Raw genomic sequence first — 71,040 nt, 5'->3', positions numbered from 1 at the left:
CCTTCCTATTCGTGAACGTTAATAATATCCTACCGTTCTCTCTATATCCAAAAGCGTATCGGCCCTGGAGCTCTCGATCGTCCTCCTCCGTAACTCCTTACCTTCACGATAAATAGGACTATCCGTGAACCTTTCGCCTTTCGCGTGCTATCGCACGTCCGAAGAAGGCCACCATCCGCTACATGAACGCTTCGATACGATGGAAAATATCTACTTCGACGTGCCGTAAATCTTTGATACTAGAAACGACTCTCTTATCAAAGTCGTCGGAATATCAAGGACGATGCGGTACGCTAAAGAGTTCGACATTATTATATTATCTATCAATTACTATGCGATATATATTTTTCAATCAATGATTTTAATAATTAATACAAATTATATATTTTTTCTAATGATTTAAAATAATTAATATTATATTGTTATTAAAATTTATATGTAATTTATAACATATATTGTTATACGATAATAATAATTATTATTATTTTTGCGTATCGTGTAATCTCAAGATTTATATCGACAACAATTAACGATCGAAAGAAAATAATTGAGAATTTCACGATGAATGATACTTAATTTTATACATTTCAAATGTTTCTATGATATCTTTGATGTAATTTATAAAATCAAAAGTACATATAATTCATTATAAAAATAGAATTTAATGTAAAAAATATGACAATGAATTCTTTTGTATCCTACAGAAGTTAATCGTAACATTAAAAAGATAAGTTAATCGTAATATTAAACACATTATAATATTCATATTGAATTTTGATTTGTTTTTCATATTCTTTAGCACATTTAAAAATTGGTAGATAAGTATTCGAATAATGGAAGATACTTTCAATATTTTATACAAAGTAAGTTGGGTAAATCGAAGTAGTAGACCTTTATACGATCTGCGAGTATCGAATGTATGATGTTCTGTACACGAGAGACCTTGTGTCGAAGCAAGGAACCATAGAATAGGGAACCACGATCGCAAAGAGATTGCCTCGAGCAAGGGCCACGTTGACTCGCAGCTCGCATAAACCGCTGATAAGCGACTTCGTGCTAACTCCTCTTCCTATATCGCTTCTATACCAACGTAAAGAAGTATCTGTTGGCGCTAGCCGCGTCTCCAGTGTACCAAAATGCTATACTAAGTACTGTAACAAGAGAACTTGTGTGTCGAGCGAACGCTTATCGTACTAAGTTCACGTTACTTGAGACGAACTCATGCGTATTATCGAACTCGATATGATTTCCTTCCTTTCTCATAGCTTATATTTTTATTCCTTTTTCTTAGAATTGATTTATAAATCTGTCACTTATCGAAATATTTCTCTTATAGATTTGACTACGATTTTACTTATCGTTATTATCGTTGATTTCGATTATTCAAGATTGAATTGTCGACAATATAATAAATTCTTTCGATTATTTACTATTAACTACAAGCACGACGATTTTGCATTGAAAATTATCGTTGATTGTTTCGCGAAAGTACAGGAAACGGGAGGTAAACGAGCAATGTTATTACAGAAATGTTTCACGATCGAAACATTGCTTCGGGAAAATAGAACGTCGATCATTGACCGCGCGCATGACTTTCTCGTAATTCGAGTCGAACGAATTCTTTAATGAGTAGTCCGTTACAGCTGTTTTAACGAACGAACTCTATAATTTGATCTTCCAAGTAAGAACGATCGAAACTCCAAAAGAGAAAAGTTTTCTTCCTTTTCTCTCTCTCTCTCTCTCTCTCTCTCTGATTCTATTTCTCTTTCTATTTCTATCTCTTTCTCTCTCTTGTTCTCGGCCGTCGAACTTTTGATGAATATCATTAAAATTTCTAACGAGACTGTTTTAACGAGCGTTCACGACGAAGCTCCGCCTCGTTCGCGAGAAAAGTCTATGAAAGATCGCGGAACGTAGGTGCCTCTGATGTCGTGACAATTTAAAGAGTTCCAAGGAAATCGATTGTCACCGGCAAATGCTCCTCGCGGAAAACGTTTCCTTTGACTTTTCTCCTGACGGACGACGTTCCAAAGTTTTTCATTTCAACTTACAAATCGTTACATTCCTTCTCTACAATCCTTCCTACCGATTTAGTTCGCACTTTGCGAAATACCATTCGAATGTATTTAAACGGTGAATGTCTACATTGGAATCTTTTATCTTTCTTAGCGTTGTTAGGAATTTTACCATTAAATCTATGCGATTTTAAAATTGCAAAGACAAATATATTAATCTTTAAAACAATTCAATAATCTCTATATAGAAAATATATTCAGTTATTAAGTTGTCTTGATATTTAATATAAATAAAAAATTATAATAATTCTTTGATATTTAATTATATAATTAGCGCTGATAATAATATATGGTATTTTTACGAATTAATCTAGAAAAAAAAAACAAAGAAAAAGAAAAAAACAAAAAAACAAATTATTTATTAATGAATTCGATGGAAGAAAAGTAATCAATGAAGATTATAATGATGATAATTATCCCTTATCGTTTGTTTCCAAAATATAAAAAAGAAAATTTTAATAGAAATAAAAGTAGCGAAAAGGAAAGTGAATAAGTATACGGAATCGAGAATTTTAGTGTCGTGCACAATCAGAGCTTTTAGACGTCACTTACTTCTTTCACGGGCCAATGATTCCTTTCATATCGGATGACCCTTACGGTGGCAAGCAGAAAGATAGGTTAGGTCGAGCGAATCGACGAGCGAAACGTCTCGAACGAGCGTGTCCGCAATTTATATGCAGAATATACCCTCTGTCGGGACTCGTGTTATTTTCCAGCGGAGCGCGTTCGAATAGAAAGGATTTATTCGAGCATAAACGCGAGATTCCTCGTATGAGTCACGTTAATCGCGAGCACTCGTATTAATCATGAGGTCTCTAAAGAGGCATAGATATTGACTTTTATCTCTCTCTTTCTCTCTCTCTCTCTCTCTCTCTCTCTCTCTCTCTTTCTCTCTCTCTGTCTCCGTTTCCCTGTCTTTATGCATCTCTTTATCTCTATACAGGTTTATTAATGTTTATTGTTTTAGCATTTGCTTGAAAGAGTACCGTGTGACGCGTGTAGGAGTAATGCAGGATTGGTTAACCCCTAATGACTCCAACTTAGCTGCCGGCGTTAGGAGCTGTCCAGAAGTTTGTACGTGCTTGGCATAAGCGATTAACGAGATCGTTTATTACTGCGGGAACGGAATTTAAGCGCGTTGTTATTAATTGTCTTAATGGCTAAACGTTGGTAATAATCTACGAGTGGAACGATTAAAAGGAATCGCTGTGACGTTCGGGACAAGAAGAAATAAGTGAGTAAAAAGAGGAAGAATAGAAATAGGAATAAGAAGAAAAGAAGGAAGACATAGAGGAGTATGGTTGATGAGAAAAATCGATCGGTGCCAGAAAGAAGAGACCTTTTATTCGTTTTGAAGGTACCATGACAAACGAACAAATAGCTTAAGAAAAGACACTCCTCTCTCTGGAAAGATGATAAAAACTTTGAAAAGCGCGACAATTCCATTTAGCGGATTCCTAAAAAGAAAAAAGAAAAAAAGTGAAAAAATGGAGAATACTCGGAGGTTGAATTTGGGAGAAAAGTTTTCCATTCGAATCGCTAACCGTTAACACGAAAACCGAAGGAAGGGATGAAAAAGACGAAGGGCGAGAGAGGAATAGGGTCGACTGGTCTCGCCGTTCGTTCGCTCGAAAGCCCAAGAATGTACTCTCATAAACTCAGCAATGACACGAGAAACTCCGCGACGATATCGCGAGTTTCGAGTGTTTTGATCACGACAATGCCAACGGAAGTTTCTTCGCTAGTGCTTTTCCGAAATGCCGAGGCGAAATGCACAGACTTTTCTCCCAGTAAATTCCTCCAAGCCGACCGTTTCATCACGGTCCACTAACAGTGGTCCATAGAGTATCCCTACTCTGCTATTTTAATAAACTTTACAAATGACAAACGACGAGAATCTCCAACTTTCTCGCAACGCACGACCGCTGTTCTCTTCCTCCATCTACTACTCTTACGATGGGAACGCGCAAACGTTGTTTTCTCCTTTCGTATATCGAAAACCATGCCTTTGAAAAAGGATAGGGAGAAATAGAAAGAGGGAGAGAGGAAGAGAGATAGAGAGAGAGAAAGAAAGAAAGAAGGAAAAGGAATACAGAGTCTGGTCCAGTTTCGCTCGTAATAAAAGAAGCTTTATCGGGAAAATACGAGTGGACATTTTTACGATCATTCCTTCCTAGTCCGTTATCATCGACATAAATTAGAAAATTCGTTTCTCAAAATTCTTTTCAAATAGAAAATAAAAAAAATGAGATAGTCTTTGAGAGAAAAAAATTAAAAAAGTAGAAAAAAAGAAACGCACACATACACACACATAAATATACTTACATATATATATATATATATACACACACACACTTACACACACGCGTATATATACATACTTGTATACAAGTTTAACTCGACGAACACACATCAACGCAGAGTCGAGTCATCCAATATTCATCGCCTTGACATCTTGTCCGGGAATGGTTGTACGCGTTGCCCTGAGGACAATCGACTCGTTCCGTCTCTGACGCAAGCGACAGAACCTCTCGGGGAATCATTTCCGAGCTCCGTTTCTCGCTTTCAGTGTGCGAACACTCGCGAAACACGACGCCGAGAAGAAGATATCTTCCTGCGGCGGCACGTAAAACGGAATAAACTATGCTCCTACGCTCTTTTCTATCTTTCCCTCGCGGTATTCCCCAAGAAACTTATTATCGCACCGTGCGTCTCGTCGTCAGACCCGGCACGCGGACACGATTCCAAACGATTTTCTTTTATGATAGAGGAGAGCTTGACGAGCGCGTACGACGTACTCCTTACGCCGTTTTTACGTTTCCATTTCAAAAAAAAAAAAAAAAAGAACTCTGAGATCATACATTAGATTGGTACAAATCAATCCTCAAAATATTGAATATGATAATTAATTGTATATATTATTTTATTATTTTTTATTTAAAAGAATTCTTAAGGATCTTCTCGTCATTCCTAATTTTATGATCAAAGAATTACGTTTGTACTTGCTATAATAAAAAGTGTAAATTATACTTTTCGATATTTTTTTCCCATGAGGAAAAACAAATAATTTTCTACAATGACGACACTTGAAATTTACGACAAAATAGAAGTACATGACATGTTGTCCACATGCATAATTTTCATGCGAATGCTTCAACTGTGCTTGTTTCGTTTATGTGAAGTAGTAATTGCTTGCTTGCATGTTTGCGTAGGTAAACTGGTATTCAAATTTTCTAAACCATTCTAAACGCATAGAAAAATGTTTCTCTATGTTGACACGGAAAAGCTATGATAACTTACTCGGAAATTTAAATGAATAAATTTATTTGGAAATTTTAAAATTTAGGGAAATCAAATGATTTTACGGAGAACATTATATAATTTATACTTTCGATAATTTTATAATTATTTAAATCAATATATAGCGTAAATTGGACAATAAATTAATATCTAAACAATAGTATATTCGATTAAATATTACAAAGAACTCGTAACTCGTGAAATACTTAAAATAATTTTAATCAAAATTTCTAATATTAAAAAATTTTAATCTCATAGTAGTTGACCTTTTCTTTTCTATAAAATCAAATTATATTAGATTTATTAAATTTAATATCACGAAACGAATAGGAAATGGTAATTGCAGAAAATTGTCCGGAACTGCACTAAGTGAAGATACATATGAGGATGAAATAAGTATATTTAAATATATACCATGTTCTTCGCTTATTCCATTTATAGGAAGATTAAAGATTAAGAACTTTTCATATTCGATATAATTAATTCAATATGAATTTAGAAATTAAATTTACTAGGATATAGATTTATACGTGATAAACGTAGATAAAGAAAATTATACACGATTTATAGATTCAAATAGATCTTGTAATATTATTAGAAATGAAATCGAATATGCGAAATATACACAGGTTTAAATTCATAAATAAATAATTAATAAATATAATTATTTTATTAACATTTAAGCAATAGAATATTCTAGTAACATTACAAAGATAGAAAGACATGATCAATATCAAAATCTTTTCCATCTAATTTTAATTAAATGTTAAAGTACTTATATTTTATATTGCTATTAATATTTCAATAGATAAAATATTTAAATATAGTAGAATTCTAAAATAATTTCTTAAAGAAATTCACAGAAAACTTTTCTATCCCATTTATATTTATTGTTATTACTATTCATTTTTATTTAATCTTATTAATTATTATTTATAATACTCGATTGAGAGCCTTGGGAAGGTCTTTTATTTAGCTGAATTTTATTCAATTTTTATTCTGATTTTGTTTGGTGAAACGACGTACGAAATGTTCACATTTCGTTCTGAGTTTCATCCTTCTCGCACACATACGAGTTTCGAAGTTCTCTTATTATCTTTCTCTTCTTCTCTTTCCTACTAAATTTCTTCTCTCACTATTCCTTCTTATCTTTTCTTTCTCTTTTCTTTTCTTTTTTTTTTCAGGTTAAATCATCCAAGAAAGGATCATCCAACATTCTGACTTTCTTTTCTACCCTTTCTCTTCTCCTCTACCAATTTCCTTCCTTTTTCTACACTTCTTTTGTCACTTTCTAACTAAACCTTCTTCTCTTTTCTATTAAATTTCTTCTCTCGCTATTCTTTTCAATTTCCTCTTTCGCCTCTTTTTTTTTTTTCAGAGTACATGCCGGAAGGAAGATCCATCGAAAGAAGGATCACCGAGGAAAGGATCATCGAATGGGACCCTTGGGACAGGCCCTTGGGTATGGGCCTTAGGGAGGGGCCTTGGGCGGGTCCCATTCTTTCAATAGAGAAAAATCGAACTCGATTTTGGTACTTTGATCGGATGGAACGATATTCAATATGTTCAACTCTCGTTTTACATTTCTTCATTGTCACGTGAAAGCACGTTCCGGTTATTTTTTATCTCATCATTCTTCTCTTCTTCTTCTTCATTTTCTCTTCTTTCTTTCCAGGTATCATCGAGGATTCATCAAGGGATCATTGAGGAGTTATCGAAAGATAAATTCATCTGCGATCGGATGAGTTTGATATATCGTCGAATGATTCGATTTATCATTTATTTTTATTGAAAAATACGGGAAGAATAGGAAGAACAATCGTACGCGTGTCGCCAAAGTATAAGAGTGAGTTTTAGCGTGCACGATTAAAAGTCCTATCGGGAACTTCGTTTTATTTACTCGAAAAGTCGATTAGATTATCTCGTGAATGCGGAATTTAAAGTAGAATTATCGTTAATCCGTGGATCTACCAAAGTTAACTCGCAGCAACCTCCACGTGGTGAGACCACGGTCGATAATACTTGCGACATATCGAAATCTGTATCTAGAATTATATAGTGCAACTATTATCGAACAAATTACTGAATATTTTAATGCGTTTTCAAAATATTCTCTTTCTTATTTTAATGAAATATTATAATACATACATTTTGTATTGATAATCATATTTCAATAGATAAAAAGATTAGATATGATAGAATTTTTAAGTAATTTCTTAGAAAAAACCCATTGAGAAATTCTAATTTCATTATTATTCTCATTTATAATGATAATGTATACATAATTATTAATAATTGTTTAAATAGATATAAGGCTTTAATAAGAAGGTAAAAAAAAAAAACAACAAATTTCTTTACTGTATTATCTAATAATAATAGTAATAGTCTAAAAGGGTGGAGTTACCGTTAACCCGTGAATTTCCATGTGGAGCGATCTCCACGTGGTCCCTAGATACACGATATTACTTTCGCTGTAATGTATATCATATTTTACATGCTATATGTTCTATCGCAAGTAATATCGAGCTTATGACTGCTTAAATAAGCATTAGGTATTTATATTTATATTTAACTAGAAAGAATAGATAATAATAAATTTCGTACAATTAATATATACTTTGGAATGAATTTATTTTTTAATAAGAAAAGTATAATATGGCATATAGCATTTTCTTATTTTTATCAGATGCACTATTATTTTTATCCCATACAAAAATTTCTATTACAGACTAACTCGATTGTAATGTTACGCTTGAGAGGTTTATATATGAATGTAATAGAAATGTACTGGGAACAGGGGGACAGTGTTTCTTATTGCGTTTATAATTTATATTTTAATTCATATCGCTAAAATCATTATGAACGAACGATGTTGAATGGAGTTTTAACACACAAACAGCCAACAAATCTTTCCGAATTAAGACTCGATTTATAAATACGATGAATCGTTTTTGAATTTTAGAAAATATGATTGAATAAAAAATTAATTAATTGAAATGATACAATATGTTTTGTCAATTAAAAGCCATCGAAATTTCAAAAAATGCTCTTAATACAAATTGAAAACAAACCTAAAGATATCTCGTGTTTTATATTATTTATTAGCTATTAATAATTTTTCCTTTACGATGATACTTGATATTTTTAATTATTTATTTAAGTCATTTAAATCTACATGCATAAATCTATATATAGATTTCAATGACTAATAGAATTGATTACATATAGATTTAAATGATTAATTAAATCTATATGGAGATCTTTATATGTAAATTTAAATGACTTAAATAAACAGTTAAAATCTGTATGTATAATTTAAATGTTTCAAATTAACAGCTTTAACAGTTATAAACAGGCACGTTTCGACGTAATATAAATACAATTATCTAATTAGAGAAAATAAATACAGAAAATAAAAACAGAAAATAAATATATAAAAATGATATTAAATATATCAAGAAAATACTTTGTCTGGATTATGTTAAAACATCGAATTATCCTTTACAAAATGTATATATAGCTTTTCAAAATATTACGAATAATAGTACATGTATATCAAATATTTACGAATAAATTTAATGTAACTGGAAAATTCGAAAAGTCTACAATAATTCCAATAAAAGAATATAAAATCATGTAGTATGAATATTCAAATAATATTTCTCAATGCATTTTAAATCAATTGAGAAAAAAAGTTCACATATTCATATATTATAATCTTCAATGATAATTCATATTTTATCATTTTAATTTCATTGGAATAACCATCTTCCCATTACTATGACGTAAATATTTAATAAAATCGATGAAACATTGAAAATGTTTAATTATTAAATATTTTCGATTATTAAATATTTTACTTTAGGAATAACGAATATTCGTTATCATAAATCAAGAAATATATTAATAAATCAAATAGATCGAAAGCAACGAATGTACATAAGTCACGAGGAAAAGCCTGTTTCTCGAGGTGATTCCCTCGACATGGAAAAGCTATACTAGCTTCGCGTTTCTCTCGGGGCGATATCGCCGAGAGTACTTCTTCGCTGTAGCCGCGTGCTCGCGAATAAACAAAACGCTGGTAATCCCAGGAAATCGTTCGCGCGTGAATTCTCTCGCTTCGCCGGTGAACCCGTTTGTTCGTCTCGCTATTGGAGCCGCAAACGAGATCCCAAGGGTCCAGATGCCGTGGGCCGTTCCAACCCTCTTCGAATCTTTTCGAAAATGAGAAATTCGTGCGAATTCTTCGAGCGAGGAGTTTCGAAAGGAAGAGAGAGAGAGAGAGAGAGAGAGAGAGAGAGAGAGAAGGAAAATAAGGGGCAGAAGGAAAAAGAACGAAAAAGGAGCGAAAGAAAAAACAACGACGAGTAAAAGAGTAACGAAAAAAACAAAGAAAAAAAAAAAGGATAATAACAAAAAAAAAAAGAAGAAGAAGAAAGGAAAAGAATGAAAGAAACAAGAAAAGAAAAGAAATGAAAAAAAAAAAAAAAAACAAAAAGAGAGAAAGAAAGGATTTACATCGAATTGATTTCTACATGAGAAGCAGCAGAATGGCGCAACCGAACCGCGTTTGGTACAGGTGAGAAAATTCGTGCCGCACGAGTAATTAGTCGCGGTAGGAGGCGAGAGTTGCCAGCGAAACGGCGTTAATTGCGAGGCATTCAAGAGATCCCTTAATGAAATTTCCTATGATTAACTCTCGGTGCATTTTACACGGTTTCGCGAATCGTCCGTGTTGAAGAGAATGGTAGTGGTGGGAGAGGGACGGAGGGGGAGAGGGAGAAATGGTGACGAAACGACTCACTAGAAGGGGAAGAAGATTACGAGGGTATGCATTTGTGTAAGCGCGTGAGGGCGAGAAAAGAGATGGGAGGGTCGTGAATTCGTAGGATGCTGCGGCCTCGTAGAAATTGTGTTACGGAACGCGCATAGAGCCGGAAACTTTGAAACTCTCTAAAGAGTAAAAGAGAGAGAGAGAGAGAGAGAGAGAGATAAAGAGATAGATAGATAGATAGATAGATAGATAGATAGAGAGAGAGAGAAAGAGAGATATAGAGTAGGGGAGAGAAACGAGAGGTTCGTTCGAACAAACCTACGTTTCGACCTGCTTTTGAGACATAGAACACAACCTACGAGTATCTACACATTACCCCGCGACCCTTTAACAATCCTCCTCCTCGAGCCACACGTGTACCGGTAGAAATTATTTTGCGACTGTTCTTTCTTCGCAAAAGCGTATTACTATTACGAGCACGCGAACGTAATTATAAAATTCAACGTGTCGCGCGTCTGTACTCCTTCCTCCTCTTTTAAATTTTCTTTTTTTCTATTTTTCTTTTTTTTTCTTTTTTTTTTTTTTTCTTGCCTTTTGCCCCCGACCGCCCTTGCAACTCCCCCCCCCCCTCCCCTCTACGCCGGCGGCGAAAATCTTCGCACGAAATTTCACATTTAGCCGATTCAGCACTCGGAGAAAGATTTAGCTCTGGAAAAAAGAAAAAAAAAAAAAAAAGAAGAAGAAAGAAAAAAAGAATTAAAATCTCTCATGGGTCGTAAGTTCCATTATAATGACGAGAGACGATCGTATGTTTTATTTCGTAATTGCCTCACATGGCACAAATTTCTATCGTTGAAGGGAAGGAGGGGAGAAATTTGTTAAACAAAAAACGAAAAACAAAAAAGAAATAAAGAAAATAAAATAAAAAGGAATAAAGTAACACAAAAGGAGAAAAAAAAATAAAGAGAATTTTAGATGCGATTTTCCTTTTGAGTTCCATTCCCATAAAGTTCGTTCTCTCTTCCGGTCTCTTTCCGGTTTAACAAGTAGGAAAGAAAACGAATTGTAAGTACGTTCGAGAGAGGACGTCTCACTCTTACAAGAAGACTGTTATCGGTACTTCAGAATTCATTACGCTTTTGAACCTCTCCGTTTCTTCCTTCTCACCGCACTCCAACCTTTTCCAACCTCTCATATCGAGTTCCTCGCGAACTCTCCTTACTTCTCGCGTAATTGGTAAAACCACGTGCGAGTAAAACTTGATCCATAAATTTGCCGGAAATGGAAATGACGTCACGTCCGATCTCTCTCGCCTTATTTCCATCTTTCTCTCGATTTCTCCCTCACTTCTCCAAGTATTATCTAACCCCCGTTTCCTCTCTAACTATGGTCAATCCGATCCTACTCTCGTTTCCTTTCGCAACAGTTCTTATGTTAATTTAATGGAGAAAAGAGAAGGAACGAATGAAATCGATTGGCCGATCACGTAGAATACCATGGACCAATCTGTTCTCTTCGTTCGTCACGCTTGACGTTTTCATGTCTTATCCCTTGAACAAGTTCCTTATCTCTTTCTCATATTTTATTAGGAATCATTATCCATTATTATCCTATTTCCGACGTTTATATTCATATGATTTTCTCGAACATTTTCAATTGTATTTTATATTTCTTAATTTATTTTGATCGGTAAGGAATGAAAAAAAAAAAAAAAAACAAAAAAAAAAAATAAATAATAAAAATTCAATACCTGTATACTTTTTTGATTGATTAGAGAAAAAAAGAAAAAGTAAAAGAAAAAAGATAGATTATTATGAACACGAGTTCCGATTGGAATTTTGAAAAAGCCACGCTGAACATAAAGGGATAGAGTAGGTAAAAATCCAATATTCGTAGTAGTGCTAGGGGGTAAAAATGCGTAGGTATGGCTTATCGGTAGCGTGCTTCGCTAGCGTGAGTCCAAGTTTCGAGGCATATGCTCGGACAACCGTTGCAAACATCCGAATAGTCCATTCCGGCTCTATCCAATATTGACACGCTGGGGTAAAACAACGGAAATATGTTGCGCTGGCCCGCGAGGTCGAGGAGGAGCGTAAATATCGACTAAATTAGCATTAATCTGTTGGCGTTCGAATTGCCGTTGCTCGACGGGCACATCGCCCGTTATAAAGCCCGTTTCGAAAATCGCGAATTGCCATCCCTCTCTCTTTCTCTCTCTATCTATCTATCTATCTATCTATCTATCTATCTATCTCTGTCTATCTCATTCTCTATCTATATCTATCTCTATCTTTCTCTTTTGCATGTATTTGTCGTTCCCTCGACGGAAGAGCATCCGATGAGCGCCGTTTTTGAAAGCCCGCCAGTCCGATCGCCAAAACAAGCCTATCGCCACTTCCACCAATTCTACGTTAAAACTCGCCAATCCACGAGATCGTTTACTCGTTGTGCCAGCCAATGCAAATAATCCATACCACGAGAGAATTTAAATTCACTGATATCCCTAACTCTTCGCTTCTACGTAAGTTTTACGTGATCTTTTTTGAAATTTTTCATTCTAGATTTCGATCGTATCTCTGAGATTTTAATCATGCAAAATCATTACAGTTCATTGAGAGAATTTTATATTTGTATTTTTATACAATTACGTGCCATGAGTTTTATTAAATTAATACATATCGTTTGTTATTAATAGCTTTTAAGTTTTCTATTAGCTTTTTTTCAAAGGTTTCTCATTCAAGATTTTCATCGTATCTGAGATCTTAATGATGAAAAATCTTCATAATTCGTTGATAAGTTTATATTTATATTTTTATACAATTACGCGATATACGTTTTATTAAATAATAAATTGTTTATATCATTTCCAATGATATATTGCAATAATTATATAAAAATCAAAATTAATAAATCTCTCTCGTTTTATATATTTTATCAATCATGTTTTCCGATACGGCTTTCAAATATTTAATATGTTAATTACAATATACTTCATCTTTTGTAAATGCATATTTCGATGATATAAATCTTCACGTAAAATAATTTAATTTAACCTCGGTATTAAAATAAACATTAACTTAAAATGTAACAAGAATGCCCAGATATAAATTGGAATATTTCAGTAAATATATTAAATATTAAATAGTGACGCAAAACATACAAGTTGCATCTGTATCGTGTGCATTTAAAGTTGATCCATTTAAATTTTCGTTTCGAAGATGCACTCGCCATCTATCGTAGATTCTTCTAAATAAATCGTAGATAATTCAGAGATCGTAGGTAAAAAAGAGAATTTTCTATTATCGACGTCAATGTGGCGCGTCATTTTGATAAATAAAAATAAATGCAAAAATTGCATTATGTGATATATTGTATATTATAAATTGTTTATATATATATATATATATAAATTTTTTTTTATCTTTTTTATTTTCTAAAGGTATACAAGAAATTATTTCGAAATTAGATAGAAAAAGCGACAAAAAATTAGCTCTTACAATTAGATGAAATTAGTTCTCGAGATAAGACACACTTACGGAATTAATATAGATGAAGATGATCGAAAGTGTAAATGCAGTGTAAGCTTTTGAAAGAGAAGCTTTGAGAGTGCTACGTTTCTTGAAACGACAATGTAACCTTCTTCCGAAATTAAGCCTCGTTCTGTTTTCTCAAGGGTTTAAGCAATCTGGGTCATTCGGAATCGCTGACCTGTGTCCGAACAATTGCATTCGGCTTAACTCGGAGTAACGCGATCGAATGGATATCGAAAGGATCGAATGAATGATGAAAAGGTTTGACTGGAGAAAAAAAGAAAAAGAGAAAAAAAAAAAAAAAGAAAAAAGAAAACAGAAAAAAAAGAGAAAAAATAAACCTCAGTGACATCGTACTATTTGTTAATCAAGCTACTCGCTATTCTACGTAACATTGAATTTCCAATATAGAGTAAAAACTCGCAAATGGAAGAAATTCATTTCATTTAATATCGTAAGAAAATCATTTTCATAACTGTTCAAAGATTTTTCTGTAAGATATTAATAAAAAATTTTCAAATATTTTTTGCTATAATCCGTTTAATGTGACTCGAAATTTTGAAAGATCATACGTGATTGAATAATATAATATGATAAGCGTAACGCTTTGTCATAGCAAATCTCACGAGATACTTCTAACGGGAGATGAGAACCAACTTGCAATTAGATCAGATCCAAATGGTATTCACCGAGTTCTCCGACCCTCTGATTTTCTCCTACTATCTCTCTCTCTCTCTCTCTCTCTTTCTTTCTCTTTCTCTCTCTCTCTCTCTCTCTTTCTCTTTCTCTTTCTCTTTCTCTTTCTCTTAACTTCCATTTAACACATATGTATGTACGCCTCCATACGTACGTTCTCTCACGCTTGAATTATGACAGAGAGCTACATAAAGGCAAACTTTCGTTTGCTCGGTAACACGATCAAAGGCATTTGATATTCAAGCAGAATTAATCATGAAAACGAAGCACCTAGAAACCATAGATTTTACATTATCGTAAAGGAGAAGGATATTTCTTCCCCTTTATAGGATGTTCTAACGCAAAAGAGATATAATGCTATATGATCGTTCTACGTTAGCAGGGATAATTTATTATTATTCCCTATGGCGATTCGTCGGAATCGTTAATTCAATTTCAATGATTTTTAAATCATTTGGATTAAATAAAAAAACAAAAAAAAAAAAAAACAAACAAACAAAAAAAAAGATTTACGAAATGGATTTTCAATATTTCATTTAAAATTAACCTTGGATTACTATCATCAGCCATTTCAATTATACGATGATCGATCATCGGAAAATTCCTTTCGGTAGCATAAATCAAAAATTCAATCGAATTGTTCATATTATTTTCGTAATTCGTTGGATTTATCGTATCGAATGAAAAATTACGACACGTTAAAATATATACTATCTACGATATATATATATATATATATATATATATATATATATATATCCCTCTTACGTATGTCGATTTTGAAGAAATAATTAAGTAGATACTTGTTTGAAAACATTCCGATAGAAAAAATAAATCAATCGCATAAATAAATATTTCTCGTACGCGTATACATGGTAATGTCGTACGTCTTTCAATGACTCCCGGAGTTCGTTTAATCTGATCTAAGGCAATATTTTATGACACGCGTTTTGTTCTACAGTTTGACCGTTTCTCCTCGGTATTATACATACCTATATATATATATATATATATATACATATATAGGTATGTATATATATATGTATATATATATACGGAACAAAGCCGGAATTTATATGGAAATTTGCCACCTCCCTTGTACTTCGTGTATTTTATTTTGAGATCCCTCTATGCTACAAACAAACAAACAAACAAAAAAATAAACAAACAAACAAACAAACAAACAAACAAACAAAAAGAGACAAATAAAAAATAAACGAGAAGAGAAGGAATGAAAACAAAAACAAAACCGAAAAAAAAATAAAAAATAAAAAAATAAACAAAAAATAAAAAATACGAAGAGAAAGAAGCGAAAGCATAGTGGCATATGCCGTCCATTCGAGCCTGCCTCTCGAGCTTTTTTTTTACTCTCTCTCTCTCTCTCTCTCTCTCTCTCTCTCTTTCTTTTTTTTCTTTTTTTTTTTTTTATAACGGCTACACAATTTGCATTGTAGATTTAACTACGCGGAAAGCTCTCCGGGCTAATTTTTAGAAGAGACTTTAACGTCGTAACGCGGAGTCGAGTGCACGGTTGTCACTCATTCGTAGTAATCTAAGAAAATGCATTGTCATTATGACGAATAATTTTTCTCAATGAACCTATTATACGCGATAAATATTTAGCGAGAACGTTTATGCACTCCCGTATAATGATTACAAGGACGACAATATGTAGATAGAATATCTATGCATACATGGCTACGTGCGGTTAATTTGAGAAAAGCGGAATCAGTATTTTTCCTCTACGTGCACTTCATCAGATAGAACTACAAAGTAATTAACTCTGCTCGTACGTTCTCGGCTTCGTTAAAACGTTGCACGTGATACCTTTCTGCACTTCCGTTTAAACGAAATATATATATATATATATATATATATATATATATATATATATAAATATATACTATTTTATAGTACGAAGCATAAAATAGTTTCAAACGATATTGTTTAAAATAACAAACGTCGAAAGATATCGATTACTATAGAACTTATTATACATGATAATGGATATCGTGACATGGGAATCTTATTATAAAGGAAGAATACGATCTGCCGGTATAAAGGGAATGAAAATAATCGGATCGATTTGAATTTTGATTGAATGTTTCAAGAGAGAAGAAAAAAAGAAGAGAGAACAAAAAAAAAAAGAAAAAAAAAAAAAAAGAAAAAGAAAGAAAATGTCGAAGCAATACTAGAAGAAATGTGAAATATAATTTTTCGCGATAAACGTCAGGCCGCAAGTAGTAAAGCAGTCTGAATTAAGGCGCTTCAACACGAAATCGCAGAGAAGGACGTAGTGCGTGTAAGCACGGCAGAATACCGCGAGGATGGTGTGCTTCTGGTGGTGCGGAGGGGCCGCAACTGCGGAGGCAGTTACATAGAGTGAGAGAGACGAAGAAAGAGAGAGAGCGAGGAACAGAAAGAGAAAGAGAGAGAGAGAGAGAGAGAGAGAGAGAAGCAGAAGCAGAGCTTCACCCACTCTCTACTTGGTGGTTGGTTGAGTAACGAGCGGTGCATATTTAGCCGTGGCTTCTCTCTGCAGAGACATGCAAATGTACGACGTTGGCTCCTCTCGCTTGGTTTCCTCTACATTGCGTAAAATATACTCTGCTTTGTGCTTAATCAAGATTTTCCAAGCTATAATAGCCTTTGCCCTTTTTCATTTTTTTCTTTTTTCTCTTTTCTCTTGTCCTTTTGCTTTCTTATTTTCTTTTTTCTTTCTTTTTTTTTCTTTCTTTTTTTCTTTTTTTTTTTTTTTTCTTTTGTTATCCTTTTTCGACAAACTCACGTCCTTCAAGCTCTCGAAGATGCTTTCGAAGATATAGACAATTTTTCGCGAAAATTATCTTATACCATTACTCTTATTCTCACGTTTAATATTTAATGGTTAAATGGTGTTAAACTCGAACATCAACATTTTATACAATCTCTCATTTCTAATCAACGAAGGTTTATTGCCTAATGACGTTCCTTGATAACGGACTAACTGTAACGACATTCTCTATTATCTACTTTTCCCTATAATGAATTTTAATCATACAAATAAATGAACATTTTATTTATAGTCTCCAAATAGCATCTGTATAAATATATTATATTATATTAATTTATTGATATAATTTTCCGTGATATAAATCGAATTTAATCCATGAAAATAGGATTACCGTAACAATCAAAATAGTTTCACCAAGAGTTCTACCGCATCATAATCTATTTGCTTTTTTGACTCGTAAGTAATATCGATCCGTCTATAAAATGATAGTAATAGATAGATATTATCGTTACTTTTCTATAATCGAGATTGTCAATTTTAAACTTACACAATTTCATCTCTTCTTTTTATTGACAGATATACATATATCCATTTCTCCAATAACATTGATATTCGTATAGTTTTCTGTAGGACGTTAGAATCGGTAAACTAATAATATATATGTATGTATAGACGCGAGTAAACGTGGTAACGAACGCGAGGCGTCAGAAGGAATGAAGAATTGCCTGATATGTACCATATTTTATTTTCTACCTTGAAAAATGGACCAGTAGTAGAAAGGTAGAGAGTGATAGCCAATGCTTCATCGTGTATTCTTCGTTTAACACTATGGATGCAAGTTTTCTAGACCGATACGAATTCGATCGAACTATCGAAGTAAAATTTATATACCGTCATTATCTATTGTCCTGTGAGGTCATGGACAACGATAAACGTATAAAGAGTAACAGAATTGTAATATGGCATTCGTATTATTTTCGATAAAATTTTATTATCGCTAAGAAACTTTGCGTTCATTGTCCTACCAAAAGCTTTACTCGTAACACTTTAAAACGTTTCAAAGTTAGTTTGGAAAATTGTCGAGTACTTTTCTAAAGAGAACATTTGCAATTGGATTAAATCTTGCGATATTAACCGAGGATAGCTTGCGCGAACACTCAAGAAGAGAACGTTTCTCTCTCTCTCTCTCTCTCTCTCTCTCTTTCTTGCTCTCGCTCACTTTTTCTCTCTAGGGACATTTTGGATTTGGTCACGAAGGAACGGTAAGAAGGACGTATTCAGAAGCACGGTATACTTCGAAGGTGTCGTCGAGCTCGCCCAGTCCATTCCCAAGGCTTTGTTGAACGGGATTGATACCGAACCCTTGGGACATGCGAAGTTAGAAGATCTCTATTATGTCACGGAAGGGCGAAATGAGCTTCCTGGGACTTTCCTTTCCCGCATTCCCTTTCCTTCCCTTTCTATATTCGGAGAAATCGATCGTTCAGTAGGAATCATTTCGCTTGGAAAATTCCAATAAATTCAGACTTCTCGTAGGAAATGATAGAATTGTATCTAACATAATGTGAAATATATCTTCACTGATCTTATTTTCTTAAAACACACACACACACACACATATATATATATGTATATGTTTATATAATGAAATAATTTCTAAAAATGGAATCATTTTAAATTTATTATTAGCTATTATTTCAATCTTATCATAAGTCAAATATTAAATTATTTGATTTATTTATTCAATGTATAAAGATAAATAATCATAAGCCAAGAAAATGATCATGAATTTTTCGGTCCATCAATTTTACCACAAAAAGATAAATTTATCTCTTCGTTAATTGACGCTGTTCGATTAGAAAGACATTCTTTATCATCGCATAATTTGTCTATGTGACAAAGACCATCGCAATTGCATTGAAATCGAACGATTCGTATGACATATATATCGCCGACGTTTGTGAAATTATAATAATTTCCACTTTTTAATTCGAGAAGTTCATCGCCGTCGTTTACGCTTCGCAATAATAAATTCGTATTATTTTCGTTTAAAACTTTATCTGGAAGGATGGCGGCATACATTTTTCTTATTTTATCTAAATCATTTACTTTACCACGAGCATTCTGTAACATATAATATTAACATTCAAAAGTTATAACTAAAAGCACTAGTTAATGCTATTATGAATAAAGTTTCAATTTAATTAAAAGTTTTCTTTTTCTTTTTTTCTTTCTTTTTTTTTTTGTTATCTCTTATTATGATTAAAATTATCAAAAATTAATTTTTGCAATGAATGTAAATAACATTCATTCATAATATTCAAAGTAAATAACATTGAGATTTGTTTGAACAAATAGATTTTTTCTATTCTTGGAATAAAATTTCACAGATGATAGCATTTAATAATTAATATTTTTTTTATAGATATATGATTTATCTATGTTTAACAAATATGAAACATTCGAAGATAGTTGAAAATTATTTATTATCCTTATTATTTGACAATCCCGGTACACATATCTGATGTCAAAACGTCAATAATGAAGATTAAAATAATTTTAAAATTAATTAATTGATCTTTCATGTTATAATTTTTATCTTAATAGAATGATCAAATATAAACGTGATAAAAATGATAAAAAAAAATTTTAAGGTTTGATATAGAAACGTCAGATCAGCTTGAATGAATGAATTATTTTTTACCTGAATTTTTAGAAAGATAATTTTTTTAAATTATATATATTTGTTTAAAAAAATGAAGATGAACTCACCAATATTTCTTCATCAGTTGCCATTTTGTCGACAAGGTTGATCCATTCGAGATGAGCGTCTCTATACTTATCGTTGATTTTGTTATATTTTGGATAAATGTCGGTATAAAGGTTCTTATAGCCAAAGGCACCGGCTGCGTCCGTATTACCATCTCGACCATAAGAACTTCCACCGAGAAACCAGACGGTGTACATTCTCAAAATTGGATATTGCTCAGTACGCAAGTGCCAATATCGTGCAAAGTAAAGAGCAAGCTCTTGATTGGGACCACCTTTTCCATTATTCGAACGAAGTTCGACCGTTGGTCTACCTCCTAATAAAAGACACATTCCTAAAGCCCATTCTTCCTTCAAAGGAAATATCTCTCTAACTTTTTGATCGGTCAATGGACAAACTGTGCTGTCTTTCATCATTTCGTACATCTCGAATTTAGTGATCTTTCCCTCGACAGCTAGTATCATTAACGAGGCCATTTTCACGTATTCCCTGGCGAATTCTTCTATTGTACCGGAGCAAACAGAATTAAGTTTAACGGGTAATAAACCGTAAGTATAGGTCGTAGTCGCCATACATTCTATAGCATCGGCATTGCAAGCTATCACGTAAGACTGGACAAATTTATATTTCTGTTGATTGTCCAATTGGCTATCCGCAGCGGTTTCCGATGGTACGGTCTCTTGTATTAAATTACGAACACTTTGAGATATTTTACTGATCAAATTGTACTTTGTCAATATAGTCAATGCTTCCTCACCCTTGTGATGGTAAGTACATGGACCACCTCCAATAAAATCCACCGGTTCGTCCGCTACATCGGACGTGATCAAAATGATAATTTTCGCTGGATAAGCTAGACGAGCTAGATCACCACCTAAATAAAATAAACGATTGTCATTATTATTTTCCATCGGGAATGAATAATCGAATAATAATCTATGTTTCTACCTCTTATAGCTGACAATTTATTTCTCACGATATTGATTTCCTCTGTAGTAGCATTTAATTGTTTCAATCTATTCAACAACCTAAATTTATCTGTCAATGTAATTGTTTCTCTCGGACAACACAAAAGATCGTCGACATCATGAGACAACATGACTATTAGAATGTCTTTTTTCTTTAACTTCTTGCAATACTCTGTAATTTTTCGAGTAGCCTGAATTGCTTTATCATCTGGTTTCCCATCGGTGCCACCTTCAATGTAAGTTATACGACTATCGAGCTTAGGAAATGCTTCTGGGAAAGTCCACATCATAAACACCGATTTCCGAGGAATCACCATCCATCCCTTTTTCAATTGTTTCCCAACGATCCTTTCAAATGCTGAACTCATCATAAGAGCTTCTCTACCCCAACCAACAATGTGTAAGTTGTTCTTTAATTTATACTTTACTTCTTTGATAGATAACGTTGATTTCCCATCGTATTTTATCTTCTTTGGTACGATTACAGATGTATAAACAGATTTTATACCAGCTTCTATAATCGTACTCATACTCTCACGTATCTAAATAATTATTTTTATAAAATTACATTTTATACAGTTACGTATAGATATGTATTAATGGACAAACCTGTAGCATTTGTTTTTCACTTTTCGATTTTTTGGCATCTGTAATAATTTTTTTTTCCGCTCTTTCCTCTTTATCAGAACGATACTTTTGTAATGCCAATTTTTCGGAAAGTCTCTTTGCTAAAGATTCTTTTACGATATCTATTACATCTTGTCTTTTCTTTTCGATCGTCGCAATTCTCTTAGCTCTTTCTTCCTCTTTAATTGGATCAAATTCCTTTTGCTTTTTCTTTTGCTTTTTCTTTTGCTTTTTCTTTTGCTGGGTGGACATGATTATTGTAATGCATTATACGTTGTGTCAAATAGTTTGTGATTTATTCAAAATGATTTTACGTGATTTTCAAAAATTTCGAATTAGACGAATACATGATTCTTAATTATATAAATTTATCAAATGATTTTTATACATTTTTATATGTTTTAGGGTTAAGAAAAATTTTTAATTAATTTGAGAAGTGTCAAATGAAGTTTTTATTACATAGATTATATAACTATATTATCGTTACGACATAAACAATCGATTTTTAAAGAAACATTATAATCTGTAAGATCTATATTGGATTTCTCTATATTCGACCTCTGGATATTTTATTTAGAATTTTTCATACCGATTAAATAAAAGTAAATTTTTGATTAGAAACATATTAATTAATTCTAAATAGGATGTAAATTATTTCGAACATTATTCAAATCTAAAGAAGAATTTTCGATATTAAAAATATCCTTTCGAAAATTTTCTATTCATAAATTTTAATTTAAAAAATAATAGAACGAGTATCACAGGATCATATTATTTATGAACAAAAGATTTGAAAACTGATCGTTGAAATATTTTGCGTTAAAAAAGTTTAATATATTTTATTTCACTTATTTTAGTATTTAATATTTAACATGTAGTAAGATTATAATTAATAAATTGAAAATGTATAAATATATATTATGATTGATATATATATATATATATATTTTTTTTTTAATGTTACGTATTGAGAAAGTATAAAGGTTGGTAACACTTCTCGTGATTTGTCAGTTTTGCGCTGTTGCTTTTACAACGTTTAAGATTTTATCAGTGAAAGGTTATGTTCGATATAAGGGTATTTGAATCTAGGCCTTCGTAAAAAAAGAAAAAAAAAAAAAAACTTAAAGTATAAGAAGAGGTGTCCAACAAAAAAAGATAAAACAATTGGAAATTTTCACGAAATATTTACGTGGAAAGAGGTTATAATACGCGCAAGGATGTGCGTAGTACGATAAGTACAAGTTTTTCATATTTCAGTATTCCTATATTACTTCGATTGAATATATTTATATTATACGATGGAAAACAGTTTTCGTATAATTTATGCTTTTTCCATTATTTTCATTCGATTTCCATTGTATTATCTTCATCCATTAGAAAATACTTCCGTTACGTACGATATCAAAAATCTCTGTGATAATCCCATCAAAGATTTCTTTCGAAATGAATCGAAATATAAAACAAATTGTTCGGTGAATTATTCAAAGGAAATAAATCAATTAAAGGTTACAGAAACTAATATAGAAATATTTGTATGTTTGAGAACATATGAAATTATAAATAAAACCTGTACAATTGGAAAACAAAAAGAATTGGAAACAAAAAGAATCAATATAATTCATGATAAGAAGAAATTAGATTTGATGATTCAAAACTTAACCGAAACTAACTTCAATGATTTGGATATGAATAATCATTGTTTAAGTTTATCAGAATTTTTACCTACAAATACAGAATTACAATCTCCATTGGAAACATTGAGAGAATCATTAAACGATACTTTCATATGTAAAAAGGTATGTTTTGATTTGTATAAGAAAATGATACCATTATGTGCAATATTGGAATTGATCAATAAAATAGACAAAGAGATTGTAAATCATATAAAAATGAATTATATTAATGTGAAAGTTGATGCAATCAATGAGAATATTAGTAGTTCCAAAAAAGCTAAAGAAAATCAAATAAATCATAGAAATCAATCAAGTTTACATCAAGATGAAACGACTAATAATGAGAAAAATGTCAAAGCATTGAGAAAAGGAATGGAAATGAAAAACATTTTGAACAATAATAGCTCTACTATTTCTAATATATTTATGAATAATGCAAATGATAATGATACAAATAATAATGGGAATCTTAAATACATGAGTGATCAACAGAACAAAGTTGTAAAATCTAAATCAAATGTCAATGAGGTAAATTTACAATCAATATCTGCTTCTACGAATGTTTATGATCAAGAGTTATATAAGACACCATCCCAATTAGACGATGTTGATAAGAAACAATCAATTAATATCAATGATAGTCAAGAACCATCTCCAAATATTGAACAAGCTGATTCAAAAAGTAAAAAGGAAGAGAAAATAGATTTAGAGGTAAAATCAGAAAATCCTGAATTAAATTCATCTTTACAAAATAAACAAACAGATACTAAAACCACTGTATCATCCAATAATACACCAATCATTGAAAATGTTGAAAGTTCTACTCACATCAATGATGAACAGCAATCCAGTAAGAATAATCATTATTAATATTGACATTTGTATAAGTAATAATATGTTATTAATATTTTTTTAATTATATATACTATAATTATTTTTATTTTATAGATCAACCAGATAGTACAGATCAGTCTATTAATGAAGGTTAGATATGAATAAATAATATATAATAATGTTTTAATAAATAATATATTAATTGTTATTAAACAAATTTTCTTACAGATAATCTAAGTGATAAAACTAGAACTCAAAAAGGAAATTATTCCAATATTAAAAATGATGATGAATCACATTTCCTTACTTATTTTGCCATTATATCACTTAGTTTTATCGCTGGTTACATTGGATATCATAATAAGCAAAAGGTATGCACAGTTATATATATTTTAAATGTTATTATTTTAATATAATACAAATTTTTTTAATGCAATTTATTTCACTTTTAGATATTGGCGATAGTATTAGAAGGACGTAGGTCAAAAAATAATCGAGGTAGACGACGTCCTAGTACCGCAAATTATCGTAAACTTGATTGCACATTAGAAGAAGCAGTTACCTCACAGTGTAATGCAAATGTTACTCATGTTATGTATTAATACAAGTTGTATGTGAAATGATTGATCACGTTGCATATTAAGGCACCATTTCCGATGTAATAGATTTTGTACTTGAGCATCTTTTCTTAAAATCATTTTTCTGTTTCATAATGAAACAAATAATTATGATGGGGATCACAATTTTGCGTTAATAATGGGACATAACAATATTTAAAAATAACATATAAATTTTGTGACCATATGTACATTGTGTCTCATAAAAACTAATATAGCAGAATGTTCCTATTTACTATTATTGCAACGCGAAAGTATTTTAGTAAATCAAATATTTCTATTTGAAAAAAAAAAAAAAAAAAAAAAAAAAAAATCTTTTTGTATAAAATTTATTTCTTATTTGATCTCACACATCAAAATTACTATGATACGATATTTTCAAAACACAATCTCAATATTTAATGTTGTAGATAAACTTTTGCTTTGATGTGACAATATTTTATTTGAAATATAACTAACCTTGACATAGGACTATAATAATAAAGAAATATAGTCCAGTTCTACTTTAATAAGTGCAATTCTATATCTTTATGTCAGCATATTTCTATTGATTAAATATGTAGCATTTCGCTAGAATTATATTTTATTTTCTGTATATAATGACTAATAATAACAGAGGATGTCTTAACGTTATCCGCCGTGATGTTTATAATATATTGATATATATTGAAAAGGATAAATTGCAAACATTCGATTATTAATATCATCGAATATATTAAATAGTATTGTAGAAGTATTTGTCTAGAGAAACATTGGTTTAAATAGCTTAAATAATACAAATGTATTGGCGCATATTGTTCAAGCAAAATGTATTCACACAATATTGATATCATTTTCCTATTTAATACTTACTATTTTGATGGAAAATTGTTACGTTTACATGTGTCTATATGCGATAGCAGTAAAGTCATTTCATTCATAGCCCTTTTTAATACAATGTAAATGATTTATATTTTTTTTTTCTTTCTTTTATTTTTTCCCTCTCGAAAAAAAGAATGCCGTCCACTTACACACGGTTACGACATATGAACTTAATATCATAATTGCAGAATACCTGTGTGATAAGTGTCTCATGACAGTTTGACCATTCATATTATATGCACAAATTGTTACGTGGATACTTATGATAATGTATTTTAATCATAGCTGCGATTTTTATGAAATGTTCCCAAAATAAACTTAATACCTAATCCACTTAATATAAATGCATAGCATAATGAAATTTATTTTAAATTTCCAATAATTATTCCTTATAAAATTATTAACATGAAGGAATGTTACAAAGATTCCATAAAATTGTCATTTATAGTTAATTTATACTATTTTAATTATAATTCATATATATATATATATATATATATATATATATATATATATTATTTATGTATAATCTATATATACATATATATTTAAATATTATTATTGTTAATTATAACAATATAATTATATGTATATTATATCTTGGTAGATATTTTTTACTATTTAATAATATGTGTAAACGATATTTATATAGATTATTTAACAAATTTTTATCTCAATAAATGCTAAATGCACATTTATTTTGATTAAACACCGACAAAGTGGATTCCTACATGCTCGCTTTATTCTTCACAGATGGCACTTATGATTAATTATCTGCAATGGTAAGCAGAAATTATTAATAACAACGATGATTTATTGCCAATTTTAAATCCTTATAATTAAAAATAATCGAGCAGTATTTATCTATTTTTTCTATCGTAATTTTTTAATTAGATTTATATAATCAATTTTAAAAATGACAACATTGCATATCAATTATAATTTATATTCTATTAATCCTTGCAATAAATAGCATCGGCAGTATGTTCTTTTATCCAATTTAAGTAATCCGTAATTTTTACATATACACCAGGTACGCCTTTGTTACCACAACCCAATCCCCAAGAAACGATACCTTAAATTAAACGTTAATTTATTAATTACAATTTATTAGAAATAAAATTACAAAATTTTTCTTACCGATTATTTCATTCTTTCCATTTGGTCTTTCTATAAAAATTGGTCCACCGCTGTCGCCCTACGATTACGGGATTGATATTTTTTTCTTTTAAATTCATTAATTTTTATAAATAAAATTTATATATAAAACAATGTATTATACCTGACAGGCATCTGTATTATCGTTGTAAGCACATATTACAGAATTTGTTAAATGCTTGCCAATGGAAGTGTTCTTACAAGAATCCATTGATAATACGTTTAAATTAGTTTCACGAAGAAATTTTGAAGTTGCTCCGTTAACAGCAATGGCACCCCATCCTGTTACCTTGACCTTTTGTCCAGTATATTTGGCATCTGTCAAAGTATTTTTTATTTTTTTGGTATTTTTTAAATTGGCATTAGAGTTAGAAAACACGATTTTTCTCTCTTTTTTTTCCTTTCTTCTTTTTTTTTTTTTTTGCAAGTATCTGTCAAACTGATATATGTTTTAGTTTCGATAATAAAAAATACATTTTACCTTTGTTTGGAAAGCAAATTGGTTGTACATGATCGTCATACTTTATTAAGTTTTTCAATTTGATTAATGCAATGTCGTTGTTGTCATGTATAATATGACTTGTAAAATTTTCATGTAAGATCATTTTGTCGATAGGCACAATGTATCCATCATTTGGATCATCTACGTCGTGAATACCTAATCCTACGGTCACATCCTTTGCTTTTGTCCTATTAGAATTAAATTGAAAGATATAAATCGAAGAATATAATTGAAATTGAAAAGAAAATATAAAAAAAAAAAAAATATAATAACCATTTAACACAATGGCCAGCTGTTAATATATATCGATCGTTTATCAATGCTCCGCCACAATGAATAGCTCCTGCGTTTAATAGTACTACGATCCATGGAAAATTATGTGGTTTCGAAATTTTTTCTCCTATTACATGATCCGATGGACCAACGATCGATATGCCGCAATCTAATGTTATTGAAAACGAATGATTTATAAAAATCTTTTCATAATTTTTCTTTTTTTTTTTAAATAAAAATTGTTTAGACTAAGCAAAGTGAGTGTTACGAATTTTTGAATAAATGTAAAGATATTAATATGTTATGTAAGTTATTTAAAAAAATGTAATAAACAATGACTTTTTGTTATAGCAGAAGTTAAGAGTTCAGAATGAAAATATATATATATATATATATGTATGAAAAGAATTTCAAATTATTTACCACAATTCAAATTCACATTTGATTCAAGCTTTTTTCCCTGAAAACAAAATCATAATTAGTCAATTAATCGCAACGAAATTAATTCGATATGATCTTCTTTAAATTAACGAACTTTGCAAAGTACATTTATTACGATAAAAATTCTAATCCCTATTAGGGTCACCGATAAAACTTTCATCCCTTGTACTTTTTTCTTCGTTAAAACAACAAGAGACGTCTGTACGTTCTGAAATGAATTTCTAAACTAGCCAACGAAGTTTTAGCGTTGTTTAATTGATACGTTGATTCGTATCGAATCGTAAGATTAAAAAACAATTACGTGCCATATTCGTCTTCATAGTAATTTCATTTATAACTTTGAAAAAATGAATAGTTAATAATTATTAAATAATAATATTGTTATGTAGAACGCAGTAATGAGTTTGTAAGACAGAGAATGACAGAGAGTGTCGACGATAATTTGCAATTTAATGTTTTTTTTTTGTTTTTGTTTTTGTTTTTTTTTTTTTGATATTTTACACGACAAAATATTTAAAATAAACAAACGCATTTCTATTCATACGTTTAATAGTACTATTAGATCCATGAAAAATTATGTGGTTTCGACAATTTTTTTTTTTTCTATTATATGATTCGATGGACTGACGATTGATATCTGACATTATTTACAAAAGTGTTCGTACAATTTTTTTAAAAATTAAATTTCTTATATATAATAATCTTTAATAAGATATAATAATATCTATAAATGAATGCTCTCTCTCTCTCTATATATATATTTTTTTTAATTATATTATATTTATTACGATATATTATTAACATTGATTTTATTTGTAAATATATATCTAAAAAAAAAAAAAAAAAAAAAAAAAGAGAGAGAAGAAAGAAAAAAAAATTTTTTTTCAAATAAAACAATACTTTCTTTTTATGAATGCCGAAGTGACAAATGGATTAGCATTTATGAAATTACTTAGACTGATTCTACAGCTTCTTGTCTTTTCAAGCAGTGATGTCCGTTAAACGACTGGTTTGGCTCGTATAGCGGGATCATCTGGGCCCGCATCTTCACGATTACCATACTGAGACGTCGAATGAAGCCTGTTTGCTTTCGTAAATCCGTTTACGACGCGGATTTACGACTGTAGGACAGATCTCATTTTTCCTTTTACTCGTCACCCGAGCGACGCCCAACGTAGTTAGTAACCGGTCCCATCGGTTGATACCGTTACTTCAATTCTGACTGGTCGAGCATTTAAAGTACGAGAAAGAATCTACTTTGTGATTAAATTAAAAAAATTCTTTTATTTCAATTATATCGTTTAATTATTATTTTTATCTTTTTTAATATATATATACACACACACACACACACACATATATATATAAGTGTGTGTGTATAGAATAAGAGTGAAATTTGTAATCTTTTTTATTTATCATTCCATAAGAATGAAGTCGAGTAAGATAACGCAGTGATATTTATTACACGAGCGAACTTATATCTACGTAATCTCGTTTTTGTATAAATCTCGTACAGTGATATAACAACCTAAATATAAACACATAAATAGTATTTTTCAATGGCGTCGAATCAAAAAAATATCGACTATTCTAATTGATAAGAAACATAAGCGTTTGAATAGTTGTATAACATAAACGTTCGATATATATATATATATATAACATTAATTATGTTGGAAGATCTTGATAAGTTCGACGAAATTGAAGTCAATTATTATCGCAGAAACAACCATCTTTTGAGTTACTTAAGATCCAATCCAAATAATTGGTAATTCTGGTATAAACACCAGGATATCCTGGCCGAGCACATCCATTTCCCCAAGAGACGATACCAATGATTTCATATCTTTTATCTTCGCGTTCGGTTATTAATGGTCCACCACTATCACCCTACAGTAATGATAATACATTACATATGTCTTAAACATTCGTATATCTCATACATACATTTATCTATTTTTTCTTTTTTTTTTTTTATAAGATAGTTTTGTCATTGATATAAAAAAAAAAAAAAATGACATTAATCATTACCTGACAAGAATCCTTCATTCCATCCGGATATCCTGCGCATAACATGTTATCAGAGATCATACGAGGACTGTAACTGGTGTTTCGACAATCCTGTAAGCTCATAACCGGAACTTCGACTTCTTGAAGCAAACAGGATGGCTTGCCTTCTTCTTTAAGAGTACCCCATCCAGCTGCTATCGCTTTTGATCCAATGTATTCGTTCTCTGGATCATTGATATATCCCGATATATAGTAAGTAAAAAAAAAATTTCAACCAATTCGCAAAACTTTTTCTTCAAAGGAACAATACGATAAAATGAGTTAACGAATTATAAGGAAAGATTTAGATGATAAATTTCAATAGGATTCAATGAAGCATCTCGTCATTGAGTTCGATTAATTCTTATCGGAACTAAGAGAAATCTCTTATTACGCAGTTGTAAGTTGATTCGATTGAAAAAGGTACCCGTATACCGACAAATTTATGCGCATTGCGATGCATCGCAATCGTCAGTGCAATATGCAATGAAATGACGATCAAACAGGTTGCGTTCGTTGCGGATTTACTCAACAATCGATCAGTTAGTTAAAAATTGTCAAATATCCATTTCGATATGACCATCTTTCTATATAGATTTCGAAGTTAGATAACTTCATCATAATTATGTATTTACCTTTTACAGTTGGTAGACATATTGGACGTATCGTATCACTGAAGGGAACTCTATCGTTAAGCCGAAGAAGTGCGATGTCGTTATCAAAGTTGAGGAAACTAAAATCACCGGTTAACACCCTGACGACGTATCTTGTTTCAATACCTTTATCGATACACCTGTCGTGTTCACCGAATGTGACCTTGATCATGAACCACATAAACCTGAAAATAAAACTGGAGGGACTGATCAAATCCGGCGACGGAAAAATAAAGCAAAAGTTATTATTTTTATCGAGTTGGATAATTTGTCTAATGTATCTAATTAGATACATACATATATATATATCTATATATATATATATTCATTTGATCATACTTACCCTTTAACGCAATGTGCCGCGGTTAACACATAACGATCATTTATCAAAGAACCACCGCAATAAAATTTATTTAAATAGGACAGTTTCGCCATCCATGGGAGTTCGTTCATTCGTGTCGTTTGACCACCGACGATTCTACTCTCTTCGTTTCGTAATCCACATGCTAAATCAAATATGAAAAGATAAAACAAAGGAGAATATAATAGAAATTTTATATAAATTAATAATACAAATTACTGACAGCAGTAACATGGCGCAGGTGGTTCTTTAGTGTCCGGTGGTTTGTTACCGAAGAGACCAAAAAAGTTTTTCATATTTTCGCCTATTCGTCCTGCCTAAAATCATTTAAATGAAAATGTTTTAATAAGAGAGCAACAAAAAAAAAATAAATAAATAAATAAAAAAGGAAAAAAGAGAAAAGAAAAATACTGTCTTCTTCAATTGAATCAAATCGATTGACACTTACCTGACATTCTTTCTGAATTAAAAGAATGACGATGAATCCGAGATAACAAAGAAACTTTTTCATTTTTTAACAAACTTTTTTACGATATCTTCCTTTTTTTTTCTTTTCCTTTTTTCTCTTTTCTTTTTCTTCTTTTTCTTTTTTTTTTTTTTTTTTTTTTCTTTTATAAAGATAAAATCAAAATCGATTTCTTAATGAAAGAATAGAAGGTCACCGCGCGGGGACCGTCAGGATAAAGTCACGGACATGTCCCTGACACGCAGTTACTATCGCCAGTGTCCCAGGTAGACTGAGAAATAGCGAGGTCGAAGAAGTAATTGGTATTCGGGGAAAGAGGGAGGGAGGGGGAGAAGGAAGGAGGCCGACTGCCGACTGGTCGCCGACCGGACGACACATGATCAGTTCACGTTCATGTTCACGGTCAAGTCACAAGTCACAAAGAACTCTTGTTGACGAACCATCGAATTAATACTATCCAAAATTAGGAATGCAAATTTAGTGGTTATTAAGAAGGAGCTATGTGTGTGTAAATAATTTTTTCTTTTCAAAAAGAAGAAAAAAGTAATATATCATATATTAATAAAGGAAGCTCTCTCTTTTCTATAAAATTAAAATATATTTAATGAAATTTCCATTGAATGAATGATCGAATGTTTATCAATTAATCTTAAGTTTAATTAAATATGGATAATATATATATATATATATATATATATATATATATATATATATATATATATATATAAATGTATATATTATATATATATATGTAAATAAATAATAATAAATATTAATTTAATATATATATATATATATACAATAATATATATATATATATGTATATATAATATTTATTTGCTTATACAATAATATTAATTTGTGTGTGTATATGTATATAATAATAATAATAATAATAATTCGTAGATTTTATTATTAATTATTATTGTCTTCTTATATTTTTAGACAATTTTTAACCTATACTATAAGTGAAATTACATTTCGTACAGATATATGTATATTACATACACAGACACACACTTAGTTATCTATAAAATACCAATTTTATTCGACTATCTCGGATCGCCATAAACTTTTTCGCCTGTTCACCCTCTGAAATGGCTTATAAACAGGCTTACGAATGGGCTGGATCTCTCTCGGGAACCGTATTTCATCGAGGCAACCCAAAAAGCTGCCTCGAAAGGACGTATTATGTAGATTTCTGCGCGTGGAACGGAGGAAGTTGTTTACGCGACTTCTTTTTGATCTCACTATAAGCGCATGCATACGTAAATACTTCGTACGTCAACCGGTATCGTTTGCAAGTTACCCTGCGGTACGAAGTCGATTTTATTCGAAATAGGGATGTTTTAATAAGTTCCTATCAAAGTTTAATAAAAAAAAAATCAATTTTTTTATAAAAATTCGATTTAATATGTATCCATCAAGAGTGGGACGTTGAATATGCAAATATGAATATTTTATAAATAATTTATTAAATAATATCTTTTTATCGTTAATAATTTTTAACGTTATCGTACGATATATATATATATATATATATATATATATATATATCAACGTTATTTTTTTTTTTGATACTGAACGATAAGCATTCTGATTCGACAATAAACCGTTATGCGACAGTATTATTCCACGAACGTTTGACCATTGTACCGTACGATTCTAACGTAATAAATACATGCGTGTGAAGTCCCTCACAGAGAAACTTTTGAAATCGTTTGTATTTCAACGTACGGCAGATAAAATTGTGTCATTCTATCATCTTTAAAATTTCTTTGCTTAAGTATCGTTTCTATTTCGTCAAAATGAAAGCTTTTAAATATTCAGTCATAATAAAATCGAGGTAGAATATTAATTAATACACAGACATCCTTCTTTTATATTTGTGTTGATCCATTTCAAGTATCTAGTAACTCTAGTATAAACTCCAGGATATCCAGGTCTACCACAACCAACGCCCCAGGAAACTATACCTAAAGAATAAATAATTTTATGGTAAATGAACAAGGAAAGTAAATAAATTATAGATAGAGAAATCTTTTAAATAAATTTATTTATTTATTTATTTATTTATTTATTATTTTTTTTTTTTTAATAGAATTTACCTGCTATTTCCAATCTGTCACCCTCATGTACAAGAAGAGGTCCACCACTGTCACCTTGGCAAGAATCCTGAGTACCTTTGCCAGCGCAAATCATGTTATTAGTGATTCTATTTGCACGGTATTTCATTTTCCGACACTGTGTCAAACTCCATACAGGTACTTGTACTTCATGAACCTTTCCTGGCAACATACCTCCTTCTGATGTACGTCCCCATCCAATGACAGTACCTTCTTTGCCAGCAGGATCAGATTCTGAAGAAATAAAATGAATATGATATGATTAATGTATATATTAATTATTATTTTTTTTTTTTTAACGTTTTAACAACCGATAACAATCGAATCTGTACGATTAAATATCATTTCTAATCCATCGTTATTATTTTATACGAACAACTTATTACTTTTTTTTATACATATATTTACATAAATAAATAAATAAATAAATATATATATATATATATTAAATAAATAATTTAAATATAATATAAATATAAATATTATATAAACTTTGAAAACGTTATTATATTATATAATTATATTCTATTAATTTAATACCATTCATTAACTGTGTAATTCTATACAAACTGATATCGAATAACACTGATATCATTATTTTACGTTATCGGTTGTTAATGTGTTAATATCGATAAAATAAACGTAATAATATGCGATACCAGCTTGTGGTAGACAAACAGGTCTAACAGTTTTGGAAAATTTGACGGGCTTACGAAGCTTTAATAGAGCCACATCATGATTATAAGAATTTATGTCAAAATTTCGATGACGTATCACGGAACTAACTGCTCTCATTATAGCAACACCATCGGTATTCACATATTGATCATAGTCACCGAGTACAACACGAATTTTCGATCGTTTCAAACTGAAAGAAAATAAAATACTAAATAGTATTTGTAACATTATTCGTTCTTTATAATCGATCATTTATCTATTTTAATACATACTTTCGAACACAATGAGCAGCTGTAATGACATAATCATTATTAATTAGACTGGCGCCGCAATGAAAGCGTCCATCGTAAACCAAACGAGCGATCCATGGATATCTGTTTGGTATCGTTGGTCGTCCACCAACGATACGATTTTCTTTATTAGTTATACCACATTCTGATATAAAAAAAAAAAAAAACAAGAAAAAAAGACGATTTCGAAATTTTACGAAAATGTACACTTCTCTTTTTATATTTTATTCTATTTTTCTTTTTTTTTGGAATTTTTTTTTTTTTTGATTCTTTTAAAAATTGTTAAGTGAAAACGAGTTTTACCGCATGTACAATTTCGAAGCTTTTCATCGTCATCGGCACCACCAGTGATATCGATGCCAAATAATTCATCGAACAGAAATTTTCCAGTACGATTATTAGGTTGCTGAAAGAAATAAAGTAGAAAAAAAAAAAAGAAGAAACAAAAATGAAATACGAGGTAATATCTATGCGGGAAGTACGCTCACTTTTCAAAGCAAATTATTGACAGGAACGTGCCAGACGAGGGAAAGTGACAATGATTCGAATTGTAGGTCAAGGTCTAACTCTCACAAAATCATTCACATCGCTAAGCAAAGGTTTTATCCTTATGCGAGTATTATATATATATATATATATACACGCATAATTTGACATAATTCGATAAATTAATAAAAAAGTTTGATGTATGCTTTTTAAAAGAATTAATTAATTATTGAAACCGAATGAAAAAAAAAATCATCGACAAAATGATATATTGCAATATCAATATAAAATAATTAAATCGAAGGATCTGAAAATAATACTCACGGTTTTATTCAACGTCGAAGATTCAAGGTCAAAACTTTTAGCGTATACTTCCTTTAACATAACGAGAAAGAGGATAAAGATCTTGAACTTCAACAAACGGAAGTTCATCTTTCGTAGCACAAGATATTCTTTGAAATATACCTAATCAATTTCTTTTTTATCGATTGCACACGTTTAACACTTGACGTTTATTCATGTTCGTCTGAACGATCTCACATCGGATCGCACGTTTTGTATCTGTTCGTATCCGTTAGTTGATCAAACACAGGAAAGTAAAGAGATATTTATATATATATATATATATATACATATATATATGTATATATACATATATACATAAAGTAGAAAAATATTCGTTTAATGATTCCCGAAAGGTAAGCAGAAGTTGTGAGATTTGCGATGATCGAGCTCACTGCAGACGCTTTCACCGTGGCACCAAAAAGACAGTAAACTGGTCGATCAAGGCTCAGCCTGACTCTTTACGCTCTCAAAGAAAGTTCTTCTTCCACTCTATCGATTTGTTGCCACTCTTTTCTCTATTTCATTCAGTATGTGTCGCGTGTCGACTTGTTATTCCTTTTACAAATTTCGTCACTTTCATATCTTTTTCTCCAATGAAGAAAAAGTTCGTAATCGTCAAGCATTGTTCCACTCATTGACAGCCGATATTTTCCCTCCCTCTCTCTCCATCTCTCTCTTCATATATATATATATATATATATATACTTGGTGATTTTATATATATGTATCTCAGTGATCTTTTTTTTCTAACTTATATTTTTCCCCTAAGGTTTTTACTTTTCACATGGATTATAATTCAATACGAAGAGACAGACTAGACTCACAATTTTCTTACTAATAACACTTAGCTCTTACACCGAACAGAGACTAGACGAGAACTAATCTTTACAGCTTTGTCATAAATACATCCATCATAGTCACTCTCTACTATCGCTATTTCCCACCATGATATATACGCTCGAGACGTTAGAGTCATCCTATTGTAACTGGTAACCCCACTCTCGAAATTCGAGACACATTCGTGTACTACTTTTGATAAATTTCTCTTTCGTAAGGAATGCTTTGGAAACGAATTATTTGGGGGTGGGGAGGAGGGGATATGTTTTTATTGTTATATTAAAAAATGATTAAAATTTATCGATAGAATCGTACGATCAAATATCCATTGAAATTTCTGAAATATGAAAGATTTGATATAATCTTTTTCTATAGTAAGATATAAGACATACTTAGATATAAAATAACGAAGATAATCGTACTTTATGAAATACTTTCTTCCGTGTTCAGAATAGTTGAGAATTATTGCGTACTTATTACGTTCGATACTGCATCGTAGACATTGACAATTCTCGATTCGGAAGAATCTTGCGTTCTTGGTAACGGTTCGATGGTTTCACTAACCCACATTTCGCTCGTTGAAAGCAAAACGTTTCAGACTAGTGACCCGGTTTTTCGTTATTGTCGCCTTCACGTCCCTTTCAAAACGTTTCTTCCGCTAAGTTAGAAGTACTTATATCAAAATATGAAAAAGATAATCGATATTTTCATTATAATCTTTATTTAATAAATATATCATTAAGGAAACGAGACGTCAATTGCGTGTCTAAATAATACTATATACATATATGTATATATATATATATATATATATATATATATATACGACTAGATTTTTATAGTTACATTAGCGTTACTTAATATATATAAAATAATAATACTAAGGAATTTTACGTTCTTCAATGTCTTCACGTTTTCTAACATTGACTTTTGTATTTTTGAGATCAGACGAACGACAAGCTCTTGTATAACTCGAGCTGTCCATTTAAACGTTTCTAAAATATGATTTTTTAAATTTTAAAGAGAATGCGGGGGCGGACATACACATTCGTTACCAAGATGATCCTTTAGCCAACCCATGTAATTGTTTAATTTTGTATATATTCCAGGAAAATTTGGCCTCGCGCAACCACGACCCCAAGATATTATACCTATATAATATTTAAATAAATGAAATATTATTTATATATTTTATTATATTTTTTACTTACCGATTACTTCCAAATGGCCATAAGATCCTTTGACGTGAAGAGGACCTCCACTGTCACCCTTCGATTACAGATAAGACACATAAGATTACGGTTTATATTTAATTTTTTTTACATTAATTTATTTTTTGGTTTTTTTTTGGTTTTTTTTTTTTTTTTTTCTTTCTTTTCTTATTGAATTCACTTACGAAACATGCGTCGCGTTTTCCATCGAGATATCCAGCGCAGAACATATTGTCGGTAAGACGATTCTTTTGATATCCAGCTTGATCACATTCTTCCTGAGACAAGATCGGAACATTAACTTTACGTAATTCATCGCTAACCGGTTTATTTTCACCAGTACGTCCCCAGCCAACCACCGTAGCCATGGCACCGGTATAATCTATGGCTTCTGTAATAAAACAAATTATTCGGAAAATTTATTAATTAATTCTCAAACTTGGAACGTTTACTCACTGTCCTCAGGTAAACAAGCCGTACGAATGATACTATCTAACGAAACTGGTCTATCCATTTCTATAAGAGCAATGTCATTGTTAAAATTATACGTATGGAATTCTTCGTGAATAGTTACGGATTTTATGCGACGAACTATGGCAGTAGATGCGAGCTTCATTCGGTCACTATCAGCTATCACTAGTTTGATACTCTTCGTCTCGAATCTGCAAATTTTTATCAAATTTTTTATTAATACTTGTAAAGAATATTAAACTTTGTTAAAAAATATTATGCCTACCCTTCCAAGCAATGAGCAGCTGTTAAAATGTGCCTTCGTGTTATCAAACTTCCAGCGCAATAGAATACACCCTGTTTGCTCATACTGACCAACCAAGGATATTCAAAAACACTGGTTTCGTTTCCACCTACTATTCTTGTCTTTCTACCGATCCCGCAAACTGAAATAACAATATTGAATTTTCTTGTAAATATTTCGAAGAATAATTTTTAATTCGTTTATATTTTCTTTCTTTCTTTCTTTTTTTTTTTATTTTTTTTTTTTTTTCATCTTTTATATATTTTTTAATTACCACAATCGTTGCAAACGTTCGGTCTTTTTGATGGGATTTTATTCGATGGATCATAATCGATGTAAGACATATCGTCTATTATCGAGGGACCACTAAAGCCGGTATTTCTTCCATCGACGTGCATCTGAACATTCGCCGTAGTAGATAAAGTGCTTTTATCTTTTTGCAACACCTGCAACGAGAGAAAACGAGCTGTTGCATAGATATTGAAATTAATTGTATTAATACTTGGAATTTATTATTTTTCTAATGTTAAATAATCAATTAGATCTCTTTGACGTTTGTTATAACATTTAAAAAATATTTATACGAATATTATTATTCGTTAAACTCTCATAATCATATATTTATTAAAAGAAAATTATAAGGCATTTAATATAATAAGATGACTCGAGATGCAGTATTATTATAAATATAGAAGTGAACAGATTGACATAGAAAGATAGATACATAGATAGATAAAAGTTTGAATTTTGTAAATATAAATCTATATATATATATACATGAAGTATAATAAATTATAAAGAAAATGTAATAATAAGAATAAAAATAAAGAAAAAGCGTTTTAGTTGATTCAAACGAAATACAATTATAATAATAGATAACTATCAAGATAGATGAAGAAAGAAAGATATCGTTGAAATGATGAAAATGAAAAAGTTGAAAGTAAACAAGAAGAAACAAAAAAAAAAAAAAGAAAGAAAGAAAAAAGAAGAAGAAAGGACGAAAAAAAAAGACTAAGAAGATGATCCTTAATCACTTACCGCGCGTGGGAGGGCGTAAACGCAAAAATGTAGACATAACAGGAGCATGATTTTGTATGGTATTTTCACGTGACAATTCATAATTATTTCTGATTAAAATCTCGATCGAACGTATATAATAAATTTGCGCGATATACGTCTGGTATGCGTGAATTCAATGCGTTACACGTAGGGCACGGACTTTGACGCAGTGTTTACGTACTTATGCCAGGTGTGAAAAGGTATTAAAGGTGTCGTCGAAGTTTTGCCGTTTTATACTAAATTATAACTAATGAAGCATGGCTGTAAGTGGGGATCGGTAGCCTTGAGTGGTGCGTTTGCATTGGCAGATGTTGCATGTGACAGCTTTTAAATCACCCGGTCGGCGTCGTCTCACCTGCGCACTCATCCTCGACTCTCTTGTTTCGTATGAGACGCGAAAAAATTTCTACGTAGACTATATGTAAGTAAGTAAGTATGTTGTACGTAAGTATCTTCGTCTCATCATTGCGATGGCGCAATACGACCATCCAACTACCATCGCAAACGACCAATGTCAAACGATCTCTTCTTTTCCACTCCTCTTCTTTTCCGCCCTTCTTTCTCAGGGATCCACGAGACTGGATCAATGTCAATTTCGTCAGAGACGACGACCAAGATCGCGAGAAAGTTAGCGCGAGTTATTCGATTTATCGTCGGCTATGAGAACGTCGATCTTATTTTTCTTTTCATTTCGTTTGATATTTTTTGTGAATTATTATATTAATAGAATATGGACCTTCTTTTTTCTTTTCTTTTTTGTCAACGAAGGACATATCTAGGGTATGTAAATCTATACGACAGTATATCTGTAAATATATATATATATATATATATGTGTGTGTATGTGTGTGCGTGCGTGCGTGTGTGTATGTATGTATATATATCTCCTTTTTTTATATGCTTTTAGTCTTTCATTGTACTTGTCACTTCTTTTTTTCTTTTTATCTCTCTCTCTCTTTTCTTTTTTTTTTTTCTTTTTTTATTTCGTCAAGCACCTAAGTGAATACTATCGTCAAACGTTTCTTTCCAACCACTTCCCGAATCGTATCGTAGTTATGAATTATTTCATTTTGATCCCTTTTTTCGTAAAATGGAAGTTCATATTTCCGTTAAAAGCTTCGTCCCCTTGACAATTCATTTTTCATGATCTTAAAGAAGTAACGCGTATTATAGAAACCATTAGTTAGGATTCGATCTGCAAGTAATTATAATTAATTTATGATCAGAATAAATTCAATGATTTCCTCCGAATGATGAAAATTGTGAACGTTGAAAACGATCAAGGGAGAGCGTGGGCATTGGAAATTTCCATCGAAGATAATACTCTTTCATGGATGGTGTAAATTAGGTACCTACTTAAATATTGTATAACTTTCCATAAACGGAACTTCGATATGCACCAGAGAGACTTCTCGTGTTCTTTCATCGCAGTGATTTTACTTTCACTTACAAATTGTTTTTTTGTTTTTTCTTTTTTTTCTTTTTTTTCTTTTTTCTCTTTTTTTTCTCTCTCTCTCTCTCTCTCTCTCTCTCTCTCTCTTTCTCTGTTCGATAAGTCTGCATTGAAGATAGTAAGGAAAATTAAATGGCCAATTTTGGATCGCGATTCGATTCTCTTAAGAAAGATCTTTTATATCGCTTTCGTAATGACCCAAGATGAAACTTTCTTGCTCGTTAGAACTGTCACACAATGAAAAATAACGATGAAATTTTACGACGTTCATTAATGGCATTAACCTATTAACCGAAAGATGATTTCGGTCAAGTTTCCCTTGCAATCAACGATTAATATTCATTGAATTCGAATTGAATTACTTCTCCGAGTATATATGCGCGCGTATCAGTCTCGTGAATATAATTATCTGTGTACACATGTCATTCATATCTAAAACATAATAAGTAAAAAGAAAGTAGATATAATTCGTATCTAAATTATTGAGTGTATTTATTATCGTACGAATTAACAATGATTATTGAATCTTATCATCACAAATGGATTAATTAATTAATACTTATATAAATACTATAGAGATAATTTGTCCATTTTCATCATATCTCTATATATTCTCGTAGTTTAACGTAATCAGATCTTACTGAGATGAATGCAATATAAATAAGGCGAGGCTCCTCTGATAAATTTAGTTAAACGTTGAAACAATAAAGTAAGGTGTATCGCCCGCATGAGGGTGTTATGACCCAAATACCTTGACCCACTGGCACGCGTTACAGGTGGGGCACAGTCATTCGTTCTGACGCATCTTATCTCGAATACTTTGTTCAAACCGAAGTTCTGATAAGGTAGATTCTACGTTCGCTGCGTCGACCTTCTTGGCTATCGAAGATTAACGAGCGAGAAAGGACGAAGGCGTGCTCGTTTTTACGCTCGATCGATCGATCTCGAAGTGATCGTTCCATTTCGACGATGGTTTTGTTTCTTCTTGGTCGTAAAACAAAACAAAAAATCAAAAAAAAAAAAAAAAAAAAAAGATTAAAAAGAAAAGAAAAAAAAAGAAGAAGAAAACAAGAATAGAAGAAAAGAGAAGAGAAGAAGAATGTACGACGGCCTATTTCAGTGGGATCCTAATAAAAAGAAAAGAAAAAGAAAAAAAAAAAAAAACAAGAAGAAAAAAGAGGAACAGAGAAACTTGGAGCAACGAGCGATTATCGTCGTTGCCATTATTTGGGTCACTCGTCCTTAGATTCTTTTTTTCTTTTTTAATTTTTTCTTTCTTTTTCTTTCTTTCTTTTTTTTTTTTTTTTTTTTTTTTTAATCTCTTTCTTCCTCTTAGAGAAATCACGAATAAAGAGACGGCAAATCTTTAACGTTTATACTCGGCTTTAGCCGGTCGTGGATAAAGTATCGTATGTATCTATCCGGTTGTTTGCGCTAAATTTGCATACGCCTAGCCTAAATTTTCACTCTCCTGCCACTCGTCCATCCACTATTTCGTATAAATAAAGTTGTGAGACGGAAGCCGAGCCTTGTGTGAAAGTATGCGCTGTAGTGAACGCTCGGTAGCGTTTAGTATCGATTGGCCCGGGATATATTAAAGTACCTCTTGAAGTGTCGAATAACATAGGAGTGATCGATTTGTGTTTTGTGCATGAAATGGTGCAAGGGATAATGTACGTATTGCTTTTATTCGTAGCAATATCGGTCGGCGTATTTGCTACAGTATCTGATAACGAGGTATATATATATATATATATATGTATATACATATATATTAAAAGATTCATTTTCACGTGATGATAAATCGTTTCACGTAATAAAAATTCTCTTTTATAATTCTTATAGACAAGGTCGGTGTTATCAAACGAGGTATATAACTTTACTGGCAAAGTTACAAACATAACTGATGATAAAGGATTTTGGGATTGGATTTATACTTTACTCGCTAAACCAACAACAACGACGATATCACCACCGATAATAGAACCTGAGGAATGTTCTTCTTGTAGTATGTAAAAATTATATTTAAATTTTTGTTGTTGATTTTTTTTTCTTTTTCCTTTTTTTTTTTTTTTGTTTTCTTCTTTTTTCTTCTGTTAGATCGCACTTAAAGGATTATATCGATCATTTGACTTTTCAGCTTGTGGTTTGACCAATACACAGAAACGAATTGTCGGTGGTGTTGAAACAAAAGTAAATCAATATCCATGGATGGCATTGTTGAAATATAAGAAACGTTTCTATTGCGGTGGATCTATTATAAATTCTAGATACGTTTTAACTGCAGCTCACTGTGTCGACAGGTACGATGACGTCACATCCTATCGTATCGATACTAATTGTAATTTTTCAGAATCGATTTAATCGTACGATTTCTCTATAGGTTTGATCCGAGTTTAATGTCCGTCGTTCTTTTGGAACACGATCAAAATTCGACGATCGAATCTCAAGTCCAAGAATACAAAGTGGAACAAGTTATAAAACACAGTGGTTACTCTATCGTTAATTACAACAATGATATTGCTTTGCTCAAATTGAATAATATTGTCATGTTCAAAGGTTTAATGAGACCAGTATGTTTGCCGGAAAAAGGTACATTTTTGAGATTACTTTTGTTTTTTTTTTTTGGTTCATTTTCAAATAGAGATTGTATATCAACATTTGATATCCCTAACGTGCTATATTCAATGATATTATTTTATGTAAATTATTTTTTTCAACAATGATATAACTAAAAATTGCTTACTGTCAAATGTATTAATTTTCAAAAAGTCGTAGTACCATGTAATCGATCGCAAAAGTATTAAGAAAGAAATCTATTTAAGATGATACAAATGGAATTTTTAAAAAATGAGATTTTTTCTTTTAATCTTTTTTTTTTTTTTTAGGAAAAACATATAGCGGATCAATAGGTATCGTAACTGGATGGGGCGCTGTTCATGAATCAGGACCTATTTCAAATACTTTGCAAGAAGTTATGGTCCCTATACTTAGTAACGCTGAATGCCGTACAACGAATTATCCATCGAGAAGGATCACTGATAATATGATCTGTGCGGGATACGCGAGAGGAAGCAAGGATTCTTGTCAAGTATATCAAAACTTCTTTTAACTGATCATTATGATCGATGATTAATCGTTGATCGTTTATCATCGATTGTGTCGAATTTTTTTTTTTAGGGTGACAGTGGTGGTCCATTACATGTCCTTAACGATACATCACATGTACATCACATAGTTGGTAAAAGAAAATTTTCTTTTTTTTGTTTTTTTTTTCTTTTTCTTTTTTTTTTTTTTTATATGAAATAAATTATTTAAAATTTATTTTAACTCATTAAATTTTTTCCCATACATTTTTTTTTATAGGTGTAGTCTCATGGGGCGAAGGATGTGCAAAACCTATGTATCCTGGAGTTTATACTCGAGTAAATCGCTATCTTACTTGGATTAAACAAAATACAGAAGACTCTTCTTATTGTTGTACATAGATAAACGATCGACAGAGACTGATTTAATCAATCATTTATTTTTAAATGATTTTCAATACTCGTACGTGATATTTAATATATATGACAAAATGAAGTCGCATTAAAACGAAATAGATAATAATTAACGAACTATTTATATATATATATATATATATTTTTGTTAGAATATTTTACATTTGTATGATGAAGATAAAAAAAAAAGAGAGAAAAAAAAAAAAAAGAAAAAAAGAGAAAGAAAATATTATCATTTCAATATTTATTTTGTTATCTAAAATGGAATGTATATCTTTGAAAAGATCCGATCGAATGGGATGCAGGAGAAACTTCATGTAAAAAAATTATTGATATGAAAATAGGAAATGGAAATGTGATTGAAACGAATCAGCCTCAGTGTAACGCTGATAATATACATACAGGCGTTCCTATACACACACACACACACCCATACATACATATACATATATATATATATATATATGAAAGCACATACGAATACAAGTTATGAAATCGTTGGGCGTGCGCGCGTTCGTGCCGGGACAGTGGCTACGTAGTAAACATGGCCGCGGAGAGCAGCGAAGGTTTGCCAATATCTCCGTCCGAGAAATCGTTGACCGGTAGTTTAGTGTCTGATGAAAATGAAAAAATCGTTTCGCGTTCACCCTCGAGTTATTCCATACGAGAAGATAAATGGCCGGATTTGGTGGTATCGAGACCTAAAAAATTGGACGCCTGGTGGTCGCCGAGACGTAAGTACAAACAACATACCAAACAGAGTCGAACGACACGAGCGCTATCTTTTTTTTCTTCAGGCTCATGCGCTGCCCATAATTGGGCAATTTTGGCGGGATTTTTCAAATGCACATTCAAAATTCCGCGCGTTTATATCGAGTAACTAATCAGATTACGACGCTAAACATTTCAATGATTTTTCTTATTATTTTTGATAAGTATAGAAAAAAAAAAAGACGAAGTTACACGATTTTTAGAAAGAGTACGTTTCTCTCTCTTTTTTCTTTTCAATCCAAATAGAATACTCATTAATTTGTGCAATATTAACGATATAAATATAATGCTGAAACTGATGTTGATAATACATATATTTATGTATATATATATATGTGTGTGTGTGTGTATGTGTATATGTGTATATGGAAATTTGACATGGTTTTTATGTATTCTTATCGTCAAATTTGCGATAAATTTGACGAGATTAATTTTGACCTCGCGTTGATGTCTTACCGACATCCTGGATTATTCATCGTTATATAATAAGTGAGATCTGTCGAGAGATGTCGTTAGGGTCGCTATCGTAACTATCGATTATCTTAGGTGGAGGTAACATCGGCGGGAAAATCAATAATTCCTTTGCGCCGGCGAATACGCCATTTTCATCGTGAAATGTTCCAACGACGACGTAACGTGTATCATCAAGCATTCGACGGTACTTTAGACGTAATATTTTGGGAATAATACGATTTAATAAAACTAAACGTTGAAGTTTTAAAACGTACGAGAAACGCAGTTACGATGTTATTACGATATTTTTGGATATTAACCAATGAAATATTTTTTATAATTCGCAAAGATGTTTCAATGCGAGGTGAAACATTTGTTTGAATAAACAAGATATATTAAAAGATCATCCTAGTATTTATCCTAAAGTGGATACGATTTGAGAGACATCTGAAGAATAATATTGTGGAAGGATTAAGGATTAGAAGAGAAAAGAAGAATTAATCTGTCTGCATTGCGGAACGAGTTCGTAATATCAAGTTGATTGTATTCGATCGATAAAGTCTCGAGGTCATAGGTGAGAAAAGAGAAAGAGAAAAGACATTGTGTTTTTCTGGAAGGATCTTCTATGCGGCAAGAACCCCAGAGCGGCTTGAAAACGCGACCTCCGGTCGATCACGGTGGTCTTCATCACGGCGGGGTCATGCTCGAAGAGGACATGGCCGGTGCCCAGGACACGATTTACCTTTGCAATTTTCGCGTGTCCGTTGATGGCGAGTGGCTCTGTTTAAAGGAACTTCAGGACGTTGAGTTTTCATTACAAGACTCGATACAACGTTCGCCTTCGCCACCGTTACCTCTTAGTGGTATTGATCCTCATCGTCATCGGCAACAGCTGTTACCCGAGCAGCGGGATTTTCGCGATGCATTACCGCCAAGTCCACCGCCGCCATTGCGTCACGTCTCAAGCTTGTGTCTGTACTCTTCTGCTTCTTCTTCTTTCTTTTCCTCTTTCAGCATCCTTTTCGTCCTCCACCATACTTATTCCATCATACTTATTCCTTATTATATTTCACATCAATCCATTAACGTATTTCTTTTTAACGGTGTTTCGTCATTAAATATCCATCATTAAAATTTTGAAATTTTTCTTACATTCGAAGCTGACAGCGAATTCATTTTCTTTCTTTCCTTTTTTTTTTTTTTGTTTTTTCGCTTTTTTTTCCCTTAAATCCTTTTCTTTTTTTTTTCTTTCTTTGTTTTTTTTTTTTTTTTTTTGACGAAAGATCTTACGAGAAGATATCTAAAATATGATTCACCACGTGGCCACGAGTCTCTTTCTATCGATTTCGTATGTTTTTACATGCTTCATACTTTTAATACGGTCTCGCTTTCACGATATTGTCTATACCATCAAGACCGAGTCACGCGAACACTCTATTTACATCAACGATTGCACTATTCCGCTTGCACGTCTTTCCGCATTTTGCATGAATTACTATCGTGCTTTTTTTCAATCAACTCGAATCAATCATGATTCTTATTTATCTTTACCAAAAAAAAAAAAAAAAAAAATAAAAAAAAAAAATCAAAGAAACTATATCTATTCACATATGCTTTTGCGCCTAACGCTTTGTGCTTTTCATAATGTAAGTCAAATCATAATTGGCAAATCTAAAATTACACGAACGAATACAAGAGAGAGAGAGGGAGAGAAAGAGAGAGAGAGAGAGAGAGAGAGAGAGAGAGAGAGAGAGAGAGATAAAATGGGAGAAAATGAACTTTGAACATTGAAAATAATGAAAGATGAAAACGGAAGGAATATTTTTGCAGCACGAGACCCGGTGATCATCGAAAGGAGTAATCTCGTAAATATTTCAAAGTTGATCGTGAAAGAGCTCATCGAAACTTCTTTAAAATATGGCCGCATGCTCGATTCGGATCATATGCCTCTGCAACATTTTTTCATCGTTCTCGAGCATGTACTCAGGCACGGTTTACGACCGAAGAAGGTAAAGGAGTAAGATCGAAGTGATCGTATCGATCAATTAACGACGATTCAACTTCGATTGCAGGGTTTACTTGGACCCAAGAAGGAGCTTTGGGACATCCTTCAGCTGGTGGAGAAATACTGCCCTGAAGCGCAAGATATTACATCAAGTATTCGCGATTTGCCGACGGTTAGGTACCACGCGTTTCATACTTTCTTTTTTTTCTTTTTTTTCTTTTTTTTTTTTTTATTATCATTCTCTCGAATATTCTTCGCTTTATCTTTCAATGGGAATATGCATTGATATCAAAAATGAAATTGTTTCGTTAATCGTTTATTTGAATGATATCAATCATTTAATTTATAATTCCTTAATTTATAATATAAATGATGTATTATCTTGCCAAAATATGAGTTTGAAGAAAGAGTTTCAATTTTAAAATATAACATAAATATCGAAAAAAGAAAATCTATATAAATTACTAATCGAAATATTTTTTATTTACTTTAAAAGATTTTTGATATTAAACATTTCTAATTGATTTGTTAAAATCTAATTGATTACGACTTACCTTTTAAAATGAATTAAGATAATATTGTTCTTTTCTGTTTTGGAATCATTGCATATTCCTATTTGTCCGGTTCGATCATTTTTCAGAGCATCATTATTTTCAGAACTGCCATGGGTCGGGCGCGTGCCTGGCTTCGTATGGCACTCATGCAAAAGAAGTTAGCAGACTACCTAAAGATTTTGATCGATCATAAGGACGACATTTTGTCTGAATATTTTGAGCCAGACGCTCTTATGATGAGCGAAGAGGCTATCGTGGTAATGGGTTTGTTGGTGGGTTTGAATGTGATCGATTGCAATTTCTGCGTAAAGGTCAGTTCATAGAAAACGAACAAACATACATATATACGAACAAACAAGCAAACAGACAAACAAACAAACAAACAAACAAACATAAAAACAATACAATAGAAATCATTAAAATCAAATTAATATATCGAACTCTATATCTATCTCGCGATAGGAAGAAGATCTCGATTGTCAACAAGGTGTGATCGATTTTTCGTTATATTTGCGCAATAGCAATCATATACCTGGAGAATCACCTGACGACGAGCTTGAAAATGACAACATGACGACTGTTCTTGATCAAAAGAATTATATCGAGGAATTAAATCGGCACTTGAAGTAAATCCATTATCGATAATTAACGATTCCCTTAATGATTATTCGAATGAAACGATCGGTTACGAATAAAAATGACATTTTTAGTGCCACTGTGACAAATCTTCAAGCCAAACTTGAAACTTTAACTACGACGAATGCTTTAATGAAAGAAGATCTGTCTATTGCAAAGAATAATTTTCTATCGCTTCAAGAGGAAAACAGACAGCTTAAAAAAGAATTAGGGATTGAGATCAAGGATCCTAATGAGGTATTCTTCTTAATCGGTAGATGAACGTGTAATTTTGCGATTAGACGTTACTTGGTATATTTTTCTTTTAGAATGGCAAGGCTCCTATTAAAATAACCGAAACTACGACGGAAATCGAAGAGCTTAGAAGTAGACTCGAATCAGAGAAGAAATTACGACAGGACACAGAGAAGGAATTGCAATTACAGGTCCGCGTTGTTGTTTTTTTTTCTTTTTCTTTTTTTTTTTTTTTATCCAATCGCAATAAAAATTATTCGTTGAGATTTATGCTTTTCAATAAAATGAACGATCTCGAAATAGATAAGCATGAAGTCGGAGATGGAGGTGGCGATGAAATTGTTAGAGAAAGACATCCACGAGAAGCAGGACACCATAATATCGCTTAGGCAACAACTCGACGACATCAAGCTGATCAATTTGGAGATGTACAAAAAATTACAGGTGATTCGAATCGTTTTTCCTGATAAGCAAAGTTTAATCCTATGATTTCTTGAAATGTTTCATTAACAAAACCAATTGATCTTAGGATGAATCTAAGAAAACATATGACTAATAATTAATTTTTTACAATACCACGCGTTCGTAGAGGAATAATTAGTTTATATTTACGTTTATTATCATAAACGAGATTTTCTTTTGATTTGTTTATACGGAATACGTACTACTTGGCAAATGGATAAGTAGAAAGTGGAATGTTAGTTAAGATTAGGCCCTCGAACGGAACCTCTCGGCAGTCTAATCTCCTTTTTTTAACTCACGTTTCAGATTTTATCAGGTACAGGGAGTCCTACGAGGGGCAAGCCCGAATACTCGCGGCACTTAGGTCTTCTTTTGTTTCTTTTCGTTCGTTCAAAGCGTAAGACTAGGCGTCTCTCTATTCTCTGTTTCTGGATGTGTTTCCCTTGTAGGAGTGCGAGCACGAGCTGACGCAGAAGGGCGAGATGGTGAGCCGGCTTCACGCCAAGACCAATCAGATCGGCAAGATTCTGAATAATCTCGAGAAGTACAATCACCTGATGAAGGATGGAGAAAATGTTCGGAGTCCGACGACGCCGTGTAACGCATCGAAGTCGATTTTAAACAAAAACAGTCCAACCTCGCCGAGAGGTTCGGCATTTGGAACGGAAAATGTTGGGGCCGATCGAACGTCAGGCGATCATCAGCAACGTAACATCGATAATAAACGGGCGAAAGAATCGTGTGAAAAATCTAAAAGGAGCAAATCCAACGACGACGTTGTCTCTACGAATGTTATTAACGAAAAAAAGCCCGTTAAAGAATGAAGACATTCTTCGTTTCGTCAATTCTCTTAGCGAGTCTACTTGTTAGAAATCTCTTTTTTCTACACGACGTAATAAGCGATACTAAATCGCCAATTTCATCGCAATTTCATCGCAATTTCATCGCAATTTCGACCTTCTCGCTTATCGCGCGAAATGTCGCTTTCCTATATGCGCTCCTTTTTACACGTTGTATTCGCGCGTTTCATCGATTATATCATATCTCTCGCTCGACGTTCGATCGCGAGCATCGATTCGAATAGTTCATATCTCTTCGAGATAATATGCGCCGAAATTGAGAGGAAAATCTACAACCATAAAACGTTTTATCTCTATACAGGCGCAGGATTATACAGGACAATAATCCCGAGAATAGTTTTCTGCGAGTCCCTCTATTATCTAATATCTTTCAAGAAGAAACACAAGTACGCGGCCATTCGATTTCTAATTTTCTTCTTTTTCTGATTCCATCGGATTTCATATTTATTTCGATCTCGAAGAACTCGTTTCTTTTTTTCTCTCTTATACTGAAGAAGAATTTATTTCAGGAATGCGAAGCTTCTCTTAATCATAAGACAGAACTGATCAAAAAACTGGAGGCTAAGACAGTGTCGATGACTGAGACATTCCAGAAACTGGATGAACAGTACGTTTGTTTGTCTTTCATTATTGTTAAGATTGTATATATTGCGTTTATTCGATCATTACAATATCAATTTCTATTGTTTCGTCAATATCCAATCGATTGTTTTTACATTTGATCCGTTAATATCTATTTCGTAATTATACCTATAAAAAAAAATTTTCATTTATTTATTAATCAAATAATTGCGATAGACAAAATTTAAATATCTAATGATTGATATATTAAATTTGTTATTAATCTGTCGCTTTATCGAACGGCCAATTTCTATCTGATCACGTACGACGATCGTGCATTTGTGATTCATTGAACAGCTATATGGCTATCGAGTATTTATTTTTTATGTAGAAGTACCATCGAAAAATCGATTCAAAAGAAATAGGATACGTAGCTGAAAAGATGACGCTACGCATTGAAATCTCGTGATGGGGATATTGGCAAACCTTCACTAATGGCTACTCGATAAGACTTACCTGGGTATATAATATATAATTAGGATTATCAAAATATACGATATATAAATATATATATATATATATATATATATATATATATATATATATATTATATGATAATGTCTTTCGCAATAATCAAGTAGATTTATACTCAATTAGGCGATTTCTGCCGAGATCATAGTAAAATATAATTCTACATAAACTAATTGTATTTCTCATCATTCATTATTTTTCCTTCGTTCGAAAGAAAATGTTTTTGTATTTAAGGAACTGAATTTGCGATCGTTCTTCTTTTCGTAAATATTATCTTATCGATCGAGCAATAAAAACATCGTATCGTTCGTTTGCTCGAACGTATTGACATTGAATATCATCGAAATTGCATCGTATCGTTCGAATGAAATATTCTCGATGATCAATTTAATCGGAGATACCATTTATTGTATAAGCATTGAGCTATGTGGTTGTCACGATTTGCACCGAGACACTAAGCATGCTTGTACTAATTGCTACAAACAATAAAATCATCAAATAAAACGATTATGAAGTTTGTTAATCCTTATAGTCGATCAAACTGTTTTTTATATTTTCTTTGTTATTAAAATTTTTCATTTATTACGAGATACGGGGATCGTTTATACCACGTTAATAGAAGGTAAGTCCAGTATATTAAATATTAGTAAATATAGAGAAAAATTAGAGAGAAAATCGAAGTCCGACATTAAGCCGATGGATTTTATTTCCACGGTATGATTTCAATTGCGTATTATTGAACAAAACGTTCGGACTTCTCATGTCGCTTTTGGAACAATACGTCCTTTTGAATAATTAAATAAAAGTGAAAGAAAGAGAAAGAGAGAGAGAGAGAAAGAGAGAGAGAGAGAGAGAGAGAAAGTGAATGAGTGTATGAGTTCGAGTGAATAACTTTAAATGGAAGATTTCAAAATTTTCCTCTTATTATTATACATTCAATCTTTGAAATAATATTATTAAAATTATTGAAATAACAAGATTACAGAATCAAATCGAGTATCCTAAAGGCTTTCTCTCTATTCTGTCACGTTAATTCGACTTCTTTCAATGGTTCCCACCGATATGCAGAGAGCGATTAGTAAGACTTAACTAGTTTTAGTGTTTCCATTGTCTTAGATCGTAGCCAATTAAACGCACAAGTTGAAGAAAATCCTTGAAAATCGATGCAACTTCGTATTCGAATCTCTCTCTCTCTCTCTCTCTCTCTCTCTTTCTCTCTCGGTGTAATAGTTTAAATGAATTTTCATGAAAATATACGAGAGTAATTAATATCGTGGTAATTAACGAGTCGCAAAACAGTTCCATAAATACAATTTTTTTATTCTATTTTTTTCTTTCTTTTTTTTTTTCTTTTAGCTCTTCTTTTCTTTTTTTTTTTTTTTTTAAAGGGCGGAGAAAGATTTTCTCCTTTATCGGCCCCAGGGCTAAATTACTTTCACTTTTCGTCCACGCTCATTCATCACAATTACATTTAGGATCATTACGCGTATTCATCGTCGACATAATTACGTTAAGTTACGTTACTTGTTCCGTTAAAAAGAGCCAATGCTTTTAAGAATTAAGGTCGAGCGATGTGACTTAATTAGGCGCAAGGAATTGGACGGAGTTAGAGCAAGGACCGAGGAGAAGGCTAAGGTCCTAGCTGCCGAGGCAGCCGAGAGGACAGCCCGAGCTAAGGACATTGAGAGGGAACTACATATGGAACGAGAATGGAGAACGTCCCTACAGGAATCATCGATCTCCAATGCAGAAAGGATTTCTCAGTTACGCCAAGAAAACGATCAGCTGAAGCAAATGTCAGAAGTACGAAATATTTATTTTTTATTTTTCTTTTATTTTTTTCTTTTTTTTTTCTAATAATCCCGTAATAAAGTTTTCAGCAAAATGAAGGAAACTTTAATATATTTTTTGTTTCTTTTAAGCTATGTTTAAAATATTATACTTTAAGGGGGATCCTTTTCGAACGATAAAAGAAACGGAAGAGAGAAAAAAAAAAGAGAAAAAGAAAACAAAACAAAAAAATGAGGAAATAACGAATAAGAAAAAAAAAAAAAAAGGAAATGCAATCGTCTATTTCAGAGATACGTAACGCTGCAGGAGGAGTATTATGCGTTAAAGGAGATCTGCTCGGAACAGGAAAGAACCCTGGAGGAACTTGGGGTGCAGTTGAGCGCAGCGAAACTGGCAACGGTCGAATTACGTGAGGCTGCTGACAATGCTCAACGACAGTCGCAGCAAGATGGCGGCGGGACTGCGTGGGCGGACGATCGACAGGTCACCCATTGCAAGGGTTGTAACCGTGAGTTCAACATCACTCGTCGTAAGGTAATCAAACTTTTTAATTACCCCTAGATCAACTATCTATCCCCCATTCTTCCCTTTTACTTGATAAGTCTTTGCCGATTTCTCTGAAACGGGTCTTCCATCGAATCGACATAGAATACGAGACACCTTCCTTAATTGTTCAATTATCCTCTGTCAAGTTGGAAATTACTCCTTCATTGTCAAAACTCTATCTACGGTCTTGTAAACAACTACCAGATGCTTCACATCCTATGATCTTCGAGAGAGAGAGAACTGCTGTTACTCGTGTAACAACATTCCACTTAGACGTTGTCAGATCGATTATGCTAATCATCTCGTTTCCAGGATGATTATTATCAAAGTACGGAGTTGGAATCGTTTGATTTGGCTAGGAGGGAATAACCCTTGCATTGTCTTTATGATGACATTATACAGAGAGAGAGAGAGAGAGAGAGAGAGAGAGAGAGAGAGAGAGAGAGAGAGAGAGAGAGAGAGAGAGAGAACATTCTTATCATTTTTACATTGGCGAAAGTGCTGAAATATTTTTTTTTTCTTCTTTCGCCTCTAACGCCGTCTCTCGTCGTTCCTCCCTCTTCTATCGTAGGATACTTTTTCTTCTTAACACGAATAACGCGCCGGCACGGTATAAGCACTTAAAGTATTCACCGTGAGATCTGATCGTTCCGAAGTGCGGTTGCGTGCATCGATAAGGAATAGTGGTAAGGAGGGTAAGGAGGGTGTTAGGACGGAGTCTAAGAAAGAGAAGAAGAAGAGAGAGAAAGAGAGAGAGAGAGAGAGAGAGAGAGAGAAGAAGAAACGAGAAGAGTCGAACTAAAGCGAAAGAGAACGAAAGTAAGAGAGAGAAAGAGAGAGAGAGAAAGAGGGAATGAAGCAAGCATTCGTCATACGGATAAATTCCGCGCTGAAATTTATACGCGCCAGTACCTTATCGAAATTTCGTGGACGTGCACGATAGACACGATTTACTGTAACGGCGAGCTTCTCGACACTCAGTGCTAATCGTGAGCAGTATTCTTTAGCCTTCACATAGTACAAAAAGAAATCCGATTAGCTATCGTTGATTTTATTTTTATTCTTCGTTCACGCATTTCCGACGTTTCAACGGAAGAGAAAAAGAAAGAGAAGGAGAAAGAGTAAAAGAGAGAGAGAGAGAGAGAGAGAGAGAGAGAGAGACAAAATATGAAAGATGATTCTTCGACTATGGTGTTCCCCTTAAATAAAAATAGCTTCGAGCAAGCGTGTCCTTAGCGCAAACGATTCATTCCTTCGAAGAACGAGAACGTCCAATTACATTATTGCACCATCACCCGATTTATATTCATGATTACATGTCATGCATGCAGGTTGTGCATGCATATTCAGTCGCGGATGCGATAGAGACGTTGCGCCGTTCCGTGAAAATACATTTAGACTGTATTCTCTCTTTGTTTTACTAAGGTAAGAAAAGGAGACGCTTGCACTAGGAAGGATACTGTTGGACGACGATGTTGTGTATGAGAGAGAGAGAGAGAGAGAGAGAGAGAGAGAGAGAAAGGTAAAACGGGCCCGTAGGTTGGTAGGAAAGGGAAGGCTCGGTAAGTTATTGCATAATAACAAGGCTCTAGGTACTCAAGGCATCCTTGTTACTCATTTTTCGCGGCGTGGATATATTACCATACTGTTTAATATAGACCATGCAAGCCGTGGACAAGGTTCGTCCAGATGAAATCGTACCATAAGGCAAACCTTACCTTAAGGGCCGTGTTTACGTTCGCGAGCATCGAGAAAAGGAGGGGTGAAAGTTGCCACCTTCTACGTTTACATCCTCTCTCTTTTTCTCTCTCTCTCTCTCTCTCTTCTCACACTGTAGGTGTAATTCCTTTTTAGGAAGTTCGAAGAAAAAGTACGGTAGACGTAAGCTCGTGTATTTGTACATGCAAAGGCATGCAAAATAATGACCCACCCTTGCGTCCACCCTCCTTTCTGTCCGGTACGTTGCTTTTACTTGAACCCGCGTTGGCCGCTCTCCCCATCCGGAATTCTCGCAATACTGCGAACTTTTTGATCTTATTCATACGGACAAATTATTCCTCTATGGTGGTAATATTTTATTCTCTCTCACTTTCTTCTTTCATGATATGAAATCGGTTCATGATCAAAAATTTTGTACGGGTCGTCCACTGCAAAAATCATACCTTCGTACCGACGATCAAAAACATTTTTCTTCAAGCGTGGAAACGCTCGTATATTTCAGGAAAATTTTCTAATCTCCGTTCTCTTCAATCAACGCAGTCAACGCGTTCCGCTCACATTTATTCCCATGAAGAAACGATCCGTCAGCATTCCCATCGATTCTATCAGCAATTTCGATATCGATGATTCTTCGATCTTCTCGATAATGAAAGCTACACCGTTATTATTTTTCCCAATATATGCTCTGTGCTAAAATATAATACGTAACTGTATCGGCCCGATTCACATGGATACAGTTACATTCTCTCATATTTCTTTTATGCATCACGAAATACATGCATCAACTTGATCGAAAGTTTCAACATAATGCACGAAATGTTATCTTATTCAGAAGAAAACGATGTTTCAATTCGAAATACACGAACGAGTATGATCTATGAACGATTTTCAATATATATATATATGTATATATATATATATATATATATATATATATATATATTCGTTTCCGATCTACCTTTTCCCTTTTATCTATTTTTCTTTTTATTTTTTTTCGTCTTTTTTTCCTTTTCTTTTTTTTTTTTTTTCTTCAATTAAATTTTCTTTCAAAACAATGTCCCTGTTGTATCTCATTTTCTTAACTGGGTTTTGCCGCATGAATACACAGAGCAGGCCAACTGAGAAAATTCACTGCGAAAGCTTACGGATCGCCAACGGTCCATCATTTGGTCGACAGTATCTTTTGGATCTGATCTCGTAGAGACTGATTTATTCTTCTTGAAAAGTATCTATAAGTAGGTATCTATCTCCGTTAAAAGATAAGGTGTGAGAAGGGGTGATTCGCGTTAGAGTATGCCGGTAGGAAGTTGCAGGCACCAATCTACTGCGTTTAGGTCGTAAGTCATGCTGATGGGACGGTTCAATAATTAAGTTCGTTGAGGAAATCGGTTATCGAGACGATATTATTCGCCGTCTTACTTTCCGGTAATAACTGCTAACTTCGACCGCGCACGTCGAAGCCATTGGCTTCATTCGTCGTCTTACTTAGCTTGGATTCAATTTAGATGTAAAATTTAGTTGGGCTTACCCTTGAGTCTTCTTCACCTTCTCGCTCATCTTCTCTCATTTCTCTTTTCTCTCTTTCTCTCTCTCTCTCTCTCTCTCTCTCTCTCTCTCTCTATTTATCTATCTATCTATCTATCTATTTATCTCTTTCTCTCTCTCTTGTTCCTTTCCCTTTTGGTCGACGAAATTCACATTATTATAATAGACGGTCGGTAATGGTTCGAAAATAAAGAGGTCCGATAGGTGGAAAAACGAAGAGAGTTCAGTTCTTTTACGTGAAACGATGAGGCGAAGAAACGCGTACTTCTCATAAAATCGTGTTTTTATAATCGTAGTCGACAAACCCTCTCTTACGAAGAACGTTCATGTCGAAAGAAGCTTTCACGAAAAAGGAGCCAATCGGGTGAACACATCCATATATATATATATATATATATTTTTTTTTTTTTTCTTTTTCGATAAGAAACTTTCCTATCCTTATATTATTAAAAATCCTTAGTCTTATTTGAATGTTTCAATTTGTCGTTTATTCTTTCTTTCTTTCTTTCATTATTTTTTGTTTTTCTTCTTCTTCTTCTTCTTCTTCTTCTTCTTCTAACGAAATTATTTTTTTTTTCCTTATATCGTTCCAGCACCACTGCCGTAACTGTGGAAATATATTTTGCAAGAGCTGTAGCGACAACACGATGTCCCTGACTGAAAACTCTAAGCAAGTACGAGTTTGCGACGAGTGTTACGTTTTACTAGTTGGCCGATATTCGGTAATGCTTTAACGCGTACTTCCTCATGTGTGATTATCTCATGAGGAGTAATATGGAAGAGGAAGGATCTACAAAAAAAAAAAAAGAACAAAAAAAAAGGAAAGCGAAGAAAGGAAACCGGAAGGAGATATATGAGAGGAGGAATGGGATCTCTGATGGAGAACGACGTCTAACCTCTCCCGTTCATTATCTATTATTTGCACGCGTTTTCGACGTACAAAAAAAGAAGTTTGAAATTTGCTACTTCTTTATATTTTTTAGGATTTAGTTTTTCTCTTGAAATTTTTTCTTATTATATAATATTTTTTTAACCGGGAAACGGGAATAACGAATTTTGTACAATTTTCATTTACATACGTACCAAACTGAATCTTTCAATCTCTCTCTCTCTCTCTCTCTCTCTGTCTCTCTCTCTCTCTCTCTCTCTCGTCTTTTTCTGTGAAATATTTTTTCTCTGTTTTTTTTTCTCTCCTTTTTTTTTCTCTTTTCCTTTCTATTTTTTTTATTCGGATCGAAAAGTATATTAGAGAGAGGAAACGGGAGAGGAAATTTCGTTCAAGCCCATCGCACAATTTCGCTTATGATTTCAAAACGATCCCGGCTTGCACGCGTGGCTGCGTTTCGAAACTCGTCTCTTGCGTTCCACGTTTTTCCTATAGCTTTCTCCACCTCTTTCCACCTCTCCCGTCCCTGACGCAACCCCTACTTTCTCCCCTCCGTCCTCTTTACCTCACTCAACCCCCTCCCCTTCACGCCCACCACGCGCAACCTCGCGTATCTTCTCTCTTTGTTTTTACGTTATACTATATTCGATATCCACTCGATATTTTTGCACTTGCTCGTCCGTTATTTACATTGGGCCCCACTGGACTTTGGACACGTTGTTTATGTTCGTGCTCGATACGATTCTGATACTCAATGGAAATCCCGAAAATTGCGGAGCTAGTATGCGTCTCGCGGCTTTGCAACGCATTCGTGCCTGTACAACAATATTTTTTAAAACGTTTTGTAGCCTTTACGATAAAAGATATTATACGCAAATAAAGTACACTGTTTTCATAAAAACAAATCTGTCTATATGAGAAGACGAAGTGATTCGAGTTAACGATCATCCCTTTTATAAAACATTTCTTTTCAGTAATATACTTTAGGGCGAAACGAGTGTCGGATTTAAATAGAATCGAATCTTTCCTACTTGGTATACCGTGAGAACCATCAATGATGACCGTAAGTCGATATCCAATCGAATTGTGAATACCTTCGTTCTCCATGAAAGGATTAACTTCACGGTCTATGTGGATACGAAAGCAACCGATTGAGAAGGTAAGTACAAACGTTGAATGAGAAAATGTGTGTATGTGTGTGTATTTGTGTGTGTGTGTGTGTGAGAGAGAGAGAGAGAGAGAAAGAGGAAAATGGATTTCTCGGAGAAAGGAAACCATACCCGAAGAAAATGCCAGGCATAATGTGTAATCTAGGCAACCGAACGTAAATCCCTTCCTCACACGCGTTCCCTTTAATCTACCAACTGGGAACCACACGCCATTCCATTGACTTCAACTAGGAACTCTGGAGGCCCATTGGAAAACGTTGCCCTCTAAACTCACTTGCCATTCTTATTCTCTTTTGAATACATTAACGATGACTATACTAGAAGGTTACGTACTTACTTTTACTAAGTTTAATATAGCAAATTCATTTCGTTTCCCTTAATGGTAAAATTTAATGATAAACGTTTTGTCACGATATTACGAGCTCTTCAGACCTTTACGGAAAGATAATGTGGGTTGATTCATAAAAAAGTGTTGTTACGGATGAGGAATTTATATCATTATATATATATATATATATATATGTATATATATATATATTAAAGGGTGTAATCCTTTTTAAATGACACCGTCAAATATCTCCTATTCCATTAGTTTTATAAATAAATGTTTCAAATAAAGGTTGTTAGATTTTTTGAGGATGTGAGAGGAGCGAGAATGCATTATTTATTGCAGTTATTTCATAGATGATGAAATTGTTAAGAAATTGAAGTCATAATAATTTTTTTTTAAATGGTATTAAGACTTAACTTAATGGTATTAAGTCATATGAAATATCAATACGAAACTGAAGTTTATTTTTTCATCGATATTGATGATAATAATAATATGTCACGACAATAATAATTATGATACGGCGCAATTTATAATCATAAATCACAAATCATAAATCAAAAATTACAAATCATAAATGCCGTGACGTATTTTATAATTATTAAGATAATATAATACTACAGGCATCATATATTTTTTATAATTATCATTTCTTACTTCTTTACTATTTGTTATAGTTAGTTGAGTTGATTTATGAACGAGTATGATTTTATCATAACGAGTTGATTTCTGAATTAAGTTGATTTATGAATGAGTATTAGTTTTATCATTTCCTTACTTATAATAATATTTATTTATAAATCCTAAATATTTTATGAAACATATAAATATATTCAAGATATTTTCTTCTTTTCATCTATGCATTTTACGTACCTGTTGCATGAAATTCATTCTGAAAATAATAAAAATATTAAAATATTCAAAAGTTTAATCTCGAAGATAATAAAAGGATTATATGATGCTATAATATGTTTGTCTATATATATATATATATATATATATATATATATATATATATATATATATATATATATAGTCATGTTTCCTTGGTTATAAAAATATTTTTAAAGGATAAGAAATTTCTTGGGAGAACTTGATGGACGTAACAATGGACGAATCAAGCTTTCTCGGTTTAATGTGTAAGCGCGAGCAGGAATCTTGCTCGGCGTTGCACGAGTAGCCACGGAACCGACCGCGATAAGTTTCGAAGCTGTTTTGGTTGGTTGTGGGCGCGCGACCGCTCGTAGGCCAACTTGTCAGCTATCTACGACTTTCGAAAGCTCGTTAGCCGCGAACGTGCACGCTTAAACGGATGCTAAATTGAAATCGATCCTCGGTGCCTTGCCTTCGGTTTCGAAACCCCTTCTTTCTCTTACCTCTATACCTATCTCAAACGATATTCTCTCTCTCTCTCTCTCTCTCTCTCTCTATTCCTATTGCATCGTTCTTCTTTCTTCAACTTAGTATAGGTGAGTTGAGTTAGTTTCGGTGTACCTTGCACGAAGCCGGCGAGTGCACGCGACGGTTTTCCCTCCCTTTTACAGAGAAATCCCTTAAACGATTCGCGTGCGGGGATGCGAAATATTTTATAGAACGAATCGTCGATTCTCGTCGATGATTAAAAAATTCTACTTTCGATCTAATTTATAAATTTTTAATGATAATAGATTACGAAGAAGAATCATACGTATCTATATGTTTACATCTGATACAGATAGATCCATTGCTTAACATAAGGATTTTCGTCTAATTATGAAGGATAAGGATCCTTCCTAGCTAGCTTTTCCATCAGTTAATAGCTGGTTTAACGTCGAGCATGTAGATTTCCCTTTTGAATAATCTAATCGATTGGGATGGCATGCGTATAATAGCTATAAAAGGAAGGTTGTTGCGCGTAATAACATCCGACCGGAGGTGCGATTTCATCGGGTGCCACTCGGATCTGAAATTGTAGGTAGAAACGGTGTAGGTAGAAATTAGCACGCGAACACTTAAGGATAAGGAAGAGTATTTGAATATTTGAACGTATGATTCATTAGTAACGCAAGTTTTCGATTTTTCTTTCTTTTCTTTTTTTCTTTTCCTTTTTTTTTTTTTTCTCTCTTTTTTTTCTTTTTCATCCGACTTTTCCCCACAAAACGGCTGGTAGAAAAAGCAAAGAACATAATTTCGTAATACGATGGACCGTAAAAAGCGTAGTGGTAGAGTCCACAGCAAGATCAACGATGCGTAGCCACTTCCGAGTTTAGCAAAGCACAATGAAAAAGCGCGAAATGAACGACATTCAACGACGCGACATACGAACGTGTATGTATCACGGATTCGCAAACCTCTACTCTTTTTTCCTCCCTTTTTCCTCTCTTTCTCTCTCTCTCTCTCTCTCTTTCACTCTCTCTTTCCCTCTGTATAACGTAAAAAATGGACCATTCAGTGATGCAGCGAGCCGTAGCAAGTCATACAAAGTAGCGAAAACAAATGATTGTTTTCCGTCGTGTTTTCAAACATCCCTTTCTATTCTATCGATCCCTTTACCTTTTACCATTCTTTTTGTTAGTTATTCTCAACAATTTTTTTCTAGATTTATTATATTAACTGGTAAAAAAAATTTAAGAGGAAGATAAATTGAACAAAAAAAAAAAAAAAAGGAAAAAAAAGGAACGAACGAACGAACGAAAAAAAAAAGAAAAAAGAAAAGGAAAAGGAAAAACAAAAGAAAAGAAAAGGAGACATGATAAATTTTGCAAAAGTTCGATTTAAGAAAAATTTGCATTTGTACATTCGGCATTCGGCATTAGTATTGTGGATGCATCAATTACGACGTGTTGCCTATAGATACGTGCGACCACGGCGACATTGTTTAATCGTACCGGTGATATTTCACGACATTGGGTCATCATTTGTGGCGTTGTCGTTCCACTGATGAAACGGTAGCAGTATGTCGGTATACGTATTTATCGGCAAAACGATTCGTTTTCCGCGACTTCCGATTTTAAAGCCATCGTGACGTACTCCATCGTCAAAAGAAGTACCGATCCTCGATTAGAATTATTTCATACTGTATAAATATACTCTTCAATTTCACTAGATGAAAATAATACAATATAAATCGATTGTTATTCATTTATAATATTTGAAAAATTCCATCTTAAGATTTTTAAGTAAATCGAGATATTTCAATTCGATAATGGATAAACATTTTTTTTTTTTTTTTTTTTTTTTTTTTTTATTAAAGATGCTCTTTAAATAGGGGTCACTTTTTTTTTTTTAATATCATTTATAAATAATACTTATTCAGTATGGAAAATGGAAAATAAGGAATGAAGGATCGTTGGTATAAGGATTTTAATAGTTTTTATTTTGTATGTCGTTTTGTTTATTTTAAACAATCGTAGAATGATTCGAAGGATTAAGTCTCACTTTGTCGAACCTTTTATGTTTATTCTTGGAAAATTAAGTAGCTCTTATTTTCTAAAGAGTTGCTTTATCTTTATTGCATTGTACTAACGTGCCTTTGGCTCTTTTAACCATTTATTATCCTCCAGTATCCTGTTGACTCGAGAGAAACAGAGAAACGTATAACCAACAACTTGAAAGGATGGACCTTTTGGATAAGTACGTACCCTTACCAATACATTGCAGTTTCCTTTGACTCAACACCTTGACGAGCCCGCAGAAGAGAGTCAAAAGTTTCGTCGAACTAGTAACAACTAGATTTTGAAAGTGCGGTAATCCCGCACTTAAACAACTTGTAACTCGCAGTGATCCCGCATTTTCCCAGTTCCACTTTCTGCCTTCTAATAATTTCATAGTTAATAGTCGAAATATTTCTAGACAGCTCCGAATGAATTAATAAACATAAATGAACTCGAATAAATAAAATTGTTTTCAATAAAAAATCATTCATCCTGATATTTATTACACATTTATATCATAGCGAATAAATATATAAATATAAATGTTAATATTAAAAAACGAAAAAAAAAAAAAAATGTATAGACGTATATCGATTTTAAAATATGAAATGTGTCGAATTTATTTACACGACAGCAAAATATCCGATAGGAGAAATTTATTTTACGTAATATTTCTATTTAATTTGAGATAATGTTATATAAAAAAATTTTAATTATATTTGTTTTCTTCTTCTTTTTTTTTTCTTTTTTTTTTCTTTAATGCGTTGCCCGATGATAGCTGTGAATGATTATAATGATCTTTGTTTCGAATCTCTGGGATTTTATATTGAAAAGATATATTCATTTAAATTTCGCAAATTCATATCGTCAATAAATATGTAGCATATATACATAAAAAAAAGAGTAGTAATAAATAAAAAAGATCATGCTGCAATAGCGAGTGGCGTAAATTCTAAAAATTTATGTATATAAATGTTCCATGTCTTTCACATATACTTTTATCAACACATGAAAATTATTTTATTTCTCAAATAAGAAATTTTAAACAAAGATCGTATTAAAGAGCAAATGTTTATCTACATTTTCGTAATAATTAATTAAAAATTTGTGGAAAAAGTTAAAAATAACATTAACGAATAATTTTTATCTGATTTAAACGAATTTTTGTCCAAATTTATTGTCACGTTTAAAATACATATGGTAAAATCCTCGATATATATAATCGTACTTTATCCTAAAAAAAATAACGTCAAGAGATCATATAAGCGTAAAAACGTCATAAAATAAATTAAAAGGAAATCTCTTAAATTCATTTATAAAAACCATTAATGAATAATTTTAGTGTATTTTAAACTGATTTTTTTTTCTTTTTTTTTTTTTTAGATTTATTGACACATTTCAAATACATATGAAATATTATCACCAAACGACTTGATATCTTCACCTATAAATAGTAAAAATTAAAAAAAAAAAAAAGAAAAAAGAAAATGGAAGAAAGAAAAGAAAATATTGAAATGAAATATTTTTTTCTTGTGTCAATATTCTATAGAAAGAAATTTCTATGAATAACTTTTATATATTTTAAATTAGTTTTTTGTCAGATTTATTGTCACATTTCAAATATACACACACACACACACATATATATATATATATATGATTATTCTCGAGATATAAAATCTCATATATATATATTTTTTTTTTATATGAAATAAAAATGACACAAGATATAAAAGGAATGTTTTATTTTTATTTTTGCTCAGAATTCAACTGAATAAAATTTTTTTTTCGGCTAAATAATGACAATTGCATTACATATATATATATATATATATATATATATATATATATTTTTTTATATGTGTATATATAAATATATAAATCAACTATAATCGATTCTTAATTTTGCGAGTGAGTCAAGTGCGAGAAGAGGGAGTGTATATTTCGATAGGAAATATAGGTGGAAGTGGGATAGTTTTCTTGGTGGAGTTGTGAAGTGGAAAAAGTAAATTTAACATGAGCTCCGAAGTAGGAAAAGTAAATGTGTGCGCCGGCGCGCAGGTTCCGCGCGTTGGCGGCAAACCATGAGAGAGCAGTTTGGCGTTTGGGTTGCGTCTAAGCGTCAGTTGACGTAGACCCGTCGTCGACGTAGCAATATGCTTTTCGTTTTCGCGATCCCGGTGTTCTCCATCGCGACATGGGCATCCGCGCTGAACGATCCGTTATCAGGTAAATCGACAATGTGCCGACACATTGATACTTCTCTCTCTCTCTCTCTCTCTCTCTTACTCTCACTTTCTTTCTTTCTCTCTCTCTCTCTTTCTTCCTTTTATTTTCTCTCATATATACAAATAAGCACAGATAGAGTTTCATATAGCTTTTGCACGAATGTCACAATAATTTTATAATTTTCCTTTGTTTTTTTTCTTTTTTTTTTCTTCTTTGTTAGACGATAACATAAAATATTTTATAAACATTTTCCGTTTAAAAGATCGTGAAAATTGTGAAAACTAACGACTAATGGATCCTTTATTCTCGTACAATATTTATTAATTTTAACGATAAAAATATCTAGATCTTTAGCTTTTCCTTTTACTTTTTTTTTTCTTTTCTGTTTTTCTTTTTTTTTCTTTTCTTTTCTTTTCTTTTTTTTTTTCATAACAGAGAGAAAAGTAAGTAATTCGATGTGACGAGAAAAATTGTTCTTAAAAGATCGTGTCTATCTAGTGAACGTCGAGTAAAAATATCGATCACTTGATCAAAATCGCGAAACAATCGTGACTATCTCGATTATGCTGGTGTCGCGAGTAAAGACATTGAAATGGAAAGCTGCATACTCTGCATTGTTCCACCTGCGACCCTCCCCCTTTTCTTCTTTCCCTTCGTTGCTTTTACTTCGATCTTTTCTCTCTATTTCTCTCCCACTCTCTCTCTCTCTCTCTCTCTCTCTCTCTCTCTCTTTCTATTTCTCTCGTTCTCTTAGCGGGCGGCAAGCACGGTTGGCAAGTATAAATTATCACGGCGGAAGTTAGTCCAACGAACTCTCCTTATCCATTCGTACGATAATAATTACTCTCTCTTTCTTGAGCGACTTCCCGGCCGGAATAGGTTCTTTAGTCGTCGTCACTGGACACATTTCGTAGATCGTGCTAGGAACGTGGGCTTCGTTTATTTGCATCTTCCATCTTCTTACCACCAACAGTCCTTTTTTACCTCCGATTTCATCGTCTAACAATAGACTTCTCCGTTATTCTTTTTATTTCGATACTATTTTAATATTTTTTATATTTCGATACATTTTTAAGATTTTGTTTCTTGAATAACAAGTTGGAATCGATTATCGATGGTTAATTCTTTTTCCAATTTTTCATAGAATTTTTGAGAAACGAAATTGGAAATTTCATTGAGGTTACTAAAAACAACTTTATTATTAACTAAATAGTTAGCTATCTATAGAAATTAAAGAAACGAATGTATGTAGAATTGGAAAATGAGAATATAAATCGATAGAACTTATTGGAAAACGATCGTTTGACTTGTTTTTTATAATTATTTATTTCCGTTAACGAGAAAAATAAATTCGACGTATTAAATGGAAAGTGAAATAAAAAAGATTTTATAGATTGGCGAAAGATACGAATAGCTAATTAGTTTCATTCGGTATTATTAAATCTCTCTGATATATTGATCTTTTTAAAATACTTTGAAGAGAGTACGTCACACTTCTTAATGATCTTAACGATTTTTTAAATGACAAGAGGGAAAAAGAGAAAGAAAGAGAGAAAGAGAGAGAGAGAGAGAGAGAGAGAGAGAAAGAGAAAAAGAAAGACAGAGAGAAAGAGAAAGAGAAGCAATCTCGTTAATAGAGAGAGAAAGATAATTGCGTCGATGCACGCTCGACTTTGCCTCGAACGCATCAAATTTGGTGGTTACGCAAACGATGGTGGCCTTTGAACTCCTACTGTCACTTTCCAACTTTTAATTACTGCCGGTAGTCGATGATTGACGCGAAAGTACATTCGATTTCAAGTTAGTATAAAAGGGTTTTATTCCAATCGAGTGAGAGGAGGAGTTTCGACGTAAGGCCTGTGTTATTCTTTCGCGAGTAAATACAGCCTCGTCATTTTTACAAACGATACCGATGGTTACTCAACCGTTATATATATATATATATATATATATATATATATATATATACTATGTACTTAGGTTACATAGATATACCTATGTATGTGTATGTAAACTAAATACTTTTAACGTATATGACGCATCAATTTTAACGTAGAAATCCGTTCTAAAAGATATCAGATCTATCTTCTCTAATAGGAAGGAAGCTTGAAATGAATTATCATTCCGTTTTGGTTTTGTAAATCAATAGGTTTGATAACGAAGCCAAGCGTTTTCCCGACGGTTTTAATACGAGTCTGTTTAATCGAGAGACGATCCTTCCCTCGTCGATCGTCTTCCTTAATCACGCGCGAGATTAATTAGTCCTCTGACGTATATGATTGGTAAACAGTGTAATATTTGCCGGGGTGATTTCGCATTTGATTGCACCTAATTCGCAAACAGCAAAGCACCGTTAGTCGACTCACCCTTCCTATATTTGTAGTCGAATCGTTGCTGTAAAGGGCATTGACGTTAAAGCGAGAATTTCACTGCGTTTCGCGCCTCGGGAGGACCGTGAGAAGGTCGAAAATCGAAAGCACGTGCGAACGGACTCTTGGGAGTAGGAACATTGTGCGTAAAGGACAATACATGTGTTCACGTTCTACCTAAATATCGCGAGATAACCACTACGTGCTAAGTTGAACAACGTACCAAATAGATACGAGAACACATTATATTTTCTTCTTGTTTCAATGTTGTTACTGTACCATATACATACTGTCGGTTTTAAACAGGATACTGTTGAATCTTTAATATCTGATTCACGGATGTGTACCCATTGAAAGTATATATGAATACAAGAAACTAATATGAGAAAACTTCTTTTTTTTTTTTTTTTTTTTTTTTTTTGTAAATGAATACGGGGCAAATGTGATATTATTATTTTATTTAAAATTCGTACGGCTTATCAATTATTTTTAACGCTTTTATTTTCCTTATCGAATTTTATATATATATATATATATATATATATATATATATATATCGATGATTATCAACGTATAAACACATACATAAACAATTAATACACATTGCGCCCTTAAATAATACTTCTTATATTATTTTTATATTTGTACAATTAATTATATCGTTTTATGTAGATTTAGATTTAAACGATTTAAATAAAACATATATCTATTATAAGTGTTGAGAAAAAAATATTATAATATTTATCTGATACATTGTCTATGGTATATTAAAAGAACTGTTTCATTGATCGTAGAGTATACTCGAAAAATTTACTAGTGCGTAATAATCAAAGAAAACACGAAAGAAAGAAAAAAAAAAAAAAAGAGAAATAATAAGGAAGGAAAATAAAAAAAAAAAAAAAAAAAAAAAGAAAAAGGAAAAAGAAAGAAAAAAAGGAACAAAAAAAGAAAGAGAAGAAGACGAAGATCGACTGGAATGATAACGTCGTTACTTTAGAAATTTCACGTTAACGAAGCAGAGGTAGCTTTTAAAGGGAGGTACGAAAAATTCAGTTCAGAGCACTCAAAGCCATCGTTAACGGTCTCATAAGAATCAGCAGGTTAGTAAACGATACTGAACGGGTCTCTGTGTTATCTGAATCGTGTATTATAAAATATAATTAAGAATTAGGTATCTGTCTAATGAGTCAAACGTACCGTGAGAAGAAGAGTGCGGTATCTTCTCAGTAGTTGAAGAAAAATTGATCGAGCAGAAACGCATCGATGTTTTACGAACGATCGATCTCGTCGAACGTTGAAAATGCCTCTGTCGATCGTTCGGACGTGCATAAATATTTATTCGACGTCGTTACGCGTATGTACGTTAATCTGCGGATCGACAAGCTTAAAGAAATGCCTTCCGTTATTCCATAGCGAGAATTCGTAGCTTTCGTGCTTGGTTATATTTTTCGTGGGAATTTTCGATATTCGATAGAAAAGCACCTCGAATGAAGAGAACGAATGTTGGAATAAACAGGGGTATAAAAGAATGACTGAGTGAGTGAATGAGAGAGACAGAGAGGAAGAGAGAGAGAGAGAGAGAGAGAGAGAGAGAGAGAGAGAGAGAGAGATAGAGATAGAGATGGAGAAATCCGCTTGGTCGCACAAACATTCCAAACGTTTCCTACCCTTTTACATATGTATATTACATTTTGTTAGTTATATAACACAGACGTAAAATGTATTTCCTTTGCGGAGAAGTCATACTATACGAATACGAACTTCTCATTGAGAATTCTACTCGAACGCGATCGACCGTTAAGCACGCATTTTCACGCGCGAAGGGTTGGATTGTTTAACCGTGCTTTCATGCTTTGTGCTAGAGAGTTTACGGATTTCTGTCTCTCTCTCTCTCTCTCTCTCTCTCTCTTTCATTCTTTCTCTCTTGTTGAAAGAGCATCGAGAGACACACCGGCATATAAGCGATAGGATCTCCCAAGTACGAGACGCGCATCGCATGTTCGCACGGGTAAACCTGTAAATTAGCAGACTGCTTTGACTTCGCTTACGCGAACTCGAGTAACGATCTTTTAACTTCTCTTACGAGCTTGCCTACGTTTCACGACGTGAAAGCTTAGTTTTCTTACCTTATTGCATCCCTCTTATATCTTAAAGGTTTATTCCTTCTTACGTTGTTAATCCTTTAAATAAATATACGTATACTTTTTCATTTTTTATTAACGTAATCTTTTTCTCTTTTTTTTTTTGTTTTCTTTCTCTCTCTCTCTCTCTCTCTCTCTCTCTCTCTCTTCATATTTTTTTTTACATTCCTCAAAATTAATTATTATTTCATCGATTTATCATTGAATTATTGTAATTATATATCTATAATGATATTATGATAAAAGGATTAAAAATATTATTTTAGTTGGATCTCATAAGATTAATGGAAAAGAATTAGGAAAGTTTGCCTAAACGAATTGTGTGTTTATCTACTATCGGTATCGGTTTGCTCGATCACGACTCGGCTCTAGGATATTCTCCTAGACCGTAATAGTTTCGTAGGAAGGGTTTACGCTCGAGATATCCTTACTCGCATCCCGCAGTTTCTATCCATGCGCATCTCTTTCCCTATCGTCGTATCTTAACTTTCCCCACAAACCACCAAGGCTCTACGGCGCCCGCACAAATTTCGTAGTTAATTAGCAACGATGAATCGCGTTACCTTTGCAAAAGACTCCCTCTCGGAAGAAGAGTGCTTATCGTGGATGCGCTTATTACCTCTTACAGTCTTTTTTCTATTCTTTTTCTCTTTTTCCCTTTTCTTTCCTTCTCTCTTTCTCTCTTTTTTCTTTTTTTTTTCCTTTTTTCTTTTTCTTTCTTTTTTTTCCTTTTTTTTTTCTTTTTTTTTTTTTTTAATCGTCAATGCACTTTTTATCAGAGAGTGCAATGAGGTCTCTTCATTTTATGAAAAAAGAATGAATAAGATCCGAAGTTGAGTTTTTCTTTTTTTTTTTCCCTCTTTTTCTTTTTCTTTTTTTTTTTTCTTTTTTTTCTCTCTTTCCGTATTTTTGCGCGTTCTCCTTTCTTACTTATTAATCGTTGACCAGCTAAGGCTTCCATTAATACTCTTCATCCTTTTCCAGACTATATTGTTCTATTTCAGTATATTCATTTTTAAATCGTATTACGTTTTTCATTTACAATATTTTCAAGTAGATATGCACTGTGGTCACTTAATTTATTGATAAGATATTTTTAAAAATTTTACGTTAGATCGATGGTATTTGAAGAAGATATTTAAAAATCTCATATACATGAATATAATTTTATTTTTGTAATACTTTTAGATCAGACGTTTAAAATTATTTTCAATGTTTTCCAATGTTTAATTAATACAAAAATTTTGACAACATTTTGAGTGCAATAAATATGTAATCATGAAAAAGGATTTCATTTGGCAAAAAAAAAAAGAAAAAAAAAAGAAATATGTCATTAACTTTCATCTTTAACATTTTCATATGAAGCCTGTAAAAGGTAAATTGTTATATTTAATATTTTATATATATATATATATATCCATTTAAAATTTGAATATCTAACAATAAAGGATAAACATTAAAACTATGACTTTAAAAAAAAGAATCGTAAATTATTGTTATAATCAAACTATTTATCGTTTTAATTAAATTATTTATCGTAGACACGTTGTCTAATGATTTTAAGAAATATAGGTGAAATAATATGAATTGTCTAATGGAATTTTCGCAACACATACACACATATACACACATAAGCTTGATTATATTTCAACGTCGGACATCTTCACCGTTTCCTGCAAGATCCGATTCTTTAA

At 32.4% G+C, this 71,040-nt stretch overlaps 8 protein-coding genes across 18 annotated transcripts in view; 4 read left to right on the top strand and 4 right to left on the bottom strand.

Moving 5' to 3' along the window:
* Positions 1–18,930: 18,930 nt before the first annotated feature.
* On the bottom strand, positions 18,931–21,765 carry LOC124430210 (glycerate kinase-like). Its single transcript, XM_046976458.1, has 4 exons — positions 21,496–21,765; positions 20,867–21,428; positions 19,921–20,792; positions 18,931–19,272 (listed from the first exon to the last, which is right to left on the bottom strand). Exons 1-4 carry the CDS (start codon positions 21,763–21,765, stop codon positions 18,931–18,933), a joined length of 2,046 nt encoding a protein of 681 aa, XP_046832414.1.
* Positions 21,766–22,517: 752 nt separating this feature from the next.
* On the top strand, positions 22,518–25,842 carry LOC124430111 (uncharacterized protein DDB_G0287625-like). Its single transcript, XM_046976239.1, has 4 exons — positions 22,518–24,036; positions 24,135–24,170; positions 24,249–24,391; positions 24,473–25,842. Exons 1-4 carry the CDS (start codon positions 22,812–22,814, stop codon positions 24,620–24,622), a joined length of 1,554 nt encoding a protein of 517 aa, XP_046832195.1. The 5' UTR covers positions 22,518–22,811; the 3' UTR covers positions 24,623–25,842.
* Positions 25,843–26,106: 264 nt separating this feature from the next.
* On the bottom strand, positions 26,107–28,932 carry LOC124430209 (putative serine protease 46). The gene is made up of 4 exons (XM_046976457.1): positions 28,840–28,932; positions 27,432–27,679; positions 27,138–27,346; positions 26,107–26,974 (listed from the first exon to the last, which is right to left on the bottom strand). The coding sequence occupies exons 1-4, from the start codon at positions 28,930–28,932 to the stop codon at positions 26,775–26,777; spliced, it is 750 nt and encodes a 249-aa protein (XP_046832413.1). The 3' UTR covers positions 26,107–26,774.
* A 254-nt stretch (positions 28,933–29,186) lies between these two features.
* On the bottom strand, positions 29,187–31,652 carry LOC124429943 (trypsin-1). 2 transcript variants are annotated; one of them, XM_046975841.1, is made up of 6 exons: positions 31,384–31,652; positions 31,159–31,252; positions 30,918–31,080; positions 30,557–30,771; positions 29,904–30,106; positions 29,187–29,762 (listed from the first exon to the last, which is right to left on the bottom strand). In XM_046975841.1, exons 1-6 carry the CDS (start codon positions 31,444–31,446, stop codon positions 29,580–29,582), a joined length of 921 nt encoding a protein of 306 aa, XP_046831797.1. In that variant the 5' UTR covers positions 31,447–31,652; the 3' UTR covers positions 29,187–29,579. The 2 variants fall into 2 exon arrangements, with proteins under 2 accessions (XP_046831797.1, XP_046831798.1); XM_046975842.1 differs by having other exon boundaries at positions 30,557–30,759.
* A 1,375-nt stretch (positions 31,653–33,027) lies between these two features.
* Positions 33,028–39,936, bottom strand: LOC124430208. The gene is made up of 15 exons (XM_046976456.1): positions 39,167–39,936; positions 38,403–38,574; positions 38,111–38,270; positions 37,831–38,036; positions 37,560–37,765; positions 37,375–37,432; positions 37,240–37,314; positions 36,993–37,158; positions 36,644–36,722; positions 35,306–35,446; positions 34,798–34,901; positions 34,478–34,651; positions 34,187–34,395; positions 33,510–33,761; positions 33,028–33,377 (listed from the first exon to the last, which is right to left on the bottom strand). The coding sequence occupies exons 1-15, from the start codon at positions 39,245–39,247 to the stop codon at positions 33,256–33,258; spliced, it is 2,205 nt and encodes a 734-aa protein (XP_046832412.1). The 5' UTR covers positions 39,248–39,936; the 3' UTR covers positions 33,028–33,255.
* A 2,032-nt stretch (positions 39,937–41,968) lies between these two features.
* LOC124429942 (trypsin-1-like) lies at positions 41,969–44,146 on the top strand. Its single transcript, XM_046975840.1, has 7 exons — positions 41,969–42,377; positions 42,486–42,648; positions 42,781–42,943; positions 43,024–43,232; positions 43,529–43,731; positions 43,821–43,881; positions 44,007–44,146. Exons 1-7 carry the CDS (start codon positions 42,297–42,299, stop codon positions 44,126–44,128), a joined length of 1,002 nt encoding a protein of 333 aa, XP_046831796.1. The 5' UTR covers positions 41,969–42,296; the 3' UTR covers positions 44,129–44,146.
* Positions 44,147–44,646: 500 nt separating this feature from the next.
* On the top strand, positions 44,647–58,599 carry LOC124429941 (protein RUFY3-like). 8 transcript variants are annotated; one of them, XM_046975838.1, is made up of 12 exons: positions 44,647–44,874; positions 47,195–47,373; positions 47,437–47,546; positions 48,027–48,234; positions 48,386–48,549; positions 48,634–48,796; positions 48,868–48,984; positions 49,097–49,237; positions 50,625–50,722; positions 52,764–53,010; positions 53,287–53,532; positions 57,402–58,599. In XM_046975838.1, exons 1-12 carry the CDS (start codon positions 44,685–44,687, stop codon positions 57,540–57,542), a joined length of 2,004 nt encoding a protein of 667 aa, XP_046831794.1. In that variant the 5' UTR covers positions 44,647–44,684; the 3' UTR covers positions 57,543–58,599. The 8 variants fall into 8 exon arrangements, 6 of the variants coding, with proteins under 6 accessions (XP_046831794.1, XP_046831792.1, XP_046831793.1 ...); XM_046975836.1 differs by lacking the exon at positions 44,647–44,874 and adding an exon at positions 45,487–46,227; XM_046975837.1 differs by lacking the exon at positions 44,647–44,874 and adding an exon at positions 45,488–46,227 and having other exon boundaries at positions 52,794–53,010.
* Positions 58,600–64,722: 6,123 nt separating this feature from the next.
* Positions 64,723–71,040, top strand: part of LOC124430122 (opioid-binding protein/cell adhesion molecule homolog) — a 59,363-nt gene continuing 53,045 nt past the window's right edge. For all 3 annotated transcript variants that reach the window (XM_046976260.1, XM_046976259.1, XM_046976261.1), the window contains exon 1: positions 64,723–64,836. In XM_046976260.1, coding sequence (XP_046832216.1) covers positions 64,764–64,836 — 73 coding nt within the window. In that variant the 5' untranslated portion in view covers positions 64,723–64,763. The remainder of the gene's footprint in view (positions 64,837–71,040) is intronic.

Source organism: Vespa crabro, chromosome 17 (genome assembly GCF_910589235.1).
Source record: "Vespa crabro chromosome 17, iyVesCrab1.2, whole genome shotgun sequence".
NCBI classification, from domain to species: domain Eukaryota; kingdom Metazoa; phylum Arthropoda; class Insecta; order Hymenoptera; family Vespidae; genus Vespa; species Vespa crabro.
The sequence above is the reverse complement of the archived record's forward strand: the minus strand, read 5'-3'. Positions and strand labels throughout refer to the sequence as shown.

Excerpts from the sequence above, each read along its gene's own strand:
- LOC124430210 (XM_046976458.1), bottom strand. The coding sequence starts at position 21,765 with ATGTCCACCCAGCAAAAGAAAAAGCAAAAGAAAAAGCAAAAGAAAAAG. Across the intron at positions 20,793-20,866 it reads TAAATTGTCAGCTATAAGAG|GTGGTGATCTAGCTCGTCTA; the intron begins GTAGAAACATAG and ends TATTTTATTTAG. Across the intron at positions 19,273-19,920 it reads CAACTGATGAAGAAATATTG|AATGCTCGTGGTAAAGTAAA; the intron begins GTGAGTTCATCT and ends TATATGTTACAG.
- LOC124430111 (XM_046976239.1), top strand. The coding sequence starts at position 22,812 with ATGGAAAACAGTTTTCGTATAATTTATGCTTTTTCCATTATTTTCATT. Across the intron at positions 24,037-24,134 it reads CAATGATGAACAGCAATCCA|ATCAACCAGATAGTACAGAT; the intron begins GTAAGAATAATC and ends TTTATTTTATAG. Across the intron at positions 24,392-24,472 it reads GATATCATAATAAGCAAAAG|ATATTGGCGATAGTATTAGA; the intron begins GTATGCACAGTT and ends TTTCACTTTTAG.
- LOC124430209 (XM_046976457.1), bottom strand. The coding sequence starts at position 28,932 with ATGGTAATCGTGAAGATGCGGGCCCAGATGATCCCGCTATACGAGCCA. Across the intron at positions 27,347-27,431 it reads GCTGGCCATTGTGTTAAATG|GACAAAAGCAAAGGATGTGA; the intron begins GTTATTATATTT and ends TAATTCTAATAG. Across the intron at positions 26,975-27,137 it reads AATTTGCTTTCCAAACAAAG|ATGCCAAATATACTGGACAA; the intron begins GTAAAATGTATT and ends ATACTTTGACAG.
- LOC124429943 (XM_046975841.1), bottom strand. The coding sequence starts at position 31,446 with ATGAAAAAGTTTCTTTGTTATCTCGGATTCATCGTCATTCTTTTAATT. Across the intron at positions 31,253-31,383 it reads TAATTCAGAAAGAATGTCAG|GCAGGACGAATAGGCGAAAA; the intron begins GTAAGTGTCAAT and ends AAATGATTTTAG. Across the intron at positions 30,107-30,556 it reads ATGTCTACCAACTGTAAAAG|AGAACGAATACATTGGATCA; the intron begins GTAAATACATAA and ends TCAATGATCCAG.
- LOC124430208 (XM_046976456.1), bottom strand. The coding sequence starts at position 39,247 with ATGAATTGTCACGTGAAAATACCATACAAAATCATGCTCCTGTTATGT. Across the intron at positions 38,037-38,110 it reads GCTGCTCATTGCTTGGAAGG|ATTCGAGACGAAGAGTATCA; the intron begins GTAGGCATAATA and ends AAAAATTTGCAG. Across the intron at positions 33,762-34,186 it reads TGTTTGTCTACCACAAGCTG|AATCTGATCCTGCTGGCAAA; the intron begins GTATCGCATATT and ends TTATTTCTTCAG.
- LOC124429942 (XM_046975840.1), top strand. The coding sequence starts at position 42,297 with ATGGTGCAAGGGATAATGTACGTATTGCTTTTATTCGTAGCAATATCG. Across the intron at positions 42,944-43,023 it reads GCAGCTCACTGTGTCGACAG|GTTTGATCCGAGTTTAATGT; the intron begins GTACGATGACGT and ends ATTTCTCTATAG. Across the intron at positions 43,882-44,006 it reads ACATGTACATCACATAGTTG|GTGTAGTCTCATGGGGCGAA; the intron begins GTAAAAGAAAAT and ends TTTTTTTTATAG.
- LOC124429941 (XM_046975834.1), top strand. The coding sequence starts at position 45,990 with ATGCGGCAAGAACCCCAGAGCGGCTTGAAAACGCGACCTCCGGTCGAT. Across the intron at positions 48,235-48,385 it reads ATTGCAATTTCTGCGTAAAG|GAAGAAGATCTCGATTGTCA; the intron begins GTCAGTTCATAG and ends ATCTCGCGATAG. Across the intron at positions 48,797-48,867 it reads AGATCAAGGATCCTAATGAG|AATGGCAAGGCTCCTATTAA; the intron begins GTATTCTTCTTA and ends TTTTTCTTTTAG.